The sequence below is a fragment of the Ciconia boyciana genome, chromosome 12 (genome assembly GCF_034638445.1).
Source record: "Ciconia boyciana chromosome 12, ASM3463844v1, whole genome shotgun sequence".
Taxonomy (NCBI): Eukaryota; Metazoa; Chordata; class Aves; order Ciconiiformes; family Ciconiidae; genus Ciconia; species Ciconia boyciana.
The window spans coordinates 10,590,538-10,662,626 of NC_132945.1; the positions used below are offsets into that span (position 1 = coordinate 10,590,538).

General features: G+C 46.0%; 1 protein-coding gene across 2 annotated transcripts; it reads right to left on the reverse strand.

Moving 5' to 3' along the window:
* Positions 1–3,645: 3,645 nt before the first annotated feature.
* On the reverse strand, positions 3,646–57,545 carry PLS3 (plastin 3). 2 transcript variants are annotated; one of them, XM_072876860.1, is made up of 16 exons: positions 57,478–57,545; positions 25,922–26,008; positions 18,215–18,378; positions 15,753–15,882; positions 15,163–15,295; positions 13,820–13,901; positions 12,994–13,159; positions 11,638–11,780; positions 10,069–10,164; positions 9,347–9,542; positions 8,565–8,643; positions 7,782–7,896; positions 7,529–7,662; positions 6,498–6,621; positions 5,786–5,910; positions 3,646–4,972 (listed from the first exon to the last, which is right to left on the reverse strand). In XM_072876860.1, the coding sequence occupies exons 2-16, from the start codon at positions 25,986–25,988 to the stop codon at positions 4,840–4,842; spliced, it is 1,887 nt and encodes a 628-aa protein (XP_072732961.1). In that variant the 5' UTR covers positions 25,989–26,008; positions 57,478–57,545; the 3' UTR covers positions 3,646–4,839. The 2 variants fall into 2 exon arrangements, with proteins under 2 accessions (XP_072732961.1, XP_072732962.1); XM_072876861.1 differs by lacking the exon at positions 57,478–57,545 and adding an exon at positions 37,287–37,340.
* Between the last annotated feature and the right edge of the window lie 14,544 nt (positions 57,546–72,089).

Below are 72,089 nucleotides of genomic sequence, written 5' to 3' on the forward strand. Positions count from 1 at the left end.
ACCTTTGCTGTTGCACCAGTGAAGGGACAAACTGGGGCTGCACAACAAAACTACACACACTGCGTCTTCCTGGTTATCAGATTTGTGATTAGATTTGTCCAAAGTATTCAATGGTCAATAAATTTTTGCTTTACATTTTGTTTGTGCTGTTTCACCATTTTGTGCATTCAGCACCATCCTCACTTTCCTCAGCTTCACAAAAAATCTCCAGTTTGTTTCTTGCTTTTGCATTCCTCTCTGCTATCAATCTGCAATAGAAAAAGGCAGAAGTAAAAAACAAGCAAGCAAAATCCACCTCAGCAATTTTTTAAAGTCCTTACAAAGTTAGATTTTTTCCATTGAAAAATATAAATTGGTGAAAAGTTTCTATGAAGGAGAGCCTTGTCTCCTCTAGTTGCTTGCAGAAAATATTCCTTCCACTTTTCCGCCACCACCTCATTAAATACTGAACAGGAGTCCAACTAAATTGCTTCTTCTATGCTATGATGAAGCAGTGATAGAAATCCTTAACAAGTTGTACACAGCACGCTGGGAAAGAGCATGTGGCTACAATTTTTATCCACAAAAAATGAAGTTTGCAAGGAATACAAGAAAGACTTCCATCAAAAAATACAGGCCCTGAAGATGCAGTCTGCGCTTGGAAAGACATTTGAAGGAGATCCTTGATATTAAGGACAGCATGCACTCATGAAGGCAGCAGCAAGCTCGACAGTTTTTAAAAAAAAAAAAAACAGCATGAAGAAAGCTGACACTGGTAAAAAACCTTGGAAACAAAAGCATGTAATTGAATAAACAAAGCCAAGTAATTGAATAAATAATAACAAATAATTGAATATGAAAGAGCAAAAAGACTTGCAGGAACAAAGAAATGTGCTAAAGCTTACACCTCTGGCTCATGTCGGAAACTTTTAGGAGTGTTTGACAAAACAGAAACTGTTTTGCAAGCTTGCTTGCCAGGGGCTTTCTTTTGAGAAAGCACTGGGGTTTATCCTGCCTGCCCTGCACTGGACCTTCACTGCGAGATCTCTGCTTTGCTTTGACCCAAAGCTTTTCTTTGAATTAGCCCATTTCTCAAATACATCCAGCACAAGGAGGAGATGCTTTCCCATTCAGTAATTGTCAGAGTACCCATTTTTCCCCCTTTAACCTGGTATCAGGAGGCAAAAGAGGCAAGAAAGGGCAGATGCATGTGGTCACTTCCAAAGTCTAAGAATTTTGACCTTAATTCTTATACCATACCTCCAGCCAGTGCTATAAATCACTGTTTCAGCAGGATGGATGTGACTCTACTTACAGTATATCGCTCCATCTTCAGTGAAAACATATGCGATTTCCTGTGGGAAGCTTTGTTTATGTATTTTCTTATGAAAAAATTGTACCAGCGGAAAGTTCCCAGCTGTCTGTATGTGAGGCTTTGTGCAATAAAGCACTGAGAGGGTTTGCTGGCACTCCCGGCACCCTCTGAGCAGTGAGCGCTCCCAGACAGTGCCATCACATCCCATACCCTGACCCCTGCAGCAGGCAGGACTCCTGCATGTCTCCTCTCAGGTGCACCAGGCCCTCTCCAGCTCCCTGCCAAATTCCTTCCTTTCACCTAGCCTGTTTTCATCTCCTACACATAGAAAAATTAAGTGCCTATCACTCAACTAGCCCTCATATAAACTTTCGTCTCTGAAGCCCACGTGAGGCATAATGGTACAGAAGCAGCAGCTGCTTCAAATAAACGTGTTCCTCCTCTGCTTTTAATGGAGCGTTCCCTGCTGTGCTCCCAGCAGCACCAACCTCTCAACACACTTTGAAGGACCAGCACCTAATAGCAAATTTGCATCTGGGCGTTAAAGATGAGGAAAGATGGCATGTGGCATTGCAGCCCAGAAGCACCAGCTGCAGGAGGGGCACAGGAAGATTTCTGACCAGAGAAGGGGGGCTGAGAAGGACGTGGCATCTCACTCTGACCACCGTTTTCAAACCAAGCAAGAAAATAGATAAATAGCTAATCTTTCAAGCGCTAAAACCAAAAGTTTCTCCAAGAAGCTGCACCTCCACACTCTCCTGTCCCAAACTTGCGATTCCCAAAGCATCACGGCCCTCCACGTTTTCAGGCATTCGTGATTCCCCGACCTCCACGCTGCAAACAGCCGCCACGCTCTCCTGGCCTCCCGACCCTGAGCAGGTCACCCCACACCCCGGTACGCGGGGGGGCACGGCCCGGGGACCCCGCTCCCTGCCAGGGGCTCCGCGGGCGCAGCTGGCTGCAGTACGGAGCGCCTGCCCCTGGATGGCAGCGCAGCCCCAGGCTTGTCTCTGTCGTCCCCTCCGCTGGAGACCCGCTCACTGCCGGCCCCTGCCCCGCGCATCTGGCCGCGAAAAAACGCTCTCGTGGGGTGGGAGCTTGTACTGCACGACCTGCGTGCTCGCAGGGCATCACCCGCGCCACGGGGGACTCACCCAGCACACGCGGACGCCCACATCACCCCACTGCGCTGCCAAGGCAGAGCCTCGCGGGTCCCAAATACTCTTGCTAATATGATTACACTTAATCACCCGAAAAATCCAAAAAGGTGAACAAAGGGAAGCCATGTGATTCTTACTACGGGCTCCAGGTGATCTACGTAACATCTGCTGCAACAGAAATCACTTTCCAGCAGGATCTGCTTCTGCAGCAGTCTCTCATGGAAGACAAGGTCACAGTAAGAGGGGCTTGATTTTTTGTTGTTTTGTTGTTGTTGTTGTTTTTCCCCCCCTCCTTGCTTTAAAAAGAAAAGTGAGGACACAACCATGTGCATGGTTCAGGAACACTGACAAAACAGCATTGGAACAGAGCTCCTTCACACTATAGGATGGTTTGGAGCATGGGATAGGGAATGATATATTTGGCAGTTGGGTTCCCACACTCCTCCAAGTATTTGGCTTGTGGGAGTTTTGAAGTGGCATAAGCCCACAGCTGTGCCACATTGTTTGCCCAAGATGATGCCCAAAGAGAAACCCGGGCACCAGCCTGTAGTCTGAGTTAATCCACAAACTCAGCCCCATTCCATTGCAGACAAGCTGCAACATTGCCTCTTGCACGAAACACACCTACCTGTTTTCACCACTGAAAAAAAAAAAAAATCATTCCAGACAGGTCAGGAGGGGGACAGCCCAGGCCAGGTTTATGCAGTTAAGGTCACAGAATTTTGTTTGCATTATACTAGTCTCACACAAATTGTTCTCCCACCATAGCACCCAAATCATGCCAGACTTGTGTCAGCTGCCACTACACCCTCAGACCTGTGGTTTCTAGAAACAAGCCCGGATAGCACATCCCTGACACAGGGAACAACTTTTCTTCCTCCTTTCGGGTTTTGCCCTAACAGGGCTCTTCCCCTACACCCACAGACATCCTCTTTGGGCACACAGCAAGACTTCAAGAGCAAGGTTTTACAGAAGCTACCATAAAGGCAAAGCCTTGCTAAAACACAGGTTGAGAAGAACTGCACTGCCAGTGCCCATTTTAAAAAACAAGAGCTCCTCAACACACCCTGATTCTAGGGTATCTTACAGATCAATGGAGCTGGCACAAAACAAAAAGATCAACCAAAGCAAAGCTAAAAGCAACTGAGGACAGGCTGCCATGATGGGTCAGTGTAAAGAATGAGAGAAGCGTGTATTTAAATTTTTTATTTCAACTAATGCTTTGCCACCATATTACATCACTTGGAATAGCTTGGAATAGCAATACGATCTCAAAATATAGCAAACAGCTTGCCAAAGCAAGATAATATTTAATCCTATGGATACAGCATCTTCCTTCTTTGGCGACAACGCTTCCTTTTATCTGTAAAAATAGTTTTATGTTCCAGCACATTTGCTGTTCAGTTTATTGAACCCTGCTGTTTATAACATTTGCCTCTTCCCTGCACAAAACCTCCCCAGAATGTAGTATGGTTTTATATCCAACAGCATTTTAAATAAAAAAGTTATAGTTTTCATGCAGATTTTTGTAAAAATTATTTTCTAGGTGCACAGAACTGAACCAAGATGCATACAAAAATGCATTCACTTCCATTCTCAGGTGTAACCATGCCATCAGCAACATGATATCATAAGTTACTGTGAGATGTCCAAGGATGGTGGTATTCTCATATATAGTATAACCTTAAAAAAAAACACACCAAAACAAAATAACAAAACAACCTTTTTTGTAAGCAGCAAGAGAAAAAACTGCTATGCTTTATTTGTAAAGTAATCATAATAGTTAGATGTATAAAAAAGCACCATGTACAGAGAATACCAGAGGAAGATCTGTCTTCCTAATTACACATTTCTCATTTAGCATTGCGAGCTGGCCTGCAGGTCCCAACTTGTACTGTAGCTTTATTTGCAAAGTTAAGGATGTAGTCAAACCTAGAATATGCTGGGGCTCTATGATAGAAATTAAACTGGATTGCAGATAGAAATTAAATTTGTTTCCATTACAACTCATACCAACCACCTTATAGCCCTCAGGGGTAAAAAAAAAAAAAAAACACGCACCAAGTATCTGAGAAATAATGGGGTGAAAACAGCTCCAGAGCAGTATTGCAAAGGTGCAGGTCTGTTATGAATGCATTTCTGTAAGCTCTTGATAAGTTAACTTTCCTTTGGGAAAAGAGCACATCTGTTGGTTAAAACTCCTCTCCCTGAGAATTTTGATAAGAGTTTGTCTTGCAAAGCAAAACAAAGTCCTTTGAACTTCAACAGTTCCTAGGCCAACAGCATTTCAACGTGGTCACAGCTGATCTGCTACTCATGCACCCAGGGTGGCAGGTTGGGTTTTTGTTGTGTTTTGGTTTTTTTTCTTTACATGGATCAACCCTTTTATACTCGCTTCATTCCTCTGCCCATCAAGCAGGCAAACACAGTCATGACCATCTTCGGTTTCACCTCCACAAGATCTTCTGGAAGAGCATAAACTCTGGCACCAATTCTTCTTGCCATGGACACAGCATACCTATTCACCAGGGAAAGATGAGTGGGTCAGCACTGAGACTGCTACCAATAAATGACAAGTTATCCAACACAATTTCACCTATTACCCTCTTTATTAAGATTCAAAATGTGCAACAGTCCAATCACACCACATCTGTTTGTTTTATAAATGTTTTTTTGATCTTTTGCTGTATTCCTTTTCCACAGCAGAAGAAAGTGTCTTTAATGTGCAAATTGACCTTTGAATGTCAAGTCCACTTTACCAACAGTTAAAATTGTAACTAATATTTGTTAGGGATAATAAGTAGCATGTATAACCAAGGGTTAATCAGCTAACATTTACATTTCCCTTTCTGATTGTTCTTTAGGAATAATCAAGCGAGACTATTACCTGCAAGAAACTGCTGTCATTCTGCCACTGCAGAACAGTCACAGAACACACATTTCAAAGGCATGTTTCAATAGGCATACTTTAAACTTGACAACCTATGATGATTCAGCGAGACATGAGACATACAAGGGTTCAATTTCAAAACCCTGAGCACTTCCTACGCCTGAACAAACAGGTGAGAAACAGACTATCATTGCTAAGAACTGCTTGGGCTGTTCTGCATTTCTCTCAACAAGCAAGAGAGTCCAGCCAACTACTCCCTCCAGCGTTACAGGCAAGGACAGCAATTAGATTTCAAGAAGTGCTGCCTGTCTAAAAGGTACAGTGTTAAAGGAGACTAAAAACCACAGTAATAAACTGTGGTAAAAACATTTGCAGCTTAAGGCCACTGCATAGAAGGAGCACTCTTTCAGTGCAAAACAGCTTTTGAGATAGCAAACTTACTTAGCATTATTTTGTTTGTCATCTTCCGATAGATGACCAGTCTTTACAAGGTCATAGTTGATACAACCAGGCTGTATGGCATCAATTAAATCCACAACCGCCAAGCTTGTGCTGATAGTCTTGTCCTAGAGAATACAGGGACAGACAAGTAAAGATGAAAGCCTAATCCTTAAAGCATACTTCTCACCTCAATTGAGCTGCTCTGCAACGAGCAACAAAACAAGCTTTAAACAAGCCATTTCAAAGCAGCAGTGTGATTATTACCAGCTGGACCACAGGGAAAACCAAACTGCTGCTTCTCCTTTGGTAATAGTACAAGAACATTACTCCAATTTACTGCAAGTGCTCTGAAAATACGAAGCAGTAACCGATGTGCAGGCAGCAGGTCTGCCCCGCTGACCAGACCCAAAGGGACAACACTCACCTACAAACGTTCGCCAGCTCCAGCCCCTGTGCTTGCCAGCATCTCAGCCTCAAAGCCCGACCACCCTCCCCTCCTCTGCCACCGATAAGCTCTCTTGCCCCACCGCTATTCCCCGCCATGGGCAGTCCTAAAGTCTCCTCTCTGGTAGCTTGAAGCCATGTTGTTCCCAGCACAGTCTGAATCCTGTCCTGTTTAAATCCCTTTCTAAGATGTCCCTGCTGTTCCTCCAGCCAAGGAAGTACTTTTTGGGCACCCCTCTCCTTTTGGATGCAAGGGGGGAACCTGCACCTTGAAGTTCTGGATGGAGGTGGACTTGCCAGCTTCTTTCAGGGTCTGGTTTACCCAGCTGACTATAATGTCATCATTAGCTTTCTGACCGTCACCCAGGTCTTCGAGGACATTCAGCGTGTACCTGAGAACCGGCAGAGAGAACAAGATTAGGCACAGAGCCTGGGCAAAGCCCTGGTGAGCATGCAGCCAGGATGCAATGTAAGCCCATGACAGCTTGGAAAGTTTTCACATAGTCTCAGCTCTGATTTTTTGTTTTGGTTTGTTTGTTTTTTTTTTTAAACTCCTTTAGCAAAAAGGAAGAATCATCTATCTTAACTGAAGTGTGATTTCTGTTAAAGCATTTAGTCTTTCTAGCCTGTCAAGTCCTTTAATATGAGACCACAAAATTGCCTGGGCTCAGGACACTTGTTAAACTGTTTCACCATTGACCAGTTGCTCTATAGGGTTAACACATTACTTAAAAGGTGTGGATCAACTCACAAGTTAGCTTTCTGACCACTAACGCCAAATAAGGAGGTACCATGCAGTTATTTTGCAGATATATAATATATATTTGCATCATCTTAGAATTCTTCAGAAATAGATAAGAAAAAGGACAATCAACTTTATCTGTTATTAAGTGTCTCCTTCCTCCCATTCCAATGCAGAAGGTGATTATAAAGCAGCCCTGGAATGTTTCTCTTTCAATTTCCAATTAAAAATTAGAAAATAAAAGTTGTGTAAATGTTCCTGCTTAGGGTTTCTGCATATGGACTAAATTTGAGCAGGCAAGAGAGAGGTGATCCCAGTCAGCAGAATGTTCACAGATCCACCAGCGGGTTCTCCGGAGTCTCTGCTCCCGCCTCCCATGTGCAGCAGGATCAGCTCTGCCACAGATTTGTCCAGCTGTGTCTCAGAAACCCCCAAAGGACAGAGGTTTTACAATCTTTCTAGGTGAGCTGTTCCACTGCTGCAGTGCTCTCATGGCAAAAAACTTCTCAAACTCTGCACTCCATTCACAAGTTGTACATGTTTGAGATGGGTCTTACCTTCTCATCAACTGCCAGACTAAGGCTAGTGTCAGTGTTGGGTTTCCATCATTCAGATCTTGTCCTCCAATGCCAACCAGGGAGAATTTAGCTGGATACTTTCCCAAGTCTACAGCATAGTTACAGTTTTCTAGCTACACAGGAAAAGAGTTTAAACAGAAAATCACTCACAAATACGCTCATTTGACTGGAAGCCTCAAATAGGATTTTTTTAGTGTCCATGGCTTCTTTTAAAGTCTTTTGAAATGCTTACCTTTTTCATATTTGCTCCAAGCTTAGGGTATGGAGGCTTGTTAACTTTATTCCAGTCAACAGGAACTTTGATCTTTTCATATAATTGTAGTATTACCAGTGCATCTTGGAGATCGCTAAAGTGGAAAACATTGATTAAGCCTAACGTTTCAAGATTTAAATGCACTCTGACTTTGTCACATCATGAATAATTACTACTCTTTACAGGTTGTTGCAATTTCAACAACCCTAAAAAGAAAAAAATTCAAAGCATTTTGTAGTTTTCAGGGCAGGAGAAATGCTCCATGCTTAATATCAGCTAGCTGTCGAGCTAAACAGGTTTTAGCATGGTAATCAGCAACAGATCCAGGGAAGAGTTTTGCTACATAAAATCCGAAGGTAGCCACCTCTCTCCACTGACTACAGTGACCTAGAGTATCTTGCCTCCTGACTATGATGTCTTGGTTAAGCCCTAAAATTAGGTGACAGAGAATTTAGTTCCAGTTGCTCTAATGCAGTTGCTCAAGCAGATCTAAATGTATTGGGATCTCAAGGTACCAATTTACACAAGATAGGGGAAAATAAAAAAACTGCCTTCAGCCCTTAAAGCCAATTGCTGGTGTGCCAAGTGCTGGCTCAGAAATCCCTAAGCTATGGACTGCAGGGAGGGTACAGTGAGCATCTCCCACTCCCTACCATCACCTTTTCTCAAGCTCTTTGCTCGGCACTGTGGGCAACAGGACGCTGGTGTGGGCACATCTCTAGCCATCTCTAGTTGGGTCTCTCCCAAGAGCCTAACACTTACCCATAGAGGTGATTTACATGGGGGTTCACACCAAGGGAGTTCATCCAGTTGCGGAAGGTCCGTTCCTCACGCGTCTCTCCTAGATGAGAGAAAACAGGTTCATGCAACTTCTGCAAGCTCAAAGCTGCGCAGGGTTTTCCACCTTGCAAGGCAGGGAGCTTTGAGCAGCATAGCTCATCAATTAGGTTTTTGAGCAGAAAAAATTGTATTTTTTTCTACTATAATTTTTTCAATGGAACAGGGTTGTCCCGATATCTAGTTTTGGATATCCGTTTGATTTCTCCAGGCCTCAGAAGAGCATGCCTTTTGCACTGTCTTCAAGAAAAAGTAGCGGGAAGGTCTTTCACACGGGCGTTAGCTAACTGCTGTCTGGGAGCCAGGCAGCCAAAGCCCTAATCCCAGTTCTGCCAACAATTAGTGCTCCCATGAATGCCTCACTGCATTACTGAGGTGCTCCTGCCTATTGCAGGAAATGGCAAAACCAACTTCCCAGCCCTGGCATGGGGACTGATGGGCTGCTGGCAGTGCTCCTACAGGTTCAGGCTCCACATCAGGGTAAGAGCAGCTGAACAGGCCGTTGAGTACCCGTCTCATCATCTCATCTCATCATCTCACCCTCCCACATCTTCCTCAAATGAGTAAAAAACCACTGCAGCACTGAAGCCTCAAATCATAGGTGTTGCTTCAATGGAGATACCTCCGCTGGGCACAGCCTCTTGTGACACAAGTGTTTACTTTAGATATTTCACTCCTGCTAACTTTGTGACTGATACGGCCATCACCTTCCAGTAGGGTCCAGTCGATGTCCTGGTTTTCAGGCTTGGTAAGTGCTGGGTACTTGTTGAACAGGTTGGCAACGAAGGCCAGGTTCAGTTTGGGATTGCCACTGACCACATCAGCCGGTGTGACGAACTGCCTGCAGCCAAGCCGATCTGCCTGCTGAAGCATGTACTCTGCTCTCCGCAAGTCATCCTTTTCCTGCGGGGGATGCAAAAGACAAGAGCTGTCATGGAAGAGATTGGGCTACAAAGCAGATGGAAAGCTCCTGACTGCTACATGGGGCAAAGTCACAACTCCACCCACCTTTGTTAGGCATCAGTAGCTAATCAAACAAAGGGATGAAGCATGCATGCTAATCCCTGCTGCTGTGGATGTAATTGTCCCGGTTTGTCTTGGTATGTTTCCTAGTATGGTGCTTTCCAAGTTTATATGCTTTCCAACTTCTATGCTTTTTGAACTCGGTGGTTCAAAAGCAGAAGTCAGCATGGTCCCAAATGGAGCAAAACCAGAAAAGATTTCTCAATCATATATGCTAATTAGCAGGTAGTGATCAAGCCTGCAACAACCACTCATTTAGCACATACCTGAGGTGCACACATGCCCACTGACACTTTACACACTCTAGAAATTAAGATACCAGGTTACCTAGATGTCATGGGGCAATTATAGGGTACAGGTAGTTCACGATTGTACAGCATGAGGACATGACAGCCTGAATACTTACATTGAAACCCGACATGTTAATATCGATCTGAGGCTCTCCTTCTTTCTGCCCTTTAGGTGCAATTTGATTGAGGAGGTGGAAATAAGCTCTGGAATCCTGAAATGGATGAAAAAGAAAATTCAGGTCTCCCGCACAGCAGTGAATGCACCATACCGATTCATTTCAGGCTCATCTTTAACAAGTCACCGTGCATAATTTGCTTATGTACCTTTACTGAATTACCAAAATCTGTAAGCTTAAAAGAGAGCATGACGGCAGAAATCCAGGCAGCAGAAAAGGAAACAGAAAGGGAAAAGGTTAGAAATATTTAAGATAAAAATTATGAGTTTTAACTGTTTGAAAGCTGCCTTTGCTGCAAGCTTTGGTGTCTCAGCCTCCTCTCCAATGGCTGGAGGAGGCAACGACCCTGTGCTGCTCGCTCTCATGGACCCCACAGCCAGATGCCCCAAGGCGGCCCTAACCCCTAAACAAGGCAGCCATTCCTACTGCTACAGCAACGATGAAAATGGCTCAGCGAAGACAAAATCCAGGCAAGACGCTGATTGTAAGAAGTCTGAATGTCTCCTCCTGTGTCTGCCCATTAGCTAGAATAGCTTAAAGGAGAAAGGCCAGGATGGTCACAAACTAGGAGGAGCAAATAGCTGCAGTAATTATTTATCAACTACAAGTCCTTTTAGTCCTTAGCACTAAAAGGACCTCAGCATATCCTGTCAGTCTATGGCTTGCACCAGACAAGCCAACAGCTATCAGCAAAGCTGTAAGGAATTTTGAAGTTGGAAATAAGAGTGACGGTGTGCGTGTGTGCGTGCACACACACAGGGGAGCTCTGGGCTCCCCATGCACCTCAATTATCAATCTTTTGTTTTCCCTACCTCAACAGTCCTTTAACCTCAAAACTGCTGGCCATGTGAATTAGCTCCGCAAACCTGCTGACACCTACTGTCCAAAAACCACACACTGACCAGGAGTCACCACCCTCCATTTCTCACTAGGGCTGAGAGAAAAGAGCCACACCCTCACATCTGAAAAACAGCTGTAAGACTCCCCGCCCCCATTTCTACTCAGCCCAGTGTAGAGAATAAGGGGTCTTGTTTCCCTTCCTCTCTCCAATCTATGGCATTTTGGATGAAATGCCATCACCTGCCAAGAGTGTGTGGAAGTCACGCTCTCCAGGGATGCAGTTAAGCAATTCACCCTGTCTGAGCAAGCTGCATGCCCTTGAAAAATTATTTCCATCAATAAAGATGGATTAAGAACATTTGAAAACACATGAGTAATACCAGTTTCCTACTTGATTAAAACATGCAACAGCTTTGCAGCAGGATTCCACTAGCACTGGAGGAAACACTCAGACAGTTCAACACTGGGCTCAACCTCATGGCAAGAGAGAACAGCACTGCGGTACCTTAAAAATACCATCCATAAAATCCCTGTTAAACCCACTCAGTGCATTAAGGTTAAGAAAAGTCCTGTCTGCGGATTAAGGGCCTCATTTACACACGCAAACATGTCCCTGGACGGCTCCCAGCCTTTTCCCAGGCACGTACAGGCCACGAGAGCTCTCAGTACCTTGATATCTGAGCTGAAGTTATTGATTTTGTTCCAGCCTGCGTTTTCCAAGTGGAAGTTGGCCCATCTTAGGAGCAGCTCTTCTGGGGATAGTTTCATAAGGTCCTCCAGATTTTCACCATCACGAAGTAAGGCAGCCAGTGCTAGAAGAAAAATGCTTGTGAGAGGAAGGAAGGAGTTTTCAAAAGGCAAACCTCCATGCCAGAATTAGAGCCGCAGCAACATTTCAGGGGGAGAAGGGGGGAACAATACCAACTACTGATTAAGTCAAAGTAATTGGGGTATTAGTGGAGCTTTCCTGAGTTGGTTGATACACAGAGAAGAGTATGAATGATCTAGAAAACTGTCTGTAAAAATATTTTCCATTTTCTTGTATAACAAAATTATCTGGATTTTACATGCAGTCTTTTAAGCTGATGACAGTAAGTTAAATGTAAATGTACTTCTATCTCAATGAAAAAGTGCTTCCAAGCAGTTTCATACACACTGTTAAAAAAAGCCACAGAAGCCAAGATAAGCACCCTTTCAGCTGGCCGGTGCTTCCCTTGCCATGAATTTTCCATTAAGCCAAACAATGTTACCACTTCACAATTGGGAAGTTTAAATAAAAGACACTGAAGCCCCGCCATCCATCTGGGTGCTCTGATAGCCCATGCAGTAATAACAGAGCTCTTTGAATTATTTGAAAAGTTTAACTTTTGGAGACTGTCGTGCAGGACCAAGTGAGCACAGGGGGAGAGTGGCAGCACCGCTCTCCCACCACCAAGAATGAAGCAAGAGCTCAGCTGCACCACTGACAGTAGCAAGGAGGATTTTAGGAGAACCAAGTCATTGCAAACACATTCCCAAAGAGCTGAAGCCCTCTTTTCCCTCTTTTTTCCCCTCTTTTTTCCCCTCTTTTTTTTTTTTTTTTTGAGGAAGATGTGACGTTGTCTATAACCCTGAAAGGATGCAAGCAGCTTTTGCCACCTCCCAACACCGTTACATACCTATGGCCAAAGCACACCAGGAGAGCCTGCCCAGCCTGAGGCATCACAAAGCAACGTGCTGATTCGCACCACAAGGCTTAAGCCAAGACGCATCTTGACTTACAGACTTCGGTTCAGCCTGTTCAGGCAGTTCTCCAAGGCTGACACACGTTACCAGGATGGCACAACCCACCTGCCTGAACCTGCTTCACAGCTATAAAGAGGCTGGAGAGCACTCAGCTCGGCACATGCCCTGATGAACCTGAAGACGAGTACCTCCCTTTCAGCACAGGGAAGGGGAGGGAAGAGGCAGCGACAAGGCTGGAGGCGACAGCACAAGCAATGCAGTGTTCATGCTTTAGAAGTAATCACTTATAGTTTCATTTACCTTCATTTCTGCTGAGCTCGATGTCGGCGAACAAGCCGATCTTAATGATCTGCCAGAGAAGCCCAAGGACCAGGTGGGGTTTCCCTTCCCTCAAGTCCTCTGCACCAATATTGACAACATGACACCCAATGGCAGATGCAGAATTCAACGCCAGGTTCAAGTTCTCCTGCGAACAGCACGGCAGAGTGAGACACAGCCAGAGGAGATGCTGCTTTGCCTTTCATCCAGCACCAGCAGAGCGGAGATTTACCCCTCGTCCTTGCTCCAACAGCAGCAGCTCAGACGAAACGCTCCCAGCCACTCTCTGGATGAAGTTTTAACAGAGCTGTGGTGGCAGCAGGCTGAATCAATAAGAACTGAACTAGGCACCAGGGTTTAATTTCAGCCTCTGGTATTTAGTTTCAGCCTCTGAGTTAGTTGCATCTAGTGGCGTCAACAAGAATAAAGCTAGAGAAGTGTTAAGTTATACGTATGCACAGGCATCCTCGCAAAAACAACCTGTCGTACTACGACATGATGTGTAGATAGCCAACGCCAATAACCATATTGTTTTAAAAACACAGCACTGTATATAATCACCACAGCGATATCAGGTGTGCACAGCATTTCAGCCATTTTACCCATTTTGTCATTGTTAGCATTTTTGTCTTTTGAACTGTACCCACAGCACTGTCAATTATGCGCAGTACAAAACTGCCTTTAATAATTAAATGCAAATTATAAAACTCACTCCCTTCCAGAGTTCCACAATAATTGAGCCACCATGCTGTTTTCATTAATTCTATCTGAATATGAATTTCAGCAAAAATACAGAAATGTGTTATACCTGAATTATGAATGGTGTGAGTTTCTTCTTGTTAATTGCTCTTTCATCAATCGTGTCCGGAACAGAAAGATTGATCATTTTGCTGGTAGGAGGAAAAACAATAATATTTGAACAACATTTAGTATTTAATCTCAACAAAACTCAGTGCACTGTTAAAATATTCACCACAGTACATTTCCTTTTGTCTGTTTGGTTTTGTGTATTTATTTTTTTTTAAGTCAAGGTTGTGTAAATCAGAAGTTAATATTTACGTTATCAAGAATGTATTTGTAACTAATAGCTAAGCCTGAAACCTTAAACATGTTACTGGCCACTACTGGTCTCAGCTGCTGGAGCAAAAAGAGCGCATGAATTATTCACAGTGCAGTCACTGAACTAGTGAGGACTCATTGCTCTGTTGACATCCGCTGCAGATTCTAGTAAGACAATGCACTTTGTCCTATTGTAGTGGTGTATTACTGCTGGCAAGAAAAAAACTGCCCCCAAAAAAGCGCAAACACTTTGAGAGCACATGAGTGCAATGAATTTTTAGTCAATAGAAAACATGGCAAGTTTTTACTTTATATTATAAACTACTTCCTAACTCAGTTCAGTCTTCACCTGAAGACCTGAATTACTTAAAACAGGGGAAATTAAAAAAAAAATCACAAGCTAAAGAAAAATAAAAAAAGAAATGAAAGGCAATGGGCAGCCCACTAAACATCTTTTGCATATTGATACAGAGGTACTGAAATTCCCGTTCTCCACTATATTAATTCACTTACATTTAAAACACAAACCAAAAAAACACACACAAAAAAAAGAAACCCCATACATAGAACCCCAGGGCAGCTAGTGTTTAGCAGCCCTGGATGCCTTCCATTTTCAGCATGCAGAAAAATGAGTTACTTTACTAACTTAGTGCAGCTATTATCAAAAGCAACTAGAGGATTCCCAGAAAATCCATTTTTGGGTTAATTCATAAGGTCACCAACATTCCCACAGAGGTTATGTCTGTCTAAACATCCAAGAAAATGGGCTATTTAAACACATCTGCCCTCCCCCAAGCTACCTAGCATCAGACTGAGTTTGCACTAGAACAACTTCCACTCCCACAAGACACCTTCTCCCCTTCAGCAAACTCAGTCTCAAGCCCAGACAAAAACTCTAGACAAAAATACTAGCTTGTGAAGTTAGCATCAAAGCTGAAGCATCACACAATGACAATGAGAGCCTGGGTGACTGAGCCCCTTTTTATACGTGCAAAAAATTATGCACACACATTAGTCACAAAAAAACATCCTAGAAGAGGATAAAAATTCCCCTAACTACAGTTTTGGGAAGTTATTTTGGTGATGACTTACCATAGCACAATCCCATCTCCCACAGCTTTGAACAGGTCATCTGTATTTGGGTTCATTGGAATAACGTGCCTACAGTCAGGATCATTTTCCAGGGCTTTGTTTATCCAGTTTACAAAGGCATATTTTTCTTCCTCTAAGATAACCAATTGTAAATTTAATACAGGCTTTTTCATAACATAGCAAAGATTTTCCCAAAGGAATCACTGTACAATAGCCCAGCGAAATAAAAGCCCCACTATCATTACCACACTATTTTATTCATCACACAAAGTTTAAAGAAATATGACTTTCACTTCCAATTACCGGAATATTCCTGTTATTTACTTCATTACTCAACAACTTTATTATATTCAACTGTGACACAAGGACTTCATCAGCAAGCACAGTTAACAAAACAAATAAGCACACATTTAGTTTACACACTGCTAATCTTGCATTACCCTCTAATTCTGTCCTGCTCTCACCTTGACATGAGATCATTCAGCTGTCAGAGAATAAAAGCATAGCACATGGGAGGGCAGTAGAAATCTATTATTTTTGGCATACGGCCTCCACTCACCCAAGAGAGGAGCTGAAAGGCAGAGCGATACCTGAGTAGGAGTGCTGCGTCCCCTCGCTGGAGAGCTCCGAGGTCCCCCCAATCGCACAGATTCCTTCCTTCCTGTTAATTGCTTTTCTGAATGTTTTAGCGATATCGCTGCTTTTCACCTCTTGGAAAATCTACAATTTAAAGTGCTCTGTTAGACAAGAAAAACTTGTCTTCATAAAACGGAAGGACTACAGAAGCAGCTATTTCTTCTTGGCTTTAAAGCAAACTTTGTAGTAAAATCAGCAAACGTGAAGGGCCCGGCAAGGGTGTAGTGGTATTGAACATAACATGGATAGCGGGCAGAGAGTCATCCCACTCTCTCAAACACATATTGCAAGTGCCTATTGAAATAGAAGCATTAGGCATGAAGTACCTCGCATACATTTACCTTTTCAAGTAGAATTCAAGAGACCACGAGCAAAAACACATGAAACCTTTGCAGTCTGAAACCAAGTACACATGCAGCAGTTTCCACATGACCAAAGTTGAGAAAGCTGTTGTGCAATTTTAACCTTTCTGCATAAGCCAGGTGCTCGTGTGACTGTGACTTTAGTTCACACAAAAGACTGTCCACAACCCAAGAAAAAATTCTTTACGTGTATAACAGTCAAATCTGTAACAATGAGTGCTCCAGGTAAGGATTCCCCCTTCCCCAACAGCAGACTTGGGCTAACTGACAAAACACACTCACACATGAGGGCAAAAGAGATGCTTTAGCGCAGGAAGATTACACGTGCCGTTTGCGCAGGTTGTATGTCACTATTAGTGGCCCTGAGGTCCTACAGAACTGAGCAACTATCAGAAAAAAGTACATTCAATGGCTTGAAAACCTACTGTAACTCCCTCAAAACTTAACCAAATTAGTTTCAACGACGCTGAAAAATACAAGTGAAACGTGCGCAGGTTTTCTAAACACTACCCAGAAAAAGGCAATGAAACAGCACTGTAAAGCAGAACAACAAAATGCTTCTGTTAAAAAGAGAGGAGGGGACTTGCCCACCTGGCTGCAGAGGTGTCAGTGCAGGTCCAGCCTGCTGGCTGTCATGCCTTACCTTCCCCGTCCCTTAAACACAGGGAAGGTGGCAAGTCAAGATGATGATGCAGTGCAGTTAAGCCATCTCCTGATGGCACGCAGAGGTTTTGCTCACCCCAGGGATCAGGTAGAGCTGAGTGAAGACTCAAGAGCCCAAAAGTTCTGGGTTTTCTGGTTGGTTAGTTGGTTTTAAACATATAGATTTTGATACAGATTTATTTATTTTAAAATTTGCTGGACTAATTACTGGTATTGCATACCTTCTTTGAAAATATGTGCTTTAATGCTGAGGTCCCACTAAGTCACTTGGCCCTAACCTCAAGTCAGTTCATGTCATCCTTTGTACCATAAACCCCAACAAAAGTGCCAGAGTTAGAAAACAGCAACAGTTATGTTTGTAAAAATCCTGCAACTAACCATTGGTTCTACTGCATAGCTTAGTTGCCCGTAAAACATTTCATGTTTACTCGATCATTGGTACCATTCAAATGTGACAGAAGAGATTCATTTCTTCCTTCCTAGTGCAAAGTTAGAGTTATAGACCAGCTCAGATCAACAGTTGAAACATGCACCTAGCATGCAAGTGTTCACAAACTGCAAACAAACTCCAACTTACTAGTTGACTCCGAACTCAAAAGTTCAGAGGGTCTGAAAACAATTAAGGAACAGAAGGTGAAGATAAATTAAGAAATATCAAGAAAAATAGTTGACATGAAAACAGCTCCCTCAATGTACTGCACATACTTTTATTACTCTTTCAGCATTCAGTCATCAGAGTATAAAAAGGTTGAAGGGATGGATATTGAACCAATATCTCAGAAGTGTTGTGCTTTTGTAAAAATGAAAAAAAATGAAAAATTGACGTATTTCTACAGAAAAAGGCTGAAGGTTAGACCCATCCTCCAGCTTCTCCTACCTCCTTACTCCTGTTCTTCCCTTTTAAGGCAACAAATGCATATGAATTTTCCTAGATCAGCATCTAGGACTAATCTCCAAGTGTGTCTTGAAATGCCCTCTCAAATCTTTAGCAAATACTTGTAGTCCCATTAAACTGAGAAAGGAAATTATACTGCTCCACTGGGAAAACAAGCATTCATCTATGTGCCTGGAAAAACTGAGTAGCTTCCAGTCAATATTGTAAGCTTGGAGAACTAGAAGTCTTTTTTCCAGTTCTCACCTCATGTGGAAATGGTCTTTCAGCCTCCAACAAAGTTTTCATATAGGAAAAGCACAAAAGACTGGTCATATGCAGAGATCTGTACAAAGAACTGATTTTTACACAGCAAGTCTCAAAAGTCATCAGTTTGTAGAAAGAAAACTAGGATTAGGGTAAGTGGCTGAGAAGCCAGGCTCAACGTCTTCTACCCCCTTCCTTAGCTTTGTGTTAAAGGGGTCCCCCAGACTGCTGAAAATTCAGAAATACCACTTACATAGACAAACTCTTCAAAACTAATCTTCCCATCTTTATTCTTGTCACTGTCAATCATGAGCTTCTGGATGATCTCTCTCACTTTGTACCCGGGGAGAGGCAGGTTGGCTTCCTTGAAGAGCTCGTGCAACTCGTAGTCACAGATGAACCCATTGCTGTTGAGGTCTGAGGAAGAGAAGGGGCAGGAAAAGGTTTTAGAAATGTGCCAGTACCCCAACAGGACCAGCCCCAGACAGCAGGGCAGAAACACAGCTCCCATGCTCAAAAGTGCTTTATGGAGAGCATCCTGCATACTGGGGACGTCTACAAGACATGGAATTAAGGAGGAATCTCCTAGCGTGGCCTGTCACAGCATACCTGTCTTGGGGCCACATTGCACAGAGCATTCATCTTTGCTGAAAGCAAGATCTGTGTAGGACAGACGCACAGCAGGATGCCCACACCAAAAATACCACGCCCAGGTAGTACACTATTCAATAGACGCCACCAAGAATACACCAGCAAAGGCACACGGTAAATACACATGGCACATCCTCAGAGAGGGTCCCAGCACAAGCCGTGAGATCTCTCTGGCTTTGGGCAACAGCAGCCTCGAAGCAGAGCTGACCAGGATGGCTCTCAGTGCACATGACCAAGTCTGGTGTAAAAGTTTCACAACAGAGCATCTGTGTTTTCATAAATCATCTCCAGAGTGTTTCTTTTTACATCTAACTGCAGCTGGCTTTGCATGTTAAAAATAGGTGGTAATGAAACACAGCACTTCTTACTTTCTGAACTGAAAACACTAAGTCAGCTCTGCATTTACGTTTTTTGATTATGTTGATAATGATGTTATCCATTTATCACTGACAGAAAATTACAGCCAGATATTTTAATGCTGCCCAAGAATGCTCTGCAAGGACATTTGCTTTGACAGTCAGCCACCAAGCCACAGCAGCACTGCATGCTTAGTGAGACATTACCGCCTACTAGATTTAGGAAGAAAGAAAAACAAGAATCTAGCGTGAATCTGGAGCTTTTCACATCAACAGATTCCAAACCCTTTGGGGACATCATCACATCTATTGACTGCACAGGGCAAATCCAGCAGCCTTTCTTCAGGCAAGTGAGGTTTTGCTGCCACCACAGACAGGCACGGGCTGGGTGCCTCCTTCCTCAGGCTAAGCAAGATGGTTCACAGCATGGCTGGTACCCAGGCTTCGGCAGAGTTGGGTCCACGAGCAGCCAGAGCATTTCAAGCAGTCAGACAGCCTAGATTCACATCCCAAGACATAAGCATGACCCTCCAGCATGTTCAGAGACACAGGGATGCAGGGCATGTTGTGCTGTTACTGGCTCAGTAGTGATGTTAAAATCCCTTTGCTTTAGGCAAGTGGTACAGACAGCCCAGGGAAGTTAATTCAGTGCTGAGCTGCCATCTCCTCCCCAGGGCTGGGGCCGTGGGGAGATACCAACCCTGGATTACTGCTGGTGGGGAATACCTGGATGAGCTGAGGAGGTGGAGATTTGGCAGTCTCCTACGATCATCATTCAACCACAAGCTCTGCAAAGTCAACACAGTGCCTGTACTGAATACATCAGCCAAGCCCTTTAAGGCTAAATGAGAGCAGTCTCTGCATTTGAGCAGCTGGGTCACCTTCTCCCCCACCTCAAGAGCTCCGGGCACTGTGATGGTGCACTGCCAAGTGCAGCTCGCCACCACCAGCTGCCAAAACCACACGGTGCTGCAAGGCAACCAGCCCCGCTCAGCTTCGCCCAGCCACCATTCTGTCCATATCCCCCATGGGAGGATTTTTCTGCTACTTACAAGGCAGCAGCCTCTCCCTGTGGCCGTAGAGTTAAATTCCACTCAAGCAACAGCTTCTGCTGCCGAAACACCCTCACGGACTGCAGGCTGCTGCCAGCTCCCCAGGCTGCACGATGGAAGAGCTGCACCAGCCCCAGTATTGGGTTTTGTTCAAGAGCAAATCCCACACCACAGCCACTGGGGTCAGTATTTATGCTTAAAGGGAGATATTCAAGAATAAAAGAAAACAATCAGGATAGCTCTAAAGTCCTTTTTTTAGGAAATTTTGAAAGTCATTTTACTTTTAATGAGGCGTCAGTCATGGTTTTTAGGTTTTATTTCACAGCAATGTTCCAGCAAGCAGCATGTCCTCACCACTGCTCCAACCTTCCTCACTTTCTAGATCCATATGGGATTTTAAATTTGTTTTTCTAAGTTAGCAAAAAAGTGAAATTCAAATGCTTCTTGGCAAACATCCAAAGTAACACAGAGCAAACCTGTACTCCCTCCTACACCCCAGCACCTAGGTCTCAAACTAAAGAGCAGCATCAATTCCAGTGGATTAATAAATACATTAAACTACTTCATGAAATGTCAGTGTTTACAATAATGCTGATGAAATAAAGTGGTTTGGGCCAACAATGAATGGTAGCAACAGGCTGCTGACTGGCTTTCAATTTTAGAATTTTATTCCAAAAAGATATAAGCTTACAAAGGCAAGCTTTATTAAACAGTCCAGCCTGAGATGTCATCAGCAAACTATTTCCCCTCTAGATAAATCACAGCTTCTTCTATTACAGTTTTCTTATTACTAAATCTAACTCCACAATATGCATCTTTTCCCTGCCTCACAGCCAGTGGAGAAAATCAGACAAGAAGGGATTTGCTAATCTCCAGGGCCTATGGACCTGAAACAAAACTTTACTTTCACCCTCAGCATGCCTACAGCCAAGACCCATTGCTTTAGCCTGTGCTTGACTGAACCAACCACAATCCTTTGCCACACTGCCAAATTAAGCAGGTAAGTACAGAAACACCTGTTCATCACTTCTTCCAATCAATCCACCACCTAAAAAACTAAGTTTTACATCTACCCAAGTGTTAGTAGGCAAAGGACAAAGAAAAATAAATACAAAATACAATAAATTCAAAATACATACTGTATCCTTAATAGGATCACGGGTGTGATTTTGATTCAGATTTGGTAAAGGTTTTCCTCTTGACATGTCTAGCTTAAGCATTCAGAAGTGTTTCTGAACCAAGCTTGCATGTGCCATGTCTGAGCCTACTCAGAAGTGAAAGGGAAAAACACAATATATGGTATTTCATGAGGCAGAAGTCTGTTGGGTGAGACAGCAGCGAACTGAGCTCCAAAGTCCCTATCTCTAATATACTGGAGAGGTGCACGGGTAAAAGGATGCTTAAATCTGTTAGAGGTCAGTTCTACATATGAAGCCCTGTGTGTCTTTTAAGGTTACAATCTAGTTCAAGGAATTAACCCCCAGCCTTCCATTTATATTGGTTTGCTTGCAGAACAGAAACCATAACTTAAAAACACTGATTGAAATGCAACTGAGGAGTTAGCCCAGGCCATTGTCTGGTCCATCCACACCTGCTGAGCAGACCTCAATCTCAGCCTGAAAGCACCAAAGCTGGCCGCAGGGCAGATATCAGGAATTTACTGCAGTCTAGGTCAACATCCACCCATTTTGAGTCTTTCGTTCGCCGCTGCAAAGCAGCATCTCCCCAGTCCTCCGGGTGTGCCTAGTTCAAGGAAGATTTACCTCTGCTCACTGAAAAAAAAAAAAATTAGCAGCTCTGCAGCACAAAGAGCTATCTGAAACGCACACTCACATGTGAGTGCATGCGACTCAGGAGCATGGTACCAGGAAAAATGCTGCCCATCAGGAGGGGCTGCACACCAGTGACTCTCAGCACCTGCATTGGGCTCAGACAGACAGCATATGATCAAGTGTGAAGGACACACACTGTTAAGTAATGCACCTTAACTCACTCAAAACTCTTGGGCCTCAGGACCTAAGTTCTTCCAACTCTTAACAACATCCCAAACACCCACCTGTAAGAGTTACTCTTCCATAGTATCCTGGGAAAAAAATTAATCACTGTTTTACTTCATAGATTAAAAGGGCATCTATGTCCGAGACACTTTGGGAGTGGGATTTACGAGCAAGACAGGTCTGTTGGTTCAACTGCAAGACCCTACACCAAGTTACTGGTTTTGCAGAAAAGACAGTCTCATTTCAAGTTTTAGCTTCTTGGCCGCAGAAGGACAGATTTAAGTGTTAAAGGCTGGTGGATGTGCTAGCCCGTGGTTTTGGCTTGGTAGCAGAGTCAAGTAACCTTAACTAGTGATTGACTATGTGGTGGAATATGGACCCATTCTTCTCTTAACATGTCAAAAAGCCTTTAGCCCTGTAAACATGACAAATAGGCCTGAGACCCCTATCCCACAGGGCAGCTGCTTCCCTACCCGCTGTCTCTGTTCCCACTCTGGCATCACAGTCAAATGTACAAAGTAGCAGCATTAAAAAAAAATAGTCGTCACCTTTGCAAGCACCAGCAAGTTCCATAATTATTTCCAGCATTACTGCAGGCCCACCATATGGTGCCTTGCTGGATGTCCTGCAACAGGGCCAGACTTCAGACGGAAGGTGGTCTAAAATCCCTCTCTAACAAAATCTGAAGTGGTATTCAACAGCTGAAGAGGCTGTCAAAATAGAAGCTATCGCAAATGAAATCCTTCGGCATACAGCCCAGAATTACTAATGGAAGAAAGCGAAATTGTTTTAACAGACAAGCTACAGCCTGGATCTGCCTGATGGAAAGGAAACTACAGCACATCTGAAGTTTCCTCTTTCTACTGAAAGATGCATGCACGCCAGCATACTAAACCTGGGAAAGGTCACTGCAGTGATGTACGGCACCATCTTCTGCCCATATGCAGGTGGCACAGCAAAGCCACAATAAACAAAACCCAAAAGCTGCTTCAAGCTCTGGCTCAGCTTCCTCCAGACAAGCACTTAAAATAGCTTAAATAACAGGATGCAAGAGGGGAAAGTAACCCACACGTTTCCTTTTAAGGATATATGCTCAGCAGGACACACTCTAGCAGGATCAGATCCCTATTTGCCTTAAGCTAACGTTTCAGAGCATTGTTTTACCACCTTGCAGCAGCGAACAAAGTGTTCTGCTGGGTTACGATTTTTAAGTACTTTGTGTTTCCAGAAAAGATGCTTATCTCTGCTATCAGAAGCAGGGAGAAGGAAGACAAATAAACAGGGCAAGTTTTCAGATTTTGTTCTGCCACACCTCCCCTGTGAAGTGCCACTGTTTAGCCAAGTACATATATACACACACCTGTTCTACAGAACAAATTCAGAGATCAGCTGAGATTTGGAGCAACCTGCTCTTCTCCTACTAACCTGTGGGTCATTCAAAGCCTAGACAGTTCTTGTGCCCCACTTAATTACCTTTTTCAGATGTTAAAATGCTTTTCTTCCCCACTGCTGTTTACTACTTGGATCACTTCCAGTACAAATACCTGGCTGTAAGATGCTGAGAGCTGTTTGTCCAAGCTGTAGCCGACTTTAGTGCTAACCTTAAACCATGGTTTCTCACCTGTGGACTGCTTCTAGTAAGCAGTAGGTAGTCTATTGCCTTTTGCTGGCTGTCAGTGAACAGCACACCAGCTGCATGGGAGAGAGAGGATGCCTTCCATGCCACTTGAAGGCAAGTGGTGACAGAGTACATAGTAACACACCTCACTGCCTTCCAGCATCACCAGATGTCTTGATCCACTCCAGCTACATACAGAAAAGCCAGTCAAACACACACCTTTAAAGTCCCATCAACCTACACATCCAGAGCAGCAACTTGCCCCATACTAGAGTTAAAGCAGGTCCCCAGGAAGCCCATGCAGCTGCGCACTGGAGCAGGGCATGTCTTGGTGAGCAGAAGCCACCCCACGAGAGGCATCCTCCTCCCCACATCTCCTTTATGACATCCTAGAAACCAACCAGCTGAGCTTTGCTATAACCATGCTTCTCAGCTGCATTCCAAGTCTTCCAGGTAGCTGGGAGATGAAAGAAAGGCTTCATTTTAAATAGCAGCCTTAGTCCAACTTGTCTTCGCATTCAAGAGAGATGGCGTTAGAAGTTCCCAATGAAAGTCAGTCACCCAATTAGCAACCAGTTCTATATCCCAGGGCAAACATGGCCCCTTTAGGCAAGAATAAAAGGAATGAGAGCATTAAAGACACTCCTGACAGGCATGTCCCACAGCAATGCTTGCGGGCTGTACCATGCCTAAAGCACACAAAACAAAAGGCAGCTGAAAAGGACTAGCAGATTCCATCTCACTTGTGGGTATGTCCAGGCTAATTATCACATTTCTCAATGATACCTAAGTTTTGACACTGCTTTTATAATTTAAAACAAAACAGGGACCCACCTCCCACGCAGGGTGTGCTGGTTTCCTAAAACAAACCAGGATTTGACTTGGGTTTCTCCGTGTTTCCAGTGCAAAGGCGGCCAGCCAACCTAATCTCAATAATTTCCCCCCACACTAATGACAAAAAGCCACCACACTGCAGCCAGGTTAATCATTTTAAGTTTATCCAGGGACAGAACAGGCTGCCTGCATCCCAGCCTTATTAAGGTTTGCACTCAGAGGCACATTAGACAGCGAGAAGCTTGATGGTCACTCATCTTCCTCTGCAGCAGCTCACTTCCACCTGCTGGAAAAGTCTTGGGAAAAGCGAGACAGGAGAGGGAACTGCTTAAAATGCAGCTTGCTTCAAGTCCCAACAGGGAATACTGCTCCATGAGAATCAGTTGTCTTTGAAATTCTTATTTCTCTCTGCAGATTGCAAATTTAGAGCAAGTGAGAGTTTTAAGAGTCACCCTGCTCTAGAGGGCAGTTTACCCAATACAGATGTGAGGCAACTACCAATTTGTATTTATAACCAGTGCTCAAGCGATGACAATGTCCAGTTAGGAAAACAAAATGCTGGCTCTGATCACTTGTGCAACTCCTCCCCGGGCCAGTGCCAGTCCCGGGTGTGGTTCCCCAGCTGCGTACACTGACCTCAGCACACACTGCTGCGGTTCAGCCCCCATCCCGCCCCTCCCTGGCATTTCTCTGATCCTCCAGTAAGCCGTATCAGGAAACTAAACTAGCAGAAAACAATTTTCTCCATGATGTCAGTTTTCTGCCCGTTTCAGCTTCCCAAAGCAGCCTGCCATCGGCTTCTGCAATGCCAGCGCAGGGGGAAAGCTGGAAGGCAGGCAGAGCAGCTTGGGCTGTGCAACCCCTCGAGCACCGCAGGCTGTTAGGGAGGTGAGAACTAGGGAAGAAATAGAGCCACCAGAGGGCAATGCACATGCACTGCAGCCGCAAAGCATTTTATTATCACCGCAAGTTGCTCCATAATGGCCAGGTAAACAGACACTAATTAGGTTTTGCCTACAAGCTCACCAAACGCAGTGCCTCAAATGCAACTGCACAAACCAGAAACATAGCACCTACATTTACCATCTGTATGGCTCAGCCAACCTGCCAAAACCAACATCATCAAAACCAAGCCCTGAAGTGCTGCCTGGGCCAGAGTAATGCAATACCTGTTTGCCATCAGGAACCAACAGAGCCCACCCTGGAGCAACAGGGTAAGGCTGTCTGCCAGTGCTCACCAACAGCCAAACTGCCCATGTGCCCTCCTTTGGGCTCCTTGGCTAGAAGTGACAAGCCAGAAGCAACAAGGCTGCCAAGGGACTCCTTGGCATGGAGAAGATCACAAGAGCAAACTGCCCACGTCCTGCTGGCACTGCTGCTCACACCGGTGGGATAAATCCATTTCAAATGTACAGCAGACAGGAGCAAGGTGCCCTCCTCACTGTGACTTACCAACTTTGGCAAAGGCCTCCTTGAGTTCCTCCAGCTCATCTTTGGAAATTTGCGTGGTGTTGGCCATCTCATGAATTTAGGGAGTACCTAAGAGAGGAAGAGGACACTGTGTGAAACCAAGCTGCATTCAAATGCATGCAGTTTTGAACAGCAGTATAGCAACAATCAGTACCAACGTCACTACAGTTCTTGAAGCCACGTTTATCTTTCCACTAAGAAAACAGATGTGTGAAACTCAGAAGATGGGAAATGTACTCCTTAAGTCAAAAATCCCATTAGCTTTGTTAATATTTAGCTCTGTGTATTTATTTTATAGGCTATGCTGTTCTGCATACATTAAGATACCTGCTACCTGTGTATTCTGTAGGTCAGAAAAGCTCATATCTCCAGGGATTTTCCACAACTTTGAACAAAGTCAGAATCCAGAGTTAAAATATTAATGCAAGAGATACTGAATGCTCTGCCTGCCTGTCTGTCCCGAGACCACACAGCTACCAAACCCATGTAATAAAGATTCTGAACAGCACCTGAAAAAGGTATTTTTGCACCTGAAAGAGGTCTTTTTTAGTATACATGATATTGTTTGCAAAAAGGAAATAGTCTGCTTTTCTACAAGAAAACTGATTGAATAAACACCTGCTTATTTCCCCAGCGTCAGTCTCTCGATAAACCATGGAAGCAACAGGCTGTTTGCACTGCCACTGACCCCCTCCACCCTCCTGAGCAAGGCACGGCAGGAACACTGCAAGCAAGTGCGGAACAGCAGGCATCAGCCACGCTCAAACCCTGAGTACGCAGAAACTCTGCTTTTATCAGATCTGCTTGGTGTTTAAGAAACAGAGAGAATGAAGCATACAGTTCCTACACCCATCTGCTATAATCCTCCTTTCCAAGCACTAATTAGGTGCCACCTGGCCAGCCTGGACAGGAGGTATCACCATAAGGACGGGAAAAGGCCAGTGACCTGCCTGCATCCCCTTCCTACGACATTCGTGACGGCAGCATCAGATGCCCTGTTGGCACTTTGGCCAATACAACCCAGAGAGATCAGTGATTGATGGAACAATGCAAACAGGGCAATCCCTGTGCATGAACCAAAAGGTAGGGACCAATAAGCACATTCTAGCACACATGCTAGCTCTAGCTCAGGGTCTTTAAAAATGGGGATCTGGGCAGGCTCAGCGCGACTTCAAATGAGATTTGCATCCCAAGGTTTTCCGGCTCCCGCTTTGTTAGCTACAGTCACTGTAAGTTGAGAATAAAAGGTTCCTCCTCTGCCTATGGGAACAGACACAGCTGCCTCCTCCTCTGTAAGCAAAAGGATGAGGGGTGAATTCAGGTTTACAGACTGTCAGCAGGCAGGATCCTGAACAGGCTGGCTCGCTGCTCAAGTGACAAGAAGCTCAGTTTCAAACACGCCTGTGCTCTGATTAGCAAGCCTCTTTTGTCTGAGGATCCCAGCTGCCTTCACAAGCACTTGTTAGCTTAAGAACACAAGTTTGCCTGTAGCTGTAAATACTCATTTTCTGTAACACTTCACTCAGTCTGGAAGGAACAACATCGTTAGAGATGAGAGCGATGGGCAGGTGTGGCAGCCTGGGAAAGGAGTTCAGACAGGTGCTAGCAGCAGAGAAAGTCAACAAGAAGTTGCATCACTGCAGAGACATGAAGGAAAGCACATCAGACCCCACCTCCCAGCATCTGCAGAGCTGCCAGTGGACACGACAAGATGTTTAACAGTCAGTAAAAGCCACCACCAGCAAGACAGCCAACTTCATCATTGGGCTTGTACTGCAAGAATGGGGCAGGGGGAGGAATTGCAGCAAAGCTGCATCAGACTGACAGAAAAAAAAAGCACCATAGTAATTTTTTTTATACTGTTTAACAGATTACAACTTAGGCTAGTTGACCAAGGAAATGCTGCCATGCAGGTCCTTGCAAGATGCAGGAATGCTGTGTGCAGCGCTGCCCGTCTTGCTGGATGCCCAGTCTGCCAGTCTGGGACCTACCCTTGTTCCTGAAGCAGCCCCACAGGTACCCCAGCAGCCCGAGCCTCGGTGCCACCAAAACCTGGCTGTTATTCCCAGGGGATAAAGGAGTTGCTCAGCAAGAAAGTCAGCTCTGAGCACGCTACAGGTGGTGGATTTCACAACTGGCAGAAACACTTGGGGAACACTATCAGGAATGGAGACAGTTTTGGCTACGCAGGCAGGCAAGTGGCATGAGCTGCCAGGCAGGAGAGGCAGAGCTGCTAGACTAAAAATTCAGCCAACCCTCCTTTACAAGTTCTGCCTTCTTCCTAATCCTCATTTGCACCAATTCATTTTCAAACCATGAGGATTTCCCTTAAAAAGTGATTTCCAAAAGTATCATTATCTAACCACTTCATTGGAATTTAATTTGCTGCTGACTATCTCCAACATCTTTAACACCAAAACAAGACACCAAAACAAGCAGCAAACACCACCGTAAGCCGAGCGCTTTTGAAAAAAGCTGCTCTGTTTGACTTTTATCAGGGAAATATCACACTCTGGATATGCCCTGCAGTTGTTTCTGTGGGTCTTCACTTAAAAAAAAATTCCCTTCCAGCCCCTATGCTGCTCAGCTCAGTCTAAGTCTGTAAAACAGGTTTACCTCTCAGTTTTCATATCGCTTCTTCCTTCTCAGTTTCTCTGCTTGAGAGGAAAGAAGAAGAATTTGAACCAACAGAGAAAAAGCAGACACCTGACCTTGTTATAGCTGTCTGGGAAGGGAAAAGAATGTTATGATATAACAAAACAGTATATGAAAAGGTTAGTGGGCCACAAAGTTACAAGTTGACAAGGACTGCTAAGCTCCCAAAGTAATTTTACAGTAATTTTATTCACAGTAATTTTACAAAGTAATTTTTTGCAATGGAGGGGCATTACACCAACATTGGCACACTGGGCTGGGGAGCAAGGGAGCTTTTCAGGTTTTTTGTTGTGTGTGTGGGTTTTTTGTTTGTTTTTAATAGCTGAGTCTAGGGCATTCAGAATCATGTTTTTCATTCAGTTGCATTTTTAAACAAGAGGCTTTGTCTTCACAGACATAAAAAGCCCTTTTAACATACTGGCATAGGGATCACACATCAGCTGCCTCACTCGAAGCCCTGTGGGGACGCAGCACTGCGCTGCTCACGCCTCACCACGTCACATTCACTTCTACCGTGAGGAAAGTCTCTGTCAGGGCATGCAATGACAGCCAGAGACAAACTCACATTTAAAGACCCATTTTAGAGGGAGGAAGAGAGAATGAGGAGAAAAGAGGAGACAGAAGTGATCCCACACCCATTTTACAGCCTGGTGACAGATGGCCCATTGGTCAATGCACACATAAACAGAGTGTATAAGGAAGCAATTCTTGCTCCAGATCCCTTTTGCTCCTGCCTTCATCCCTCACCCCACAGAAGGAAAGCAAAGGCAGCTCCATAAAACACGGATGCACAAGAGCAGCTTCACAGAAAAGAGTGGCTGGCAGACGGTGCGGCCCGTTTCTGTCCTCTAGAAGACTTCACTTTGTGCTGCAGATCAGAGCTGCTGAATATCAACTCCCTTCCTAGAGAGGGGCTGTATAAAGTTTCCGTGCAAACAAGTTTTATAGCTTCTAAACACATTGCAGTCACTGAATCGGGGTTAGTTTATTTGCTCTCCAGACAGAACTGCAATAAGGGTAGGTCAAATAAAGCTGCCCCAGCCCGTGTGTTTTAACAGCTGTAAGCCACCTGGAGACACGCCATTGCAGTGAGGACTGTCACTGGAGGGATGCCTCCGCTGCGGCGCTCAGCTCTTCCAGCACAAGTGCCAGAAGCTAACCAGGACATTTGGGTGGATTAACTGTTCAGGCTACAACTTAAAAACACTCAAGCCCAGATAAAAAGTCCCCAGGACTCTTCCCCAACAGGGGAAGCTCTGGGAGCTGCATCCTGCACAGAGGATCGGTGGAAAATGGGGGTGGGGAGGAGCATTCAGGCATCTGCACATCTTCTTGAAAGCTGGAGGATTAATTCAATTTTGAAAGCACATGGCAACCAAATACTTCCTGACAGCCACTTGAACACTTCCAACAGAAACAGAGCTGGAATTTGCTGCTGATCCAAATGGAAGAATTTGCTTTCTTAGCAGCTCCACGTTAGTTTGAAAACCGAGCTGCTCTGTCCCTCCCAGACCCACCCTGTTTTAATATCTCTACAACTGACTGATTAACAGCATCAATTTGTTTACTCAAACAGGCAAACACAGAGACACATTAAAGTGTCAACAAAAAGGTATTAATATGTCCTTTTTCCATCCGATTAAAAAAAAAAAAGAGCAAGCTAGGCCTAGTCTGAAGCAGTGACTCACCTCATACATATTAGACTTTTCAGAGGAACCTGTGGTTTTGCTGCTTTTTCATGACAAAGGCTCCAGACATGAGAAGGCAAGTCAATCAGCATTAGCCAATTAAAAATACTTCAAAACCCACATGTCTCTGACCGCTAACCCAGCACATATCAGTCTTGCTTTAGGAATAATGAGCCGGACAACCAGGCACTCAGTTCTCCCGCAAACCATGGCAAGTGCCAGAGCCCCTAGGCTTGCAGCACACCACACTGACACAGCCGCCTCGTTAATTTGGAGCTAATTTGGAGGGAATCCTGGTGATTCAGCTGATGTAGGATCCAGCCCCCAGGCTTCCTGTGGCTCACCCCATCCTCCTCTTCCTCCCTGTTTTACAGGTAGGGCTGGGCTCTGCCAAGAGCCGCATCAGAGAATGGGGTGGCTGTCCACACTCCCCTGCTTCCCTTGCCCCAATCACCCCCTCCCCTCCAGCTCCTTTTGCAAGATGCATGAATCTTGGTCACCACAATGTCCTTTCCAGCCCTCAGCTGCAAGGGCCTCTCCTCTCCCCCACTGCCACGCAGACCCCCTCCACGGGGACAGCCACACTGCCCAGGGAAAAGCAGTGAGGGAAGCGAGTTACTGGCGAGGGCTGAAAGCCTGAGTTTTCTTTGCATCCCTTCCCAGGTGATCGGGATGCTGCAGAGGATACTGCGGGGATCTCCCGACACTGCAGGAACCCTCCTCCACAGGCACCGGCCAGCCCTAGGCTCACACTGCATTTGGAAATGCTTGCAGGCAGGAGAGAGAACATATACACAACACCCCCCCCACCCCCGCCCCGCAGGAGACGGCACATACACCCCACACACACACACACATCCCATTGCCAGGCACACACAGCAGCTCTGCTGGCTCCTTTTTCTGGTCCAGTCCAAGCAAAGCCTTTGGGGTTTTACAGACATCTTCAAACTTGACAGCAACAGGAGGAAGTGAAAGCTTTCAGTGCACAGACTTGGTCTGATGAGTCCTCCAAGATAAATACTTACAGCCACTTTGGCGGGAGACAGGGAAGTTTAGGGATTGATGGCCTGTAAATGAAAACCTATCACGCACTCCATCCTCTCCTGCTCATAATCAGTTTGTGTGTTTTGTTCATCAGATTGCTCCAAGACAACACCCAGTCATTACATGTGGTTATTAGCAAACACCAGGCTGCTGAAAGCACAAACTTTTGTTTGGCAATTTCCTGACAGTCACCAGTCAGAGGCACAGGCTGAAACCAGACCTTTGCCATGCTTTCGTCTTTCCACATGGCGATAGGTGTCATCCTGATAACAGCAGTGATTAGGAGATGCTACCCCATCCGCAGAGACTGCACCGCTGCGGTATCTAACACCTTGCCAACAGCATGACGCTGCTACAAACCACTGTCCCCCAGAAATTACTTTGCTGCTGCATTTGCATGAATGCAGCACTCATGCACGCAAAACAGAGGTGTTCCTATCAACTCAGTTAGCTGCTTCCCCTACCTCAGGGAGTAAGGGGCACATGAAGCTTTGAGCAGGTATTTCTTTGCAGTGCCAGACTTGGCCAAGTAGCTGCATCTCTCATCTATGGCTCTTCCCTTCAACCAAGCTTTCCCAGCCGCGTGCACGTCAGGCTCAACACTGATCAAACTACAGCTCTGCTCTCAAGGTCTGCAATACTTTAACTATTGAACAGCACTGGGCTGTAACGCCTGGAAAGCAATCACCCAAATCCACCTTTATTTCAATATTAATCCAGTTTTCCTCGTCCATGCACAGCACCAAACAACTCACCTCAACAGGCCAAGGACCAACTACACACAAGTTTAATTTTAATAGATAATTTCTTTAAGCTTATCTTGCTGTTTGAATTGACTACCTCCCACCTCCCAATTCTCCAGCTTCCTCAAGCTACTGACTTTATACACAGTACATCCAGTACACACAGAGTACACGCTTTGACTCGTCCATGTTGGTTGTGTAGCCCACCAGCTGTTATACAGCCACTTGCTGCATCACAGGGAAAGGACACAGGACTGCATATAGCAATTCCCACTGCACAGGCACCTTACAGCTCACTTGTCCCAATCCCATATAGAGATTACCTCCAGCTGCTGTTTTTGAAGCATCTCTACATCAGCAAAAGTTCCATTAGCGGGTTTTGCTTTATGTTCTTTCAAATCCCCGAAACTGTCATGCTGGGAGAGGCAGGCTCCCTGCTACACTTATTTTCACCTGGGAGCAGACTGTGAGACTTTGCTCCCATTGTTACACAACTCACTGCTGCTACAGGGGAAAAATCTGTCAAATCCATCAGAAACAGAGACATGCTGGAGTCAGTCACTGCACTTGGCTTGCCAGCAGCTCTCTCCAGATTTGGAGGCATGTCTCTATGGGGTATTCACCTCTGGACACACACTTTCCTCCAACAGGTCCAGGTGAAAAACCCAGTTTCTCCTAGCTAGACCTGGGTAGAACGATGCCAGAGATTTTTTTTTTTTTTTTTTTTTATGAGCAGTGTTTGGGTAGATGCCCAGCAGGGATCTGGGCTGCACGGAGGTAGGGTTACTCCAAAGGTATGGGAACAACTGCAGCAAACCAGTTTTCCTATGCCTTCCGCTTAGACTTTAACCACTGCCCCAACATCCATGGACAGCCTGCACAACCCGATCCTTCACTTTTTGCATGCTGGTCAAAGTGTTTTCTCTCCCTTCAAGAGAGAACCAGATTCACTAGCTTTGATCATCTTAAATCCTTATTAAACATAACTGCTGACCCATCAGCCAATTCACTTGCCTCTGACCCCCCTGCACAGCCAAGGAGGCTTTTTGGGGTGCAGCCAGGCCCAGATAACAGTCAGCATGTATCAGCACCCTGACCCAGAACCAAGCTGTAGCCAGTACCCACAGAAAACCCAAAATCAGTATCAAACCTCCTCACAGCATCAAACAGGAGTCAGCCCCTTGCTAAAAGCCCAGGAAAGCTATGTCCTTCAGGGCAGCATCCAGAATACTGAAAGCTGGGGATATGACACAGAAATTTGTAGGCATTTGAGTACACAAATCCCTCTGTCTCGCAGATGCAGAAAACAGAAAGATAGCAAGCAGCTGAGGATGCTCGGCCACGTGATATCCAATTGCCCAAAGGCTGGAGGGGAGCAGAAGTCAGAGTAACACAAATGCCTCCACTGCAGCTGCATATGGGAGGGAAAAAAGCTTCCCCAGACCTCAGTGCAGTCACCCCCCAGTACATCCCCATCCCGCACTATGAGCCAGAGCTGCCTCTGATGCACATTAAGGGGTGACATGCAATCCTGGAGTAGAGTAGATGGATGCTTGCTTACTCTCATGACCCAGCGTTTACTACGAGGAGGCTGAACCAACAGAAACGTAAAACTGGTTTGGGACTCAAATGGAAGAGAGAAGCACAGAAAGCTTTCTGCAGACCTACACTCTTCTCTGAAGACTTCTGACATGGAAGACCAAGGCAAAGTGGATTGGATGGATGGTCAAAGCAGGAGCAACGCTGACTTTCAAGGAGGAGAGCAGCTGCCTGCTAGACCTTGCAGCTGCACTCACACACCCCCATCCACTGCAGACTTGCAGCTACGGCATACCGACTGCCTCACTGCTCCAACTCTATTACATGTACCTACAGAGTAGTTATAATCTGCAGGGCACAGGAAAAAACAGATAAAATACTGCTCAAGGCACCAATGAATCAGTCCTTAAAAGCCTCTTTGCCAAATATTTCTCCTAAATGTTGCATTTGGGCACACTTCTAGTTTTAGCAGAGCAACTACTCCAGGATTAGAGCACATTTGAGATCATAACCCACTAGACTGGTCTAACTCACTTTTGATTTTCAATAGTTTGTTCACATCAGTGGAAACAGAACAGCAATATTCCCCATTAACTAGTTAGAACAACATGAAACAGGTGATCCTTTCAAGACATCTCAGGAAAGGAAGAGCTGAACTCTCATCCTGCCTGGAACTTACAAAAGCAAGTAACATTCAGAGATAATTTAAACCTAAATGCAAGAAGGTAAAAGAGAGGGGGGGTGGCGGTCAGATGTCAGCTAATGGACTGAGATTCAGAAGGCTTAATTTAAATTCCTGGCTCAGGCACAGAAAAATCATGCTAGCCTCTCAGGAAATTCTTATGTTGATAGTAATTCTTATTCTTGAGTAGTCCCCCAAATAAAGAGCAGCATTAAACACTTCCTTCTGCTTATTCTGTATCTTAACCATAAATGACCTCAAGAAAGGACCTAACTCTTACCTCCCATCGCAAAACTCTGCATAAGGCATCCCTCATTTTATGATGGGACTCTCAGAGCAATGGTAGGAAAGCCAACGGGTTCCCCGCCTGCATAAGTGAGGAGAGGTGAGGATCACAAGGCTGAGTCACTGCTAATTTCCTTCTCCAGAAGCAATTGGGACCTGCTTGCTGAGACCTGCAGGTTACCCTCAACATGCTTTAAGCATGCGTCTCTCGATTTCCAAATATTCAGCCCAAAAGGAGCCCAGTTCCTTACGAGGGTGAGCTGCAGACCTCAACCTGTGCCCTGGCCCCCAGCAGCTGGAAAAAGCCCTTCAAAGGCTGAAGGGAGTTGAGGCCACACAGCCCGGACCCATCTCCATCCTCCCAGCACCTCCAACCTCCGCTCTCAGGTAGCACCTTTGCTTGGCAGGTAAAGCAACTGATATTCAATATGCCATGATAAAGCAAGAAGCGTTACTCAGCCTCTTAAACTTCTCTCCTGCCCAGGCAGGGGAATCAACCTGATCCCTAAATTAAATCACAGTACAGTCACTGCTTATTCAATGTCAGCAAACAAGCTCCTGCAAGCCAAACACCCAGCGTGACAGTGCCGATCTCTGACAAGCTGGACAATAGGGAGTTTCAGCAATTAATTTTGGGAGGGTGGGTTTTGTGCAACCTTTTAGAAGGTACAGCTGCAGTCGAGCAATTTTGCAGACTGTTTTATCAGTTTGAAGATAAACAGACCTGTCCTGAAATGGTACAGCCAGGGCTGAAATCCCAGCAGTCTGGCGACTGCTGCCCAAATGATAAACATTCAGAGAAGTATGTCAATGAATGTTTTCTTAAATAAGAAACAAAACACTAGAAACTACAAACCATACTCTAAGCATTGGAATTATGTTTCAAAAGCCTCTTAAAACCGAGGTATTTCAGTAACTGATCTCTTACTAGAAAGAGCTACTGATAAAAGAAGAAAAACCTTTTTCCATCCTTCCCCTGCTGCCTGCAATCTTGTTTAGAAAGCATTTGGGAAAATGGGAAAGAAGTCAAAATAATTTGATTCAGAGCAAGAAAGCAACACTAGACTGCAAAAAAATCAGTGTCGCTACATAGTCCTAGCAAAAAGTCCTGCAAAAGTCCTAGTGGCTTTTGGAAGCAGAAAAAACCCTGTAGATTCAACACTTATTTTCTCTAGAGAAGATGGTACAGATCTTGTCTACCCTTAACAAAAGCAGAAACATTAATCTCAAAGATTAATGTGAAACAGCTAGAAGAGCAGGAGAGCTGCTGTCTTTGCCTCCCAGGAGACTGCCATGAGAGTGAAATCACATTTACTCTGACAGCAGGGTGTTCCCCAGACTTCTCTATAATTTAACTTACTACGGGGACGAGCAATGGGAGCAAAAGGTAGCAGTCGCCAGTCCAGGATCAGGCAAGCTCGACTCCGTGACTCTTGACTTTTGGACAAGCATTGATAATCTCTGCAAAATGCACCCTAATTAGCAGGTTTCAAGGCCAGGCAGGATCTCCAAGATGCATCCAGCACCCCTAGAGCTGAGCACTAACTTCTCATTGGGTCCCTTCAAGCTGCTTTGCCGACGCCGCCTCCTCCCTCAGTTCAGCAGCTCAGCCAGTGCCTGATACCCCTAGGACAGATGTAATGGTTAAAGAGATGTGTGCACTGTAAACAGCACACCACCTCATCACTACTCGGAATTTCAGGAGGGTGTGAGAGCCCTCCAGCTGTGGAAATCACTCTTTACAGCCAGATGGTTTGCAGAATAAATGCAGGGTAGGAGTAAAATAGAACTAAGTAAAACCTCAGAGCAACACATTCAGTATAAACAAAATCAGGACATGAAGAAGCTAAACTAGATGTGTTTTACAGGTTTTCAGACATGTTAAGTCTAAGTTTTTCAGTACAAAAAATTCAGCATTTCAGTCAAATACTTAAAAGTACTTGGTATACCAAGTGTTTTAGTCAGTAGTGACTGCTAAAGCATTTGGAGAGGGTCTGCACCGGCTTCCAGCATCAAGCATAGCCAGCCTTCACCAGAAAATATGGCAAACAAGATAAACTCCTCAGTTTGGAAACAAAGTCCTGCCAGGCTGTGATGCCACATGCCATTCCCACCAGAACAGAAAAGTAACACTCAGAGCCCAGCCACTGCAGGTGAAAGACCCCAAAAAGTTAGGTAGCCACCACAGCCAGCAGCCTACAGCCATTTCCCAAAAGTACTGAGAGCTCCTCACACTTTCTGCAAGGCAAACGTTTAAATATTTAACACTTCTAACATGCAAGTTTAAGCAGTTCTGCTTTTTAAAAGCCTGCTGCAGACCGAGATGGGGAAAGATGTGCCCCAGACTGAGACTTCTGGGAAGGCACACCCTCAGTCCTCACTTGAAAAATTAAATACTCGGTGATGCAAAGTCAGTCACAGCACTTGCTGCTGCTCTGTTTGCATGCGCTGCTCAGTCAGGTGCACAGATAAGTCCCAAACTTAAAACGCATTAAAACCTGAAATTACTCTTTTCATTCTGCCTGGAGCTATTTCCCTTTGCCATCTACTACAGCATTAGGAATCGCTAGACATTTTGCAGAGAAAATAAAAGCAAAACAAGTCCTTGCAGGGCAGCCTCTGGCATGTGCTCGCATCCACGCAGCCAGCCAGAACCCTGAGCAGCAGCCAGCAGCATCCCAACATGAGCCCGCAGCAGGAGACACCCTTACCTGTCCTCCTCTCTCGGGGAAGGCAAACCGCTCCCTCGCCCGGCCCGAGCGCTGAAGCGTCTCCCACGCCCACAGCACGGATCTGGACAGCCAGCATTCCTCCCCCGTCCCCGCCCAGCAAGTGGGAGGTCGCTTCCCGAGAGCCACGGAAGGGATGCGGTCGTGTCGCAAGCAGAGGCATTAGAAAGGCTGAGGGACGGGCGGCTCGAAGCGTCACGTACATAGGGAGCAGGGATGGGGGGATCCTCGCCCAACAGCTAGCGTTTGTGCTGTTATTGCTTGGCGCTTGGGAACAGGAGGCAGTAAGGTAGAAAGCTTTTAGGTGAGCAAACTACTTTTTTTTAGTTTAAATAAATAAATAAAAAAAGAACTTTTACCTTTAATGTTTTAAATTAAATGCATTTTGCATTGCTAGCTCTCGGCTTGTCCAGCCAAACGGCGACATGGAGCTTTTCTTTTGTTTTATGTACTTATTTTGCGGATGCCTTTAAAACCACCAGAAGCTCATGAACAGAGCAATGAGGATCCGGACCTATTCGGCCTCAGTCCGCACTGAAGGAAGACGCTGCCTGCTATTTCACCCCACAGTTGCTAAAAAAAAATTCTGAATGGGTGGTAAATACAGAGTTCAGAGCTGGTCCATATTGTAATACATTGCATTACCTCAGCAATTAATCCCTGTCTGCTCTAGAGGAAACACAGACAGACATCTGCTACCAACCAGGGAGACACAAGCAACAGAAACATGTACTATGTTGTTGCTGATGCACTGCACAGGAGCAGAATCAATCACCAAAAAGGTTAAGTGGGATTTCCAAACTATAATCACATTTCAGAAATTTCTATTCCTGTTAAGTCCATAAAGTTTGAGCACTCCCATAGCTAAAGGGAAAGGATGTCACTTACTCATAAACACAATACTTGAATTAGTGAAGAATTTGAAGAACCCATGACCATTCTAAAAATTAAAAACACTTGACCAACAGGGTCATTGTTTTTTTTGTTTCTTTTTAAAAATTACATCAGCCAGGAAAGCAAGTCATCGCCTGGTCCCACCTCTTGGGTATCACCTGAAAATTTAGTTTCCAGCTGTAAAGTTTCAGAAGAGGTATTAAAAAAAAAAAAAAAAACCAAACCCACAACCTGCCAGCTTCCTCAGGATAGTAAATATAACGGGAACCAAAATAGAGGTTTTTATGCCCAGAATTGCAGCTGCAACTTAAAAGGAAAGAAGTTAGCTTGAAAAACACTTTTGCACTTCAAGATCAGGTTGCCTGTGCATCAGACAGGACTTAGGGGAGGGCAACTTTGACTCTGCTCCGACTTGCATCAGGAACCAGCTTCAGCATCGCATCTGGGTGCAAGGAGCCCCTCTGGCTGCTCTGATCCAAACCAGTGACTGCATTCAGCCTGCAAAGTCTTGGGGAAAACATGCAAGAAAATTGAAGAAACTTATTGCAGGAAGTTTAGTCCCTCCACTTTTCTCTCCATGTGTGAGTACATTCCACAGTATACATTCATCTTGTAAGGTTTAGGAAGTGCTGAGGCTTTGGGGCTTAACAGGTCCTGGGGAGAACGTGCCAAATCCCAGCTCCCAAACTAAGTTGTAACTTCTGTCAATGGCAGAGCTGTTGCAGGAGCAATGTCTGCTTTTGGGAGGGAAAAAAAAACAACCTCCTCTCCTTGTCTCTGGCATCTGTGTTGCTGGGATAGAAAAGCAGCACCTGCAGGTGTGCAGGTGGCAGATTCACACTGCAGAGGCAGATACCTAAAAGCCACCAGCCCATGGGTCTTCCTCTGCTTACTCACTTTTCTTTTTCCAGGTAAGCATAATGCATCCTACAGGGCTAACAGCTATTACCATTCCCTCTGCCAGGAAGGGAAAGGGCATTGCTACCCGCTGTCGTCAGTCAGCACAGACCCTCAGTGGCTCCACCGTGAGAAGTTTAACTGACGCACACACAGTACTCGTGAAATACCCATCTTCCACATTTGCAAAGGATCAGCAATAGCCAGTTTTTCCACAGCTTTAAGAGCACTCTGCTCTCTAAATACTTCAAATCCAGTCCTGTCGGTCCAACCCGCAATTACACTCAAACCTAAAATAGCACTTCGGCAGTGCCAGCACCACTCATCTCCACATCATGCCCCAAGACTCACCGCGCCAGGGTGTGGTGATGGCAGGCAGCGGACACACAGCTCCCCGGGCACTCCCAGCCCACTTCCTCGAGCACGGCTGGTCACACACCGCTCCCCACACTCTTCCAAAATAGGAAATTTTACAGTCAAGCCAGTATAACAGTGTGTTTTCCTCTTCCTCCCTCTTTAAGAAAGCCTTTTAGGGAAGCACAAGATGCCAGAAGTGCTCAGAAGTTACTCTGCTCAGGTGACGTGTCCGCTCCCCTGCATGGAGCATCAGGACCCAGGTTTATGCACAAGGAAGACCTGTGGCATTGACAGGATCCCTCCAGCACATCATTGCACAATGACGTATCTCCTCCCCAGCTCCAGCTGCCAAGTTTCGCTGGGAGACCACTAATACGTATTTGTCCTCCAGAGGTTACTCAACAACAGCTGTTGGAGTAGCAGCCACTGCCTTCCAGGCGATGAGGGAGCAGAGAGGGTAAATCCAGGAGTCACCTTGTCCCTCTGCTCTCACCACTAGCCCTCAAGAATAGACCCTCTGGCAAAGCTCTGGGGGAGGAAGGGAGCACATCCAATGCACTGGCCTTCGGCTACAGTGGGCTGTGCAGCCCCACTGCTGTCCCCAGTGAGTCCCACCACCCAGGAGAGGACAACCACCTGCTCCTGGACACTAGGCTTTCCTGCCCACTCCAGAAGTAGTCTTTTCCACCCCTAGTTAGCAATGCCAAGAGATGCCATGCTAATATTGGAAGCTGTACAAGACAACTAATGAAACCCATGGCAATGTACAAGTCCCTGGGCATGCTACACCAGCCCTACTGATTTTTGGGAAGGGTTTTGCCTGCAGGCACCTCTAGCTCCTGCCTAAAAACGCTGTTTGCTGGGATATAGGCAGCTCCACTGTCATCCAGCCAAGGGGGTGTAGGGCATGCTGGCCCCCTCCAGCATCCCCATGCTAGAGAAAGCCCCATGGCCAGAGGGCTGGGCCACACCAGTCCCAGGAGATCCTAGAGCCAGCAGAGCACCAGTGGTCTTCGGTGGGCCTCCAGGAGCAGCAAAGGTGGCCCAGCCTCCTGCCTCTGCCTGGCCCTGCCTGCTCTGGTGCTGCATATCAAGTATTTTCAGGAGCATACCCCCTGCTCAAAAGAGAGAGAGGACAGGGCCAAAAGAGTAACCAGCTGAGGTAACCTAAATAGTCTACTCCATCAGAAAGAAAGCACCACACTTTATGAGCCAGGGCTTTAGAGAGCAAAGATGAGTTGCCAGCCACCATCCCATTTTGGACTGGGATCAGTCACCATTTACCATGTGCCAGATGCTCCCCTCCTCCAGTTCTATCTACATTCTCTTTTAAAGATAAGGATTTTTAATGAAATTATGTACAGATGGATAGAAGCACTCTCCCCTGTGCTTTTTAATACAAAATGAGGTTTTACACACTTCTTGCCTTCACCTTCAGGTGCGACCAGCTGCAGAGTGCATTCCATCAATGTAAACAGCTATGGAAGGATTTGACAACTGAGGAGCAAGCATTTAACCTTAACTCCTCAATTTATCAGTCTTTTTCAAGAAAAAAGATCCATCTTTGCTAGATTTCCCTCCTAAAAGCTTCCTCAGCTGCTCTTTCAGCAAGCCTGTCACCAGGAAGAAAGCAAGATATTAGTCAGGTTCATGCTTATTTAATAAAAAACTTGCATATGCAGTAGGGACTGAAAGTTAGTCTTTATTTAAAAAACGCTTGCAAACTAGAGTACAATTTTGCAGTGCAAAACAGATCTGAGGACTCGCTCGATTTACCCTGTGCTCCAACAGCACTCAGCTTAGTAATTAACTGACTAGTTATTCACAGCTTAGAGCAGGGAGCCATGCAGTCACCAAAGAAGTCAGCAAGTATGCCCAGAACACCGTGCAAAGGATATCTCAAGTCTCGCTATTTCATAAGGAAATCAGAGGCTCCACTGATGTCAGCTCCAGGAAATGAGCCACAGGCAGATGATGCCGGAAGCAGGCCTTATATTTAGTACTGAGTCACCCACTTTATTAAATTCAAAAGACACAAAAGGTGGGTGTGGAGAGGGGATACACGGAAAAAAAAAATGAACAAGTTATTCCCTTGAGATCACGGTCAATGGGGAGTCTAGGGTTGGGTAGGGTTTTTTTTTTTAAAGAGAGAAAGAAACTAAAGATGACCTGGGAACCCTTTCTGAACTTTCACTGGAAAAGCAGTTGCCAGATCTGCTGCACTTCCCAGGGCAGAAGCCAGCACCGAAAATGCTGCAGACATTTGCGGTACCATTGGGGTTTGCTCTGGTCAGTCCTGCACGCAGGTCTCAGGCCTAAGCACCACTAGTTCTGAGACACTTTCCCATCCTTTCTGCTATGTCTTCTTTGAGACAAAACAGAGGCCACTGGAAGGAACTTGGAGTGAAGAATATTTTTAAGCCAGTTTTGCAGCTCCACCTAACCCACCATGAAGTGCACCTGGCACCTATCAGGCCCCAAAGAAGACACTTTTCTTTGGGTGATTACAACAGCATGAGGTGAAGGCTGATGAAGACCCAAGCATACAAAGAGGAACTGACCTGGACACACAGTAAAACTGCACCCAAGTAGGGCAGACATCATCACTGCAGGCTGCCATCCAAAGGCCACCCTGTCCCTCTCCTCCTCCTCAGCATTTTGGTCCCCCCATCCCAGCTCGCTGTGGGATCAAATGGACATCAGCACAGGGAAGGAGGGGCAGAGCAGAGAGGGACCACCCTTGCACGGTACCCCAGTTAGACCAGCTCAGCCAGACCACAGACCAGGCCACTGGAGAAAGGGTGGCACTAGGTCTGGTAGAAGGGTCTTGCAGGCACAAACATAATTTTCCATCTTTCTCCTCTGCTGCCAGGTCTGTCCATCTCCCAAGCTAGTCCTTGACATGGCTTAGGCAATCCTCTGCTCACCTGGAGAAGATACTCTAGATGACTATCCACCTTAAGTCACTACTCAAGGAAATAGTGCTTTATACTAGAATTGCACTATTGCGGAACACAAGCAACTGTTTGCCTAAGATTTCTGAACAGCGAAGCTGTTCTGATCCATTTTCTGGCAACATCCAGTTTAGACACATTTACAATTGAGAAGTATAAAGCATTCATGTGGACTGCATCCTCATGCAATAAACTTCAGGTTAATTTGCAAAAGCTGCAATTTAATAGGAATGTAGTTCTTTGTACTAAGGTCTTCTGACATGCAGAAAAAAAAAGTTTTAAGAGACACCAAAAACCAATCTTAACTGCAGATTGTACCACAATACACATGACAGGAGTACAGATTTGTTCATAAGAGATTCATATTTTCATACAAGTCCATCATAAGCATTTTCACTTTCTGTCAATGATAAATACTCTGCAGCCTGAGCAGCAGCAGCAGCTCTGCAAAGTTTTCAGCTACTTGAGCCAGACTTTTCCCCTGAGAAGACTCACCTTCCAAATACTAGAACATAAATACCATTACCAAAGCCAAGCACTGTACCTCATTTTGATTTAAAAAGTCAACAGCAAACAAGAGCTATCTCTAATGCCAAGCATCACCAGTGACTTGCCTACAAAAGCAGCCTATTAGATTACTAATAAAATTGGGTGTAATCTTCAAAATAAGATTACAACAGCAAAAAGGATGTGGCTTGAAAAATAAATCCATGGACTGTAGCAAGACTGGCAATTATGCAGAACCAGAGGTCAGAAGCTGCTTAATATCTTCCACCTATATGCAAGAGGAGGTTATACCACTGCAGTCACAGCCTGCGCCAACCAGCAAAGAGACATTTAGCCAACTGTTGACCACTGTCCAGACCAGTCTGCTGCAAACCGCTCCTGGCTAGTGGGGAGGCTGTGGGAGACTGCCACTGGGTGGCTCTTCAGTCCCACACAACTCATCTGTGGGTGACCTCCCACTATCAGAAATGTTTCAGTGCTGGGGAGTCAAGGCAAAGCTGGTACAGTCACAGACCAACCTGGGCAGCAGCCCATATGCCCAGCCCAGCCTAAGACGATCTTTAAGGAGTCACTGGTATCTCATCCGGACATCCTGCCAGATGCTGTATGTAGAAGATTTTGGCACGCGTCTCATTGTGTTGTGCAAAGTGGGCCTACAAATTCAGCTGTGTTGAACTAGTCCAGAATCTCATCTCAAGGGACCTTGAAGCTTTTCCTGGTATTTAGCTCATGCTTGCATTTGTTGGCTTCCCCCCTAACTGCTCCTTTTGCCTTAGACACCAACAGAAAGTCTTCTGTAGGATGGACCTGCTGGAGAGGCTAACTTCAGGGGCTCCCACGACTACTGCACTCTTTTCAGATACGTGGAAAGGCAAGGTAGATCTGGATTACCACTCACACATACACTGCAAGTTGTCACCCACAGCCTTCTGTCCCTGGAGTACAATCTTCACCATACAGCTCATTACACTGTTAATTAGTAAGCTGTCTCACATTTTCCAGCCCATAAAAAACAGCTACTAGTAGCAGACTGATCTCTATGCTGTGAAGCCAGTCTTTGCTTTGATTGCAGATTTCTTATACTCTCAAGTCTGTTGCTGCTGCTGGGTTTAATGCTTTATGAATTAGGGTTAAAAAAAACCCCTCATCCTTCCAAATTGGAAAAAAAACCCCACACGCATCTACAGATCCTACATAAAGCCAAGACTAAGTAAGGCATGCTATCTGATGGAAGGCACAAAGCAACTTTGCAGCTCAAGTAGGAGGGGAAGATCTATAGCTGGGAGCAATAACACCACATGGTACAACATGGATTATACCAAAGAGGTCCACATGCTGATCAAGAATGTTAGCTACGAGTGTTACACATCAAAGGGCAATGCACTAAAAGAAAGTGCAATACCTTGCTATGTGCCAAGTTGATATCAACCCAATCCACAAAGCCTTAATTGCTAAAGTGAATTATTGACCGGTACTGATTGTAAAGACTCTTGCATAACAGGGAGTTTCAAGACCATTAGTACAGGGCAGAATCTTACTCCATTTCATGGCTTCCCAAGACCTCTTTATATAGAACCTCAGAAGACAGGGAGCAAAGGGACCGACTAAAACAACCCTATATAACACAGAAAAAGGGTATATACCCCTTAGAGAAGGGGGAGGCAGGCATAAAAGGTCTTGCCACTAGCAATGGATCTAACTAAAGTAGGCTGGACACTGCCATAACCACCCATCCAGGAGAGCTACAGTAACTTCCAGGAGCTTCTTAGCTGGGCAGAAGCAACGTAAGTTTTTCAAGTTTTCAACAAGAAGTCTGACTTTGCTGCCTTTGCTTGAGCATTTGTTTATATAAAACAGTGGCAAGAGCCCAGCTGGAAATTAGATCAACAAGAACATTACAAAGGGGTGGGCAACAGAAGGGCAGGGGCAGGATTGCACTGGAACCTCCCATCCATGTCCCCAAGGAAAGCTTAGTCCCAACCTCAACCAAACAGTGCAGAAAGGAACAGGCTAAAGTTTAGGTCAGACATTAAGGCCACTTATTCAAAATATCTTCCGTTTTCAGAAGGCCCAGTTTCCCATCTCTCCTTATAGAAAGGTGAATTCTACCTAAGTAAGGATTCAGAAATTTGCTTTTACTTATGCACTGAGAAACATGAACACGTTTGTAAATGTATTTCCATTTGTTCTCTATTGACTTGCTTCAAAGTGTTGCTATCTCAGAAACAGTTCTTAAAAGCAGGGGCCAACCTTCTCCCTGTTTGTCTGCACGATACCAATCATAACAGGATAACTTTACATACACTTACAAACACCCTATGTATTCCCTAAAATAAAGTCCTCACAATCCATTCTTGGAGGCAAAACATTTTGTGCAGAATTCAGGAAGAAAAAGATAATTGCAATATTGCTTTGGAACTCACTTCCTTTATTTCTGTGACCAGCTGGAGACAAGCACCTTGTTCTATGCTGGGTCAAGGAAGTGTTTAACTACAAGATTTGTAGTGGAATATATATATGTATATACCACTGCAGCTGCTCAGGAGTTATAGTAGAAGGCAAAGCCTGTTTTAACCCAAAGAAAACAGCGACAGGCTGGAATATCAGCCTGCTCATCAGCGTCCTGCTGCAGAGGCTCCACGGTAGGAGAGCTTCCAAGACTGTCCCTGGGACGAGACTCAGCACCCTGGAATCTCAAAACCTCAGCCCTGCTCCAAACCCAAACAACACTCCACAGACCCCTCCCAGCCGATTAGCAGGAAGGAGCACAAGATTGCGATGGCAGCATAAACAAGGCCCCGAGATTTATGATCTTTCAGACACTGGTTAGCAAGCGACCCAGCTGAAGCACCGCTTCACAAAATATGAATGCCAATTACAGGGCTGGGTAGCTTGAATTCAAGTTTCCACTTGGTTAGCGCTGTTCTGGACACAGAGAACTTTGATGCTCGCCCAGCAGTTTTGCCTGCCAGGAGGAGCTGTGCTGAGCCCTCCCAGAAAGACAGGGACAGCAACTGTGAAAACACATGGGACCTCATCCACCATCCCCATCCTTCCCATCAGGGCAGAGTCAAAGGCAGCAAGTTCAGTCCTACTGTTTGTGAAAGTAGAGCAAGACACTCTTCTACCTTGTAGCATTGGAGAGACAGCGAGAGAAGACCACCAGCAGTCCCCCTCCCCTGTTATTTTGAGCACAGCCCATCAAGCAGAAGTCCTGACACCATGGGCTTCTGCGGCCAGGGCTGAGACAGGACCACATACACTAGCAACATCACTGGGGCAAAGACCAATACAAACATTAAAAAACCAAAACCTGATCAAATTTAGGAAGATACACACACATTGCTACAAATATGGTAACCCAAAATGTTCCAGTCTCCAGTTCCCGTTGGAAGCTAATGGGTACATCAGAGGCGGGATGCTCTCATGAAACAAAAACACTCATCTCACCACTCTATGTTGACACAAACTGCATCGCTCGTAGCCACTATTTCTGGCACTAACAATGCCAAGTGTTACATGGCACTTCCAGCATGCAGAAGCAGGAACACACCTCGCTCACCCAGTCAGCTCCTGTGATGCCAAGCTGCAAAGATACTTCGAGGGAAAGAGCATATAGAAAAGCAGGACTTTAGCTATAGTTTTCAGACTCTGACACAACAGGCAGGGAAGAACACGTAAATTGCACACAGCTGACCATGCAACCTTGTTTCAGTAACAACCCACTGCACATCACCTTCCATCTAATCCAGAGAGGGTACAAGCTTCTGTTATCAAAGGTCTTCAACCTGCGTTTTAAACATCTTGTGCATTCAGCTCTGGAGAGCCCTAATTTAATCCCTAACATATTGGCAAAAAAATCAGTCCCATATATACAAATTGAGTGCAGAATCACATGCCTTCCTATTTTCTTTCTAGTATCAAAATACTTCTCATATGTCAATCTCCAAAAAAAGTGAGGGAGAACAAAGGGGATTTTTCTTAAGCTTCATTTCCCACCACCTCAATGAGACACAACATTTCAGTAGAAACCCAAGAGGATGTCCCTAGAGTTCTGCAATTAATTCTTTCTTTTTTCCCTAGCAAGACAGTCTCCCCATCATCTGGAGCCAAGGCAACAGAAGCAGTTCTAGCAAAAAAAACTCCAGCAGGATCTGCACTAATGGGACCCAGGTCAGGGGCAGAATTACCTACTGCATGGCAAAGGCGAGCCCTCTCTGGCTACTGCACCAGCAGTCACTGACACCTCCTGCAAAACACAGCACCTCCCCGAACCACAGCCTCGTTCAGCACCTGATATTGGAAACACTGACACAGGACAGCAGCACTTCTGATGTTATTCAGCCTGTCTCATCTCCCAGAGTATCAGATTTTCTTCTTTATGCTTTGTCCCAAATTGGTGTTTTGCAGGTTTTTCCTTGTTTTGACCTGACCCTGCAGTGGGCAACAGTTCACATCACCTTAAGTTCCTGTATTTATACAATTTTAAAAAGCAGCCTAGCTAGCATTTTTTTGAAGAAAAATTCATTTTCCTCTAGCAAAAAAAGTCTGTAGTAAAGACATAACTGCAGGAGTCAGTTTTTCCATTTTAAGAATTTGATATATGAACAAATAGCCCGTTGACTCTCAGCTGAAGTAAAAACATGCAACTGAGTTAGACAAAGGCTGAAGGCTCTGTCCCTAGGCTTTGGGAGAAACAAAATCCTTCTACTGTCCTTCCACAGCCAGTTTCATGACTGTTTACAAAGGTTTTATAAGAGAGACAATATTTCACATTTTAAGGGGTTTTTTTACAGTCTAGTCTAGAATAGAAGAACCAGAAACAGAACAGGCCAAGGCAGAGTCTACAAAAATTGAAGAGAAAAAGGCATTTCAGAGAGATGTTTGATCAACAAGGTCATGTAAACCATTCCAGGCCCATAGAGCATGCTAGTCAAACAGTCATGGAAACAGGCAATGGGCAGAATCTCCCTGCCCTCCTCCGCTCATTTATTCGCACCCAGCCATAAACAACCGTAGAGGCTTATGGCTAAGCTGCAGGCTTCAATTGCTAGGCAGCACCGCCTGCTTCCACATCCCGGATGAGCTGCATGCTGCCTTCCCCCACAGAGGGGGCAGGAGTCTGTGAGTAGCTGCCATTTGCTACCACCCTGCAAAACAACTTGCTGCCTCACACAAGCATGGCCAAAGACAGTGGAAAACAAATTAAACAATGCAAGAAGTAAACAGTGGAGGTTCATGAGTTAGAGAACAGATGCCCAGAGCAATCGACTCTTCCTTTCTGCTATCCCACGGCCAAGCACTCAGACTTGCCTGAGAAGTCTTGGGTTTGAGGCTTGGCTTTTCCAACAGGCAGTGGAGGAATGAGATCACCACACCAGATACTGGTCAACCTCTTGCCCTTAATGTTTTTTTTCTGTTTATAAGAAGAGGGAGGAGCGTGCAGCTCAGGTCTCGATAGACAGGGCTGAGCCAGAGGCTGCGCGGCAGGAGCAGTCTCCTGGCCCTCATACTTCTCCCTGCAGCACTTGAGCTGGGACATACTTAAACTGGCCCCCTGATGCCTAGTGCAGCCCCAAAATGTTGCTGTTCCTTTTGCCGGGCATCAAAACACTGGTCAACATGAAAGCAAGAAGATAAAAGGCTGTGTTTTTAGGCCAGGATTGCTATCTTCCCTTGAATGCATGGCCTCCAGCCATTGAAACAGGACACATGCCCTTTCTCACCCAACTCCCTGCCAAGCTCACACTGCTCTGCTACCTGGCTGTTGTAGGAAGCACTTGCCTTCATTTTCAGCTGGCCAGAGCTCTGTCCTTCCTTCCTAGAGCTAATGACCTGCGAGTCTGCTGGACCTTCCTCTGTAAAAGCACCTCCCCATCCAGGAACCCATTCCATCCCCAAACGCTCTGCCCAGAAAGCAGAGCCTCAGGGTCCTCCTGCCACCCATGAGACACCTTGCTATCGCTCCAAGATGTTACTATCACGGGTAATGAAGATAAGCGCTTCTGCCAGTATTTTCTTAACAACTGCCTAAGCCAAGATAGGCATTTAAGGAATCAAAAAGGGCCTTGACTGCTTCCTGCCCCGAGGCTCAGTGATATGGGACCCATTCATTTCTTCACCCCATCCAGCCAACTCTCTCCACTAACAAGGATGGACCAGGGGGCTGAACTTCCAGGCCGCTGAACTACAAAGCCTGTGGTCTACAGTTTTCAACTCTTTCAGGTCCTGCAAGAAGCATGGCTAAAACCTTACTCAATATCTACAATAACTACACGGCTGGCAGTCAGACACTTGGCTGTACACCTCCCTGACACCAGTCACCTTAGCACTTCTGGATCCATTAGCAGCAAACAGATTTTCTGAGGTATTTTACAGCTGAAGGGCTTCCCACGGCTGCCAGCGCCCCAGAAACCAAGATGTGAACGTGTTGTGTACAGTTTTCAGCCTGCTGAAAAGAAAGGCTATTTTTAATCCAAGCCTACGTAGGGTGGGGCTCAGTCTCCAACCAGGCCAAAAAGCCACTACAATCCACAAGACCAATGTCTGGCAACCTTTTCTTGCAAGCTGATGTCTGTTCTATTTTGGGGATGGGAGGAATTTAGAATAAAAAGATATATAAATTAAAAACAAAAGAGGCTATGAAAAGTGAATAGAGGGAAGGGCCAGACTTATCCTGTGTATTTTGGTCTAAAGAGCAGGGCTCTAAAAGAACACAAATCAGAATTACTTTATTTTCCATTTCCTACAGCAGTTTATAAAGTATCATTTATAACATGGGCTGAGAAGAGTACAGCCCCAGTATATTTTGTACAGGAGGAAGAGCCAACCTGTGGCTCCTTGCACAGCAGTGAGATCCTTGGGAGGACGAGGCAGGAAAATGGTCACCAGCCATGGACATACCACCAGGATCCTATAAAAGGTTTCCTATCTATCTCAGACACCAATACAACAGCTGTTGGGACACCTTGTTCTTTCGATGTTGGGACCACAAAAAAGACAAAGCAGAGCCACCAAAGTGACCTGAGGATTACAAAATAAGAGCAGTTTTGCTTATTTAGCATTTATGGCCAACAGGCAACCAACCCACTAAAAGCAGAAATATTTTGTATGCTCTCAGCACCTAAATGAGCCTAAGATCACACAGACTTCCTACATAAACATGCCACTAGGTTTTATTTGTTACAGGCACTGTCTCAACTTGGCATTCAAGCCAGCTCAACACAGCCATTTACTTTGCCATATTAACCTCACCTTCCTTGCAGTACACAGGTCACTGGTCTAAAAGAGGGTACATACAGCTTCTCTCACAGTCTTCAGATACCCCTTTAACATCCATCCATCCACAAACTGTGAAACACTCACATAGGCATCAGCATCTCTAGAGCTCCTTCTTCACCTGACCAGGGCTGGATTATTAACCCCACTACAGAAGTCTGCAATTACTTCTCTTGGCAGAATGCAAAAAGGGGAGAACAGAAGAGGCGGTACACTGGGCTAAGTGGAGGACCAGCAACGATGAACCTCAAGCACTGCTATAATTTCGGTCATGGATTTCTTAGGAAAAAAGCCAACTCTTAAGCAACACTGTGAAGTTCAACACAGATTTTATAAGCATAGCAGCAAGACTGGATGCTGAACGCCTCTCAACACTAGGTAATATATTCATGGCCAACATCACTTCTTCCTTCCTTTTCCACCTGTAAGTGACAGCACCAACTGCCTGCCCTCTCACTTCCATCACTAAGGGCAGTATGTGATGGGGAAACAGTGAATGGGAGAGCAAACTCCATTTTCAGCTTCAAAAAGAAAAAACAAAAAAGCTTACTTCAAAACATCAGAAATTAGGCCTCCTGCAGAGACACTACACCTTATCTTCTCTTGAAGATCACAGTAATAGTCTCTCTTCCCAACTATGCAGTGGGCACTCCCAGCAGCATCTGTGAGCTGTCACTCTTTTTACAGGAACAAAAAACCTACTGAAGAGGCAGGAAAAACAGCTGTAAGCATTTCAGAGAAGGAAATGAGACAAGGAGACTGGTTAGAAGCATATGGCCCATATGGATTGACATGAGCAATCGGCAGCAGTCCTAACCAGACTTCCCATTTTGGATAGTTGTCCTGCTCCCACATCCTCAGATGCATGTCAAACCAATAATTATTTTATTTCTTCCTACTGATTCCCAAATGTCAGTAGTGCACAGCCGCCGCACCCCGCAAGGACAGTCTGGATGTTGCAGGAGGAGCCAATTTGCACCCAGGAACGTGCACATCACCCCACAGTACACGGCGTTGGAGAGCACAGACCAGCCGGCGCAGGGGACACACAGAAGGGGACCTAAGGCAAGTAGCCCACCTGCCAGGGATGCTGCATTTCCACAGGCAGCGGTCATCTTCACAGCTCACAGCTGCTGAGAGGTAGAGATAAACTACCAGGAATCAACTGGCAAAACAAGCAAAAGGGAAAGACTAGCTCTCAATAGCTCCATCTCTGCTGATAGCAACTCTCCTGGGGACACGAAGGCTACCTCTTCATCATCACACCACTCACAAACCCAGTGACAAAGCTAGCTTTGAGTAGCCCAAGTGTTAACCCACAAAACCCAGACGTGAAACTCTAGCTGTTAGAGAAGCACACATGATATAATTCTTCCAAGCGGGCCAGACAGGACTTGCTTGTCATTCTTGGCATTTTTAATCTATTACCATAAAAACCAACAGATTACAGATTCCCAGGAGACCGGCAGATGCCACAGCGACTGAGTGCACTGGCCATCACAGCTCAGCACCCTGTCCAGGGAGGTCCACACCCCTCTGATGGGAACAGACCTGCTGGGAGAGGGTAGACCATTGCTTGTTAGCAGCACTGACGTCAGACATGCCCACCACAGGGAAGAGCTCGATTACCTCCAATGCCACCACTTCCGAATTGAACAGCATGGTATTAGCAAAGGGCAGATGGGCATGTCCTCTCCTCCCACCCACCCCACTCTCCACCCCTTTTAAGTGGAGACTTCTGCCTTCCAGCTGCATCAATTCATCACATTTTCTTGCTCAGCAGTACAAGAAGACAGGTTGCTCTTTACATGGCTGGCACCTTATCACACAGGGTCACACTAAACACCTGAAATCTCAAACACAGCGCCTGCTGCCCAGGCTTGGGCTCTGCAGCTACTAACACTCATGAGTCCCATCTTTTGGCTGTAATCAAATCATCTCTTCGATCATCAGTTAAAAGGGTGGGCATCCATCACCTTCCACAGGCAGCACGCACTCAGTGCCACAGCACACCCACCCCGGGAGGTGTGCTGGTGCGATGTGTCAGGTGAGACTGGGTGGGCTGGGGGCTGCAGCACAGCGAGACAGGGCAGGAGGATTTCTCACAGCCGGGATTCCTGTCCCCAAGCTGATGGCACAGTGTGGCAATGCCACCCAGCCAGACTCATGCCGCTTGCTGATAAAGCAGAGGAAGCGTACACCTAACCTAGCCCTTCACTTGGGAAACAGATCTGCACAAAACAGGAGACTTCTCACAGGCCATGCTGCAGCGCTCCAAGTGAATCTCACAGCACAGAATGTGACAGAGAGGTTGTTATCCAAGTCCCCACTTCAGAAAAACCTGACCTAGAGGCAGGAAGAACATCCAGGGCAGGAAACACTAGCGAGGATGGACAGGACAAGCCTGACCCGTCATCTACAACTTCAGCATTGAAGAGCATGAGGTCGGCAGCTGCTAAGACTGAAGCCGTACTAAATGCTGCTGCGTCTAAGCACCCACCCACCTCACACCCACTCCCAGCACAGACCACGCTGGGGATACCTACTTTTAATTCCCTGCCAGCCAATAAATCCAAGAGAGACAGTACACCCATATGAACACCCAAACCCAAGTGTGTGGAGCAGGGGACACAACAGTAGCACATTCATGGCCAGCAGTCACATGGCTGAAAGCAATTACAGTCACCATCAGCTGAGCTGCCACTGCTCAGAGGACCTCCAGGGTGGCCAGTTAGCATCATTTCTCCCAGCCACACCACCCAGAGCCCAGATGTTAGACCATCACCCAACTGCCTTCAATCATGAGATCACACCCTCTCACCCTTCGCACCTACTGATCTACCAGCAGCAAGAGTAGCAGGTACCTCCAGGCTGGAAAAGGGCTTTAATGGTGCAATCAGGGAAAGCTGATTCTGTGTTAGAGCCTGAGCAACTCCCTGGGATGATCAGAGGGGAAACAGTCCTTCCATGCTCCCCCCACCAGCAACGCTGCAGGCAGAGCTCAGCCAAGACCTACTCACCACAAAGAGAGCCACTGCTGCTTGTGCAATAATCCAGTTCCCAAAGTGCCAATAACAATGTATATGCAAAGATGTCAACAGATGCCTATCAAAGGGTTTGGGGACCAGTGATAGGAAAGAGCAAGGTGATAATGTGACATTCATTAGAGTAACCAAACAATACTGATTTAATACAACCTTGCATCACCCTCATTAAAAGACTTGGTCTCAGTTTTGCAACGTACTTGAAATGAAAAGATATTCAGGAATGTTTTGCTCTGCATATGCATTACGGTTATTTGGTAAACTTTTTAAATTCAGTATTTAACTCTACCTTTCACACAGATTTGGTGGTAGAAGTTTCTGGATTCATGTTTGGCTTTTTTGATGTAATTAGCAACTTTAAGTACTTCAGGAGCTCAATATCCAAAAAGATACACAGAATACTTAATACACAATAGTACTTAGTTCAAAAAGTGCCGACAAGGAACTTCTCAGTAGTAACTAATAAGTTAAAAATTAATATATGTTATTGCACCATGCAGGTTGATAGTTTGTCAGTCACATGTTTAAACAGCTGGCACCAAGAGATGAGAATCTGCTTTTCTATGCTGAATTACTGCTCTAACATACACAGAGGCAAAGGTAATATTCAAAGCCTGAACAAAACACCAACTTAAACCATGTTTCTTTTGCTGTTTATTGCTACTCTGTGGCACGCAGATAAAAACCGAGTTGTAGCCACATAAATTTCACCTGTCCATCTCTCTGCAAACTGCAAAGCAACGCTGTAGCAGTTGACATCTCTGTCCTTCCTCCTCCACATTTGCTTTCTAACTCTCTTCTTGATCAGAAGCATCACCACGTCCCTGCACAGGGTTAACCTGCAGGCAGGTTAACCGTGTTGGCAGGTCAAGAGCCACCCTCGAACACCGTTGTCAAACACCATTAGCGAGCTGGGACTGTGCTGTGCAGGGCACTGCTGGATCTATACGAAACCCATGCTGGAATAATGCAAACAAGCCAGGCGCTGCTTTACCGTCACTTCCTCTGCCACAGGCAGTTCACATGCAAGAAAATCAAGCTAACAGGCTTGTATCTAACTAAAGAGGGACAAATGTCCCCAGTGGATTCTGGTCCACAGCACTCAGCATCATAAGAAGGAAAGAGATGCAAAACATTGTAACTTAAAAAAAAAAAAGAAAAAGAAAAAAACTGAAAAATTTGCTGCAAAACAGAACTCACTCAGCCTTTGGTTTTGCTGAAAACACAGCCTCTTTGTGTTTCACCACCTATCATTTAATGCTATGTAAAATAGGTTACCAAGAACACAGATAGGGTGTACTTGGGCAACATCACCAAATAAACTACTACCACCTGAAGTATCACCACCAAGACAACCTCAAGTGCTAAATTAAGCTCTCTTAAGTGATCAAGTGTAATCACTACCATCTACTTTGACAAGGAAGTGGATTAAAATATCTATATGGAAAGATTATGGACACACCCTCCCTAAACTCACTGCCACTCATGTAAAAAGAAAAGCATTTCTCTTCTCCCGATGCATTACACTACACACATTAGCAAAAACACAACTCCTGCGCTGATGCTCCAAGAAGTGGAGCACTTGCAGTTTTACTACACAAAAGACTGAGACATACTTCCAACATGAAGTTTACCTATAAAGCTATTCACAAGGCACTTGGATCACTTAGATCACTGGCAGCTGCTTAAGCAAAATTACTGAATTGCTGTCCCTAACATCCTTTTCAATCAATCATTGAGTAGCACTCTCATTTGCTTCCTTCAAGTCAGAACTGTTGTATTTCCACTTCTCCAAAGCCAGTTAAGTTGCTGCACTAGAAAGCCAAGTAAACACAGGAAAGAGTTACTAGAAGATCCCGCATGAGTGGATTCAGCAGCAAACCCATTTAACAAGGCTGCAATTCCTTCACTCACCATCTTAATCTCACAACAATTGAAACCCGGAGCAGAGAAGTCAGTAAGGGAGCCCCAGGGGAAGGAGTTCCTCTGCATTTATCCCAAAACCGAGCATCCATCAGCCGAATACCTAATGAAGTCGTCAGTCCCCAGAGCCCTCCCCACTGTGAAGCTAATCTAGCCAAAACTAGTAAATAGGTTTCTGGAGTTTTGGGCATTCTTTAATCTGGGGAGATATTTGCCTACTTTATAGGAGGGGAAACTTGGTCAGATTAGCTTTGATAAGAGAACAAAGACCCTGGTTAAGCATAATTCTTTATATCTAGCACTGAATAACTGAGTTTAATAATCACATTATGATCTCTTAAACCCAGACAAAGAATGAGTAATGCATCTTTCACAAGCAGAGAATTCCTTCAAAGGAGCTTGGTTACAACCAAGCAACATCCTCAAATTGTTAAACTTGGCAAGATTAATAGGCTGTGATAACAGCAGTGTTTCACAAAGATTTCTCTTAGCAAATTATTTTATAACATACTTTTTTTTTTTAAAGAGTTATTCAGATGCAAACCAGCAGATCTGGGATTTAAGTTCTCTGCGTACACACACCCCACAGAAGGCCATCAAACACCCCCGGGGCAGAAATCAGCTGCAGAATATTGCACCCAGGGGACTCGCCTTGTGTCCACTAATCCCCCCCGAAACACTGCTCTCCACTGACAAACTACCAGCAGCTCCTCTTTGCACAAGATTTCTTTTCAAAACAGATTGAATTTCTATACATCATTATGCGCAGCACTAACACATGTTGATCTCTGTAACTATTCCCTCTTTATATCCAGGTTCCAGCTGTTGTCTTTAAAGTTACTCTCAGCAAGTCTCCCAGCATTAAGGAGTTTTTTTTCTCAGGTTACCAGGCTCACTGGAGAAGTCACAAGTGTTACTGGTTGAACAATGGCTCCAAGTTCTCATGCAAAGGCAATTTATCTGAGATATCTATTATCTTTTATAGTCTCTTCTACAGACTGACCAAAAACAGGAAGCCCAGCTCTCATGTGCACACGCATTCCACTGGGATTGTGTAACAACAATAACAACCTCAGAGGCTGATTCAATGGCATTTGCTCAGAGCTACACCAACAGCTCTCCTGAACAGAAATAAATGAGTTCAAGTGATGCCCTGCTTGAAGGTATGGATGCTATTACAGAGCAGACACATGCAGCCTGTCCCAAGGAAGCATTAACTGGAGCTGAGATTCCCATTCACATGTCTCACCACTATGTCTACTTAGATAAAAACTTGCAACTGGAGAACAGTGCCGGCAGAGTTTGGTACCTCTGTGAGCAGTGGGACTTGCTGCTCTCCATTAGAATACTTACACCCAGTGCCAGCGTACCCCAGCCTTTCCTATGCAAAGGAAAGTCCAAAGCTTCACCTCCTGAAAAATTCCCTGCTCTTCCCCTTCCCTTCGCAGGCTCCCAACAAGAAGCCATTGTTCGGGGGAGCAGGGTGACACTTCCTCTCCCAGTCCAAATTAGAGATGTATAAAAATAAACCCACGCAGCTGTCCCACTAACTCATTTTCTTTCACTCCGCTTCAATTCGATGAGAAGCCGGCTCCAGTTTCCCCACTTTTTCTGCTTTTGGGAACACTATCCTGCACAAAAGATAAAAGTTAAATGCGAACCTAATCCCCTTTTCAGTACTGCTCTGCGGGAACCCGCCGCGGGAAGCAGCACCTCCCCTCCCCTGCAGCCAGGCTCTGCTTCTACCAACTCGCACAAAGCCTGAAGTTCTGCAGAAGTCGGGGCTTTCGCTGCGCGCCCCTCTCCATCCCAGCGGCGGAGCTCACGGCACGGCCCCGCCGCACCGACCCCGCTAACGGCGGCCACGGGGCAGCGCATCTCCCGCGCCCGCGCCGGGCCCGCTCCGGCTCAGCCCGGGGGTGAAGTTTTCCAGGGGAATGGATCAGACAGGCGCCTTTTCATCGCCGCGGGGAGGCTGGAAGGGGCGGCAGGAGCGTGCCCAGCGGACACGTACTCCGCGTCCTGGCGAGCGCCGATGCGCGCTGGGCTCTGCGCCCGCTCCCCCGCTCCGCGCCCGCCCCACTGCTCCGGGACCCCCCCGAAACGGCGGCGCGGGGACACGCCTGGCCGGGAGCAGAGCCGGGCAGCAGCGAGGGCCGGGCCGGGCCGGGCCCCGCGGAGCCGCTGGGGCCGGTCGGCGCCTCCCGCCCCGCCGCCGGGATGCTCCGCCCGGGCCGGCGCACCTCCGGGTGGCGGGGCGAGCGCCGCCAACTTTCCCCAAGTTGGAGCCGCGCTGGAAGAGCTCCCGGGAGCACTCACCGCCCGTACGCCGAGCCGAGCCGAGCCGAGCCGAGCCGAGCCGTGCTGCCGCGCCGCGCAGAGCCGTGCCCCAGCCCCGCTGCCCGCGCTCGGCGCGCCCCAGCCCCGCCACCCCGGCCGGATTGGGCCGTGCGCCTGCACATCACGGCGTCCCGGCGCGGCGATTAGGCGGGCGCGGAGTCACTCAGGGCGGGGAGGAGCTGCGGCCGCAGCCAGGGCGCGCCCCCGTCCCCGCCGTCGCCGGGCTGCTCTGCCCTGCCTTCCCCTGCCTTGCCCTGCCTGCATCCCTCGTGTCCTGCCGCGCGCATCCCACCTCCCGTGCATGCATTCCTCCTGTCCTTCAAGCATCCGTCATTCTTCCCCTGCATGCAACTCTCCTCCAAGCAGGCATACCTTCTTCCCTACAAGCATCCCTGCCTCCTCCTGCGCTTGCATCCCTCCTCCCATGCAAGACTGCATCCTTTCTCCCATGCATGGGCAGCTCTGGCTCCCTCAGCCCTGCCACACAGACAGAGGAGCTCTGGGCTCCCCTTGCAACCTCCCCTTGACTCCCCAGGAGCAACCCCGCTGGGTGGTGCTGAGGCTGCTCAGGGGGAGCTCATGCTGGTGGGCACACCGGGCAAGGGGCTCCCCACACAGAGGAGCCAGGGCCTGGCCCAGAGCCTGGGTCCCACGAGGAGCATGTGGGGTGCAGGTGCCTAGGCCCTTGCACCCTGTACTCTGTGCTTCTGGGCAGGGACCGTTGCCACAGCCTTTCCCCACCTGGCCTCTGACTGTCCGATTTGGGACAGGTGGCCTCATAACTGTCCTAATTTCTACTTTTGCCACACAGACATTCACACCGAAAATTGCTAGAACGGCTCAGGAAACCAAGGGCCTTAGGGACGCTTTTGCGTAGAAATGGTGGAGAACAGAGGTTAATTCGAAAGAGGCCTTGAACTGAGAAAGAAAAAGCAAAAACCTGCTCTGGGAAGAAGGAGGTGAACGGAGAGAAGGAGCCAGGGAGCCAGAGCTGCACTGCAGAGCTCGGCCAGAAAAGGGGGAAGCCGTTTCCCCAAATGAGGGACCTCACACTCCCCAGCAGCTTGACACTGCCATCTCCACCGGACCCATGAGAAAACATGGGCTCAGATATTAATACCTTCTTCTGGTTTTAGGAGAAAAGCAGACATACTTTCAGGCACTCAAGACCCTTTTCAGGTCAGAAAGATGAGCCATTCCTGTGCCTGGAGGTGAGAACAGCACAAAGTAATAAATTCAGACATAAAACAGTAACATTAATGCAAGGTGCTAGCTTTTCTATAAAGTAATAGCACATGTCCCATTTTTTTCTGTTTAACTATTTTCCACCACTGTCAGAAAAATTAAACTTGCAGAAAGGTGACAGTTACCTAACAAACTATTAATAGATAAGGTGCACACCAACATTAGATCATTCCCTCTCTTCTCTCCAAAAATTAAATAAATGTAGGGCATATTTGACTAGAACTGTCCAGTAAAACCCATTGTAATGACTATTTATTTCTCTATGTTGTCAATGTTACAGGTGCACATTTCTGGATCTGAATTGCATAGTCACACATTATGAGTCTTTGTATGAATTATTTATAGAAAGACTGTCAGCCTGATCATTACAGAATAAAACAAAACACATTTCATTGTCAAAACCATCAGGTAAAATCATTTTGCAGTTCATTTTCCAAAGCTACAAAATGACAAGTTCTCACAGAGTGGTCCCACATGATGGAAGCGACACGGTTCACAGTGGGAGTTTCCTCATCACATTAGCAGGAGCTGCTTCCTGAGAAGAATTAGACTCTCTTCCCTTCGTCCTTTTATTCTTTTCATACAGTTGGATTTCTCATTGGATGTCAGAAACTCTTACATATTCATCAGTTTATTAGACTAGCTCTCAGGAGATAGGAGTAGTAATTTTATACTGATTTAAAGGATTAGTTCAATTTTACGCTCTGTGGTGGTAGTCCTGTGTTCAGATTAGACCAATGATTCACATTGCATTACAAACACAACAGAACTGTGAATATTTCTGATGCTGGTTGCAAATTTTAGAAAAAAATATACTTTAAATTATTTTTTGTCAGATTTTGCTATCATGCCAACATAAAAGAGCTAGAGACATGAAATCATCTTTGTAGATCTTGACTATTCAGAAAATGCAGATTACACGTTTCCATGCCCTGCTTTTGTCCAAACCAGTAGCATGAAACAGGCAACTCTTTGTTCTCCAAATGAGGGAGCAAAGTATTAAACATATTGAACATTTACCAGTTGCCTCTATATTAGGATTTCCCCATGTCTTCATGCACAATGAAAGTAGCTATAGTAGACAAATCTATTAATTCAACTACAACCACTGCTTAGTATCCTGATATAGGCGTCAAGCTCAGTTTAAGATTTTTATTGTGTACTCAATATAATTGCTATATTCTGAGTGAAATGTCAAAATGCGGAGATTCATTTACACATAACTAGCAAATGTCTTCTTTGCAAAAACACACAACTGCACGTTCTTAGGTGATTATTTATGGTTAAAAACACCATTAACACAGATACTAGCTTCCCTTTCTTGTGAAAAATAAACACAAGGCCCAGCAATTACTGCTTTGTGAAACAGTGAACAACCATTTTGAAGAGCACCTGACAGTACGCAGTTGAATTCTTATTTCACTGCATCCACAGGTGATGTAGCTGGGGAAGGAAAGGTGAAGTTTTGGCAAAGTTCACAGGGGAAAACCAGTGCCCTTATAAAAATTCCCACAGAGATTTTAAACAGAGACTGAAGCACAGGGTGGGTCTGGAATATGTGTTGGCCAGCGTTTGAAATTATGTTTGGGACATTTTTAAAGCCCTTTCAAAAGGATTGCTATTAAGAAAATGACAAAGAGTACTGTTTGCAGAGAGGGACTTTCTGCATAATGGCATGCATGAACAGAGGTTAGGGCCAGACAGGCAACAGGTATTTCCAACCTGATTTATGCCATGGGTAGTTTTATTTAATATGACTTTTAAATAAAGTTGTAGTGAAATATTTTTGTAGAAAATATGCACTTATAAGATGCTGACTTCACAAACTACTAGCATATAGAAACTTAGGAGGAAGGAAATAAGCCATATTTTTTGAAGATGAGTTTAAACAGTGCTTCATTAATTCTCTTCTTCAGCAGAGTATGGTGAATTTAACAGATATCAGAAAATGCCCTGGCTATAGAGCCACAATGGAAGGACTGCCTGCTGGATGTTTGTGTTGAACATTTTTAACTGTAAGGATATGAATTTCCATAAATGCAGTTTATTGTAATAATCATCACCAGACAGATGAAGGGCTGGTCCTGCCTCCAGTACGACTTTGCCACTGCCAGATTAATGTTACTGTGACTCTGTGCCTACAGAAGTAAAATGCATTGTAATTATGTCTGTTTAAATGTAAGCTTCTTATCTGGCAGCTTAGCAATACATCTCCTGTACTGCTTTTCCAATGTATAAAAGTTACACCTTTGCCTTTGGCTGGTTCATTGAATAATATGTGGTTTTAGCGTATAATTATGGTCACTTACCTGTGAGAGTGTCTTACTGAGGCAATGCTTGGATGAAATAAAGTTAGAGAGGGCCTATGAGGATAAATAATGCTTGTCTTCTCAGTGGCAAATCTAACTCATTTCTGATTGAGTGCTCCTGCCTACATCACTAACAAGAAAAAAGCCCATTGTCTGTTAAAGAGGAGGCGGTGCCTTTTGGAAAGGGTACGCAAGAAACAATATGGTCCTAAGAGATGCTGTGAAACATCGTATGGCGTGCATCTTTGCAAGGTATGCCTGATATCCTGTGTATAAGCTAGCAGCTTTAACATCAAGATCATCACAGACCATAAGGGAGAGGTGGTGACAATCAGGAAGAGAGGGAGGAAGCCTGATGGGGTAATTAAAACCTTGTGTCTCTGATGCGTGGTATGCCAAAGAGACAGGGAAACTGCAAAACATATTGGGGGAGTGGTAAGCATACGGGTTCAGAAGTGGCCTTTAAAGAAATGGGCTTTAAAGGACTTGGTGTGAAGTTCCCCCATTAGAATTAAGGCATCTGTTCTCAACTAGACTTTTGTTTTGTTTTCTGCAAATACTTACCCACAACATTAACAGAATCTAAGAACCAGGATATTAATGTCAAAAACACTTGTCATCAATCAAGGAGAAGAACTGACTGGCACTATGAATAGATTAATAAGCTGGAACTACTTTTTTTCCATTGCAAGAAAGCAGATGGAAATCTGCATAATATTTTGAAATACAGCAAATTGAATTTACCTCCTGCTAGAAACATTTACTCAAATAATTCTGGGCACTTCTTTACTTAAAAACAACTTTTGGGAAAGAAATATCGGTAAGTTTAACCAGCAAGGTTGGCCCATGCAAGGAATCCATATTCAAAGTCTAAAGAAGTCTGTGAGACTCCTCACATGAATGTAGACTACCCACCAAAGTTATCAGCCTGCCTGCCAGCTGCCTTCCCTCTCACTGTCCTAACCACCAGAAAACAGATCATGTCGTGGGACTCTGGACTGTGTTGTGAAACCACCAGTGCCTCCTGTTTATTCTGCTGTAAGGCAAGCTTGTGCTTTGGCGAAGGGGTTGCCCAGGGTTTCATGCTGCCTCTATTCTGAAGTATAGTTTTATCTGTTTGAAATTGTGCTTGTTCCTGCCAAGGGGAGTTTTTCAGTGATTGCCCATGCAACATAAGGAGAGCTCTGCACTTCCAACCCAGCAGTGGCAAGCAAGAGTTATTCATGTTATGTCTTTGTACAACCCTTAACTACAGTTTTTTTATGGGCTGAGCTTCCAGAAGACTCATTGACCTTTGAAGCATGCAGGAGAGTGGGTGACTGGAGACTTTATTTGCAGTTCATATCAACAGGGTGAACCTCCCTCCTTCATCGTTGTGGACCAAAAAAAAAAAAGCAGCATGGCAATGAGAAGGTGTTTTTGTCTCTTCTCTTTATTTAATTTATCAGCCCATCAAGACCAAACTCTCAAAAGCTACTGAGCCCACACTCTCTTTCTCCTAGCTAAGGTACGAACAATTGTCTCTAAAGAAAATCATGTTTCCAGAGAGCAGGAGATGCAGAAGGTCAGACATAGGTAGTTTCGGGCAGAAGAACCAGCAGAGTTAGCTGCAAACTGTGGAAAATACAGTCACTGCCCATGCAGCTGACAGTCGGTCATTTTGGTCATTTATCTAGGTTGACAATTTGGTGTGCAGTAACCTGGTTATTACTGTGGCTTGAAGTTCTGTGTGCAGCTTCTTATTATTAAATCCCGGCAATCCACTCAGAGCTGGACAACGTCACCCTGGAATGAGTCTTTAAGAAGGGTTTGAAGGGGGAAAAGCCTGGTGGTTTGGCAAGCTAGGACCGGGTCGATATTTCATGCAGTTGGTTCTACATTGGGACAAGACTGGAGGCAGGAAACAAAAAAGCTGCTGATGCAGGCAATTCTGCATGGTATAGAGAGCTTGGGATGGGATGAACTGGAAAATGTACAGGGCCTCCAAGGAAGACTCTTGTCTGCACAGTGCTGGCCTTCATGCCCGTCAGACTTGCAAGCGGTGGCCTTGCTTTCCTCTTTCTCTCCACTCTGCCTTCGTTTGGCTCAACTCAAGTTAAAATGAGGTACACAGAGACTGTATGGCAGCTAATGAATAATATTCATCTGCTACAGGATGAGAGCAGAGGCTGTGCTCGATAACTGAGGCAGTGTTCTTGCTGCTCAAGGACACTATTTCTAGTGTTCCTAATATTTCCCCATTTGCTAGTAACTAATTTGGACTTTTTTGTGTTTCTAGTCCATAATACATTCGTGAATATTTTGTTCTCATTTTCTCTAAACTTTCTTCTTGCTTTTCTTACTTTTTTGTCCCTCTACCTTTTGCTTCCTCCTCCATTTTACTCATGCCGGCACAAAGTTCCCCCAGATCCTACAAAACTCAGCCATCCCACAGCCTCCGAAATCCACGGTGAGCGGAAGCAGAGCAGGGCTGTCTACATTCCTGCAAGCCCAGGGCTTGGGAGATGGCGTGGATATGTGCCAGTGCTAATAAATAGGGTACTATTAGTGACTGTGTAAAGCAGGAAAATTGCAGAACAAGATAAGACTCACAGAATTCCCATAAGCTGATTTTGGATAAGGGTATTTGCCAAGGGGAAAAAATAGGTTATCCTTAAATGCATATCTCTCTATTCAGCCATACACGTGTTTGCATAGGCACTACGCCATGTGTAAAAGGCAGCAGGATCGTGTGTTGAAGTATATCTGTGACACACGCTCGGCTCCTTTGCACCCTGCCCAGTACAGAAGTTGCTTTGCAGTTTTGTAGCCAGGCTATGGTTGGGGCTGACTGTTCCCAGCTCTGAGGCCAGGCTGTACCACGCCTGCCAAACTAAACACCCCGCGCAGCTCCAGTTGGGCCCAGCATGCACGAAATCCAATGCAGTGCTGGGACAAACTGAGTGGAGCAGTTTCTCTTACAGGTCTAGTAACTGCAAGGCTTTATTGCCTCCTCCTGTGTCCTGTAGAGCAGAGATCAGGCCAGGCGCCCTGATCTTACAGGCTTACATTGCAGCAAGGCAGATCTGCAGATCCGAGGAAGCTGCTTCACCATCCTGGGCTGAAGTGTATCTCCAGGTAGCTGAGTGCTGTTGGGGCAGGGCTGATCCTGCTGCATCAAAACAGGGAGGCTCTGGTGGGTGCCAGCCTCCCTAGTGCAGGTGGGGTGCACCAACTGGTGCTGGCACATCAGCCAACATTTCTATATCAATGCTTTGCATTCCCTAAGCTTTATTGCTAATGGTCACAGCAGGAAAGAGACAACTGGCTGAAAATAATGTGACTTTTGTGGTAATTGATGTATGGGACAGGGCAAAGAGCAGAGGAACTGCTTGTGATGGACGAGAAGAACAAGAGGAACTGCAGAGACAGGGCAAACAGAAATCAGTCTAGGGTGGTTCAGGTTCAGGTCATCCTGCTGCGAGGCATGCGACAGACTAGCTACCCTCTCCAACACCCTTCCAGCTTTATATCCTGCTATTGCAGTTCCTGTTTGTTGCAGGAAAGCACCTTTTAGTGCCAGTCACGCTGGCATTTCTCTCCTTTCCCATCTGTGCAGGACCCCAAGCAGCAAACAGGGTGCAGCTACAGTGCATGGAGCAGCTGCAGAATGTAGGTGCAATGGGGTTAGCCTCATCCCCAGCCCCATAAGCGGTGCTCAGCTCCATCCCCCATGGCACAGGAGCATGGATCAGTCCTCAGGGCGGCAGTGTGCAAAGTGCTGGCTCCAGCTGGCAGCAATGCTTTCTCCTTCCTGACCCCACCACAATATTCTCTGTGCTTAGCTCTTGCTGTTCTAGTTTTTGCTGATCTAGACATGTTAAAATTATTTTTTCTCTTGGTGCCTGACTCTAGGCAAGGTTATTAGGTAGCTGGGTCATTGCAGTATGTGACTGTCAGCTGCTGAAATCATTTGCATTGGGCTGCGGGTTGGTAACCCACTAAAGACCTCGTTTGGAATGATGACTAATCAGCATCAAAACTCCTGCAAGCTTCATTTTAAAAGCAAGGAATGTTTTCTTCAAAAAGAACAAGAAAACTGCATTTCTGTGTTGCAAAATTATTGGCCTTCACGTGGCAACAGCCCAGCTCGTTTCCCCTCCGGTCTGCATTCTGGAATCATTACCACACTTATTTCCAGTAGTGCAGAAAGTCTTTTCCATATGCCTCCTCTTCAGCCAGTAGTCTGTAGCTAATGTTTCATGTTTCCTAGGCAGGAGGAGATGAGGACAAACCAACAGCTCTACTGTGATGACAAGCACCTTAGAAAATGTAAAACCTTTCTCTAAAAGCAGTCGCCAGGTCTGAGAGCAAGTCCAGTCCTGCAGACAGTACTTCAACAACTCCTCTGAGGAGTGTGCAGCCTTGGGACAGTCTCTGTGAAGAGTTCACAGAAAGCTCCTGTGTCCCAAAAAAACCTCTTCTGCCAGAGCAGGATTGTACCTTGTCCTGGCTGAGGGGAGAGTGCTCAGCAATGAAGAAGCTGCATAAAGTTAAAAATTCATTTGGATAGACAATTCCTTATGAATCCATAACAAAACGTGTTTTGCATGGATGTTTGTTGTCACTGACATTGAAGAACGTTTGTGCCAATTAAGATGGATGAGCAGAAACCTCGTCTTCTGCACTCACATAACTTCCATCACAGCAACTTTTAACTGGACACTGTCCTGGCATTTCACATTCCAGCCTGACAACAGTCTGCAGGTTTTGACCAACATGCTCTATAAAAAAAAGTCATTTACTGGAAATGGGCAGTAAACAGCTCACAAAAAGTGTTTCTCAGCATCAGCTCCAGAAAGGAATTCCTCCCAGAAGCCCATCTCGCTGTCTTTGTTAGAGCTGATAGGGAACTGTGGGATGGAAGGGTATTCATAGCTGCAACGTGGCTTAAAAACAGAAGAAAATAATACTCTTGTGGGAAAAAAAAGGTTCTCTAGTGGGCCGGGCACAGGCAGAATTAGAAAACAGGCTGTGTTGTCCTCAAACAAGGGCACTCCACATCCTCCTGCTTCTGCAGCAGGCACTGAAGGGCTTTTAAGGATGGCAGATCATACCAGTGAGAGGTCCTCAGCTCCCACATGTGGAGGATACCTGAGATAACCAGGCTCTGGCCATACTGACCTATACAGAAAAGGCAAACTGGTTCTCAGAAGGGCACTGTGGGCCCCTGCTCCCAGCCTTGCCAAGCCAAGGTTATTCCCCAAAGCATCTGCCCCAGGGCGTTTTATCACTCCGAGGTTTAAGGGCTGGGCCTCTGCACCTCTTTTGTGTCCCTGCCCCAGCAGCCACTCCAATGGAATAGCCCAAAGCTGCATTTCCAGAGATCCATCTTTTTTGGCAAGGGGTGGATGGTCCGAGACATTTCCAAGGGCCACACTTGCAGGAGAGGTGGCCATGTGCTCACCAGCGTGCAGCCAAGCTGCCTGCCTCCAGGCACCGGAGCTGGCTCGGGCGGGTGGTGTCTGCCATTAGAGCTCTCCAGCTCTCCTGACTTCAGCATCTCCTGTGCTCCAGATGGAGACAAAACACAATGTTAAGAGCAACCAGCACCAAATGCCCTAGATGGAGTTAGAAGCTCCTCTGATGGACAGAGTAACACATATCTGGCCCACAGAGATCTCATTTCATGTTTAAACTTGGCAGTGTGAAGAGCTTTGATCTCTTCCTACACTTTTGTTGCTGTTTTAGCATTATCTGTCCTCACTTTTCATCTTTCTGGTGTTCCTATCCAGACCAACTTCAACTGGTGTGAAAGCCATGAATGAAAGGCACTTCTAAAAGTAGGGCGAGCAACATTTGGCCTTAGATTTGATTTTTCCCCAAATATTTTTACAATTTACTTAGTTTTGTGTTCACACACATATCTCATAAGAAATTTGAGAATGAAGTACTGCCAAAGGTATTAACACATAAAAACGTTTTTCAGCCACTAAATATCCCCTCCTGATCTGTGAAAACAGGCTTTTCCAATCATTATATGCTTATGGTCCATCATATTGGTACTGGAAGAAAATCTGAGGTAGCTTTCTCTGTCACATAGCTGCTAAGTAGCTAATACTTGCTTTATCTTTTGAAACACACTGTCTGCAGTGGTGATGACTACAATATTTTCTGATGGCTTTGTCAGGCCAGCTAGCCATGTAGGCAGCTTGGAAAATCTGGCCTTCTTTACAGATGATTTTAAAGGCCTGTGTTCAATGCGGGTTTCATTTCTTTATTAATGCAATTATTTAAAGACTATATTGAAAGAGCTGTTTTACAAAGAGTTGGAAATCACACAGTGTGAAAGGTCCTGATGAGCTCCCTGGTGAGGCTGGCTCCCCACCATCCTGCTGATCCAGACGTGCTCTGCCAATGGGGACGTGATACCCAACGCTGGCAGATGTATCCCCGCTCTCCTTCCCGGGCTCACGGCTATACCTTCCTGATTTCTTTTTTTACCACTGAGGCCCCACACTGAGGGTGGCTGCTGTGAGCCCATAAGTCCTGAGCATATTTACTGACTTGCTGCAAAAAGGGATGCTGACTCCTCTGAGCTGAGGTGTTGCGGTGGGTCGACCCTGGCTGGACACCAGGTGCCCACCAAAGACGCTCTGTCACTTCCCTCCCCAGCTGGACAGGGGAGAGAAAATATAACAAAAGGCTCATGGGTCGAGATAAGGGCAGGGAGAGATCATTCACCAGCTACTGTCACAGGCAAAACAGCCTCAACTTGGGGAAATTAGTTTGATTTATTACCAATCAAATCAGAGTAGGGTAATGAGAAAAAAAACCTAAATCTTAAAACACCATGCCCCCACTCCTCCTTTTTTCCCAGGCTCAACTTCACTCCCGATTTTCTCTACCTCCTCCCCTCGCAGCAGTGCATGGGGACAGGGAATGGAGGTTGCGGCCAGTTCATCACACGTTGTCTCTCCCGCTCCTTCCTCCTCAGGGGACGACTCCTCACACTCTTCACCTGCTCCAGCATGGGGTCCCTCCCACGGGAGACAGTCCTTCGCAAACTTTTCCAATGTAAGTCCTTCCCACAGGCTGCAGTTCTTCACGAACTGCTCCAGCGTGGGTCCCCCGTGGGGTCACAAGTCCTGCCAGCAAACCTGCTCCAGCATGGGCTCCTCTCTCCACGGGTCCACAGGTCCTGCCAGGAGCCTGCTCCAGCATGGGCTCTCCACAGGGTCACAGCCTCCTTCAGGCACATCCGCCTGCTCTGGCGTGGGGTCCTCCACAGGCTGCAGGTGGATATCTGCTCCACCATGAACCTCCATGGGCTGCAGGGGCACAGCCTGCCTCACCATGGTCTTCACCACGGGCTGCAAGGGAATCTCTGCTCTGGTGTCTGGAGCACCTCCTCCCCCTCCTTCTTCACTGACCTTGGTGTCTGGAGCACCTCCTCCCCCTCCTTCTTCACTGACCTTGGTGTCTGCAGAGTTGTTCCTCTCACATATTCTCAGTCCTCTCTCTCCACTGCTATTGTTCCGCAGCAGGGTTTTTTCCCCTTCTTAAATACGTTATCCCAGAGGCACTACCACTGTCACTGATGGGCTCGGCCTTGGCCAGCAGCGGGTCCATCTTGGAGCTGGCTGGCACTGGCTCTATCGGACATAGGGGAAGCTTCTCAGCTTCTCAGATGCCACCCTTGTAGTCCCCCCGCTACCAAAACCTTGCCACACAAACCCAGTACAGGTGTAGAGTTGTGGTTCTGTTTCACAGCCCCATGGGTCCTGGTTCACCCTTCTGCTCTACCCTGCTATTGCCTCTGGGCTCCTACTCAACCACAAACAGCATCAGACCGGCCCTTCTCATAAAAGCTGGGTGTAAGCTGTACGGTGGATACTAAACTTCCCCCAAAAAGTCAGCTCTGGTGAGCGACAGAAAGTGTGTGGAGTCAGGTCAAACTCAGCAAATCACCCCCAAATCCTGGGCAATACAAATTCTACCAACAGATTCAAGTGCAACATTTTAAAGCAACATCACTTGACACTTCATTTTGAATGTGAGGTTAAACGTTTAAAGGAGGCTGCAAGTGTTGAAAGTGTTCAAGTCAACACAAAACGAAGCATTTATTTTTGCTCCAGCTATAACTGGTCTTTTTCCTGTTCTGTTTCATCAGCCAAACCCTTATTTTCCCATCCCGTAACTGGGAAAAGGCATCTAACTTCCCCATTAGGGACCAGCCTCACAGACCTGGGAGCTGGAAGATGCGCTGTGTGTAACACATACCAAATAAACCCTTTGCCCTGCAATGAAAATAAGCCTGTAATGGTTTTACAACCCCAGCTGTGAGGAAGGTTTTTCCACATACATCCATCTTTCTGGTGCATGCGCAGCTCCTCAGGTTTAAATCTCAGCTTGAGACCCTGGCATCTTCTTCTCATCATGATAATAATCTCCAAGTGAGCAAAACAGGATTCTTAAAGCTTCTCCTATCAAGTCCCACCCTAGCTAATGCCACCTAGCTGCTGAAGCCTTCAGGTCTGTGAGTTGGATATTCCCCTCGGCACAGCCCAACTTTTTTTGTTAAGGCTTGCAATATTTTGCACGATTTTTAAAATTTTCAACCTTCCTCCACAGTGCCACCTCCTTGAATACACCGCTCTGCATGTCTATCTGCCACCTTGCACTCTTTATTCAGAGTATTTAGATGCTTTGGGATGAAGATGATCATGTCCAGTGCCCGTGTGCCATCTAGCACAGTGGGGTGCTGGTCCACACACAGGATTTCTCAGAGCCGTGATTATGGAGGCAGTAGTGATATCACTAAGGCATACAGGAGGGTGACGGGTTGGGAAAGGCCATGGCAATGCAAACCCATGTTTTCTACAGACAAGCCCTTGGGTGACACATATGCTGCGATCCAAATGACCTTTAATGACAGCTTTACCTTCTGGACACAGATTCGCCGGGGGCTAACAGTCCCTCTGTCCCAAACTGCCCTTTCCGATTTGCCTTCGGCGTCACGTGCAGCTCTGCCTTATCAGTGTGGCAGCTGCCTTCGCCCCAGCATGGATGGCTCAGTTGCAAAGCAAGCCCTCCTCCCCAGCTGAGAACTGCCGTGAAGCCGTCGAGAGAAAAACTTTTATATTTATCAGCGTGAAAATAAAGACTTCTTGGAGGCCACCCTTCCTCATGCTCCCAGCTGCTCCAGCCAAGCAGAGCTGCAGCCATCACTGGTAGCGCTGAGCATGCCAGGGGAGCGCTAACATGTGGTGGGGGGAATTAGGAAGACACAACTGCTAAAACAACAGCCTGTGCAGGTCGAGCCCTGGGTGCAGGCAGCTGCCTGCAGTGTGGGCAGCCAGGGTGGCTTATGAAATCACCTGTTGCATGGGGGGCAGCTCCTGTTGGCACTCTTGCACACCCACGTGTGTGCAAAACTGATTTTCAGCCTCATTACTATTATTAAAAACATAATTTATTCAGTGGCACACATGCAAGAGCATAGTATTTCCTCACTTGCTGTATGAACAGCATGATTCAGCTGGGGACAGTCCACACTCCTGCTTGCACCTCCATCTGCTTTCTCTTCCCTTTTCCTTGTAAAAGACTTAGTGTGGAAGAAAACAGGCAGAGGGGGAAGTCACACATGGTCAGTCCATGGGCTGTTTTAGCAGGATGATTGGGACCAGAGGGTTGCAGTTGTCTCTAAGGGACCACAAATGCAGATCTACCCAACGGGATCCCGGCTGTCAGCAGATCATCCCCGAGTTCTCCTTTACTGCTTCTCTGGCCTTGACCGCAAAGTAGTTGATACGAGCTGCTCTCTGCTTCCTCCAGCAGCCTGCTGCAAGTTCACAAGCTGCTGGGCAAACACTCATTGTTTCAATTTTACTGGCCGTGCTATCTCTCTCCTAGCAGCGCAATTATCTGCAGCACGTATAATATGCCAGCTTTCCCGTAAAGCTGCCCATGTTTACGGTTTTGTCAATGAGGACTCTCTCCTATGACATTTCTGTACCCTAAGCAGGAGTTGGCAGGAGGATAAGGGATGGCAATATTCCATGCTGGGGGATTGGGAAGGAGAATTAGACAAGCCACCAATGCAGACGTTGAAACTTCCACACATCAAACTGCTGGTGTGGGTAGAGTGGCTGTCCCTGATGAGCTGAAGACAGGCTTTAAGTGTGTGATAAATATCCATCCTAAAGTGAACAGTGTTGGGAATCTGTGTGAAATGAAATGCAGAAAGCAAAGGAACCACAAACCAAGGAATCTTATTGTGCCACGATGCATCTCCGAAATGCTTTCCCAAGCTCAAAATCCTCTGAATCCTCATGTCTTGCAACGTAAGGATGCAACTGTCACAGCAGTGACAGTTGACCCGCAATGTGGCAAGGGATGGCCACCCGTGCAGCTGGGCACTGTCGGCGTGGAAGGCAGCCACCTGCTCGGCTGGGGGTGACAGCTGGAGCTGCTCCCATGCAGCCCCTCCATGTGGGAGGATGGGGATAGGGCCGCTTCCTCTGCTGCCCACCCAGTCAGGCTGACAGCTGAGGTCGCTCTGACAGAGTGGATGAATAGACGATATAAAACTCAGATGAAAGAGGACTGCGTCCCCACTTGCCACTGGAGTACTCCCACAAAAGGTATGAAGGGTAATGCAGGTCCACGGCCTTGGCTCTGCCCAAAGCGAGATGTGCAAGAGGACCTGTTGAGGTCAGATTGGCTCTTTCACAAATAAAAACATCCACCAAGGGAAAGTGTAAGCGTCCTTCCTTTCTTATAAGAGAAACCTTGATGCTGGCACTCAGGGGCACAGCAGGTTTCTGCAGCTCCATGAGCCTGGTCTGCCACAGCCCTTGCCCGCAGGGCTCAGTGTGGCTGCTTCTGCCGTCGCAGTGCTGAACATGCCTTTTCTCAGCTGCAGAGAAAAAAATGTGCTGGAAAGCAGAGATGAAGGCTTCAGATTCAAAGAGCTCAAGGCAAATGAGAACGCCGGGGGGACAAACACGAAACATACTACAAGGTGCACCTACTGCACTGGTGTTACAGCTACCC

Excerpts from the sequence above, each read along its gene's own strand:
- PLS3 (XM_072876860.1), bottom strand. The coding sequence starts at position 25,988 with ATGGCCAACACCACGCAAATTTCCAAAGATGAGCTGGAGGAACTCAAG. Across the intron at positions 15,296-15,752 it reads GACGCAGCACTCCTACTCAG|AGGAAGAAAAATATGCCTTT; the intron begins GTATCGCTCTGC and ends TGGTTATCTTAG. Across the intron at positions 9,543-10,068 it reads TTAACATGTCGGGTTTCAAT|GAAAAGGATGACTTGCGGAG; the intron begins GTAAGTATTCAG and ends CATCCCCCGCAG.